Source organism: Diaphorina citri, unplaced genomic scaffold, assembly GCF_000475195.1.
Source record: "Diaphorina citri unplaced genomic scaffold, Diaci psyllid genome assembly version 1.1 scaffold678, whole genome shotgun sequence".
Classification (NCBI taxonomy): Eukaryota; Metazoa; Arthropoda; class Insecta; order Hemiptera; family Psyllidae; genus Diaphorina; species Diaphorina citri.
In genome coordinates, this window is record NW_007378111.1 from 40,358 (window position 1) to 112,446 (window position 72,089).

General features: G+C 37.9%; 4 protein-coding genes across 5 annotated transcripts in view; 3 read left to right on the forward strand and 1 right to left on the reverse strand.

Annotated features, from left to right (window-relative positions):
- Nucleotides 1-17,809: 17,809 nt before the first annotated feature.
- On the reverse strand, nucleotides 17,810-24,785 carry LOC103511129 (protein FAM133A-like). The gene is made up of 5 exons (XM_008475843.3): nucleotides 24,693-24,785; nucleotides 21,339-21,510; nucleotides 20,727-20,989; nucleotides 18,362-18,514; nucleotides 17,810-18,048 (listed from the first exon to the last, which is right to left on the reverse strand). Exons 1-5 carry the CDS (start codon nucleotides 24,720-24,722, stop codon nucleotides 17,878-17,880), a joined length of 789 nt encoding a protein of 262 aa, XP_008474065.1. The 5' UTR covers nucleotides 24,723-24,785; the 3' UTR covers nucleotides 17,810-17,877.
- Nucleotides 24,786-30,604: 5,819 nt separating this feature from the next.
- LOC113468220 (golgin-45) lies at nucleotides 30,605-36,397 on the forward strand. Its single transcript, XM_026824987.1, has 5 exons — nucleotides 30,605-30,932; nucleotides 32,473-32,533; nucleotides 34,663-34,872; nucleotides 35,240-35,368; nucleotides 35,875-36,397. Exons 1-5 carry the CDS (start codon nucleotides 30,605-30,607, stop codon nucleotides 36,110-36,112), a joined length of 966 nt encoding a protein of 321 aa, XP_026680788.1. The 3' UTR covers nucleotides 36,113-36,397.
- Nucleotides 36,398-45,036: 8,639 nt separating this feature from the next.
- Nucleotides 45,037-55,404, forward strand: LOC113468219. Of its 2 annotated transcripts, none has more exons than XM_026824986.1 (3): nucleotides 45,037-46,052; nucleotides 46,549-48,276; nucleotides 55,001-55,404. In XM_026824986.1, the coding sequence occupies exons 1-3, from the start codon at nucleotides 45,081-45,083 to the stop codon at nucleotides 55,271-55,273; spliced, it is 2,973 nt and encodes a 990-aa protein (XP_026680787.1). In that variant the 5' UTR covers nucleotides 45,037-45,080; the 3' UTR covers nucleotides 55,274-55,404. The 2 variants fall into 2 exon arrangements, with proteins under 2 accessions (XP_026680787.1, XP_026680786.1); XM_026824985.1 differs by having other exon boundaries at nucleotides 46,549-48,202; nucleotides 54,918-55,404.
- Nucleotides 55,405-71,295: 15,891 nt separating this feature from the next.
- The window catches only part of LOC113468221 (ionotropic receptor 25a), a 21,983-nt gene continuing 21,189 nt past the window's right edge, over nucleotides 71,296-72,089 (forward strand). The window contains exon 1 of the mRNA XM_026824988.1: nucleotides 71,296-71,424. Coding sequence (XP_026680789.1) covers nucleotides 71,296-71,424 — 129 coding nt within the window. The remainder of the gene's footprint in view (nucleotides 71,425-72,089) is intronic.

Consider the following 72,089-nt stretch of genomic DNA (forward strand, 5'->3'; position numbering starts at 1 on the left):
CAGCAGCAAACTGGTCTTTTTTTTTATTTGGATCTGGCTTCTGTAGGAAATATCTATTTTACGACTAGATGTATCTCCTTTTTTATTGTTTAAATATTTACCCTCTTAATAAACTTCTCGATTTTTTTTCAATAACACGGTAGAATTTGAATCCACTTTGTACTTGCTTCGTATCTGTAGAGGGAAGAGATGATGAGAGCGAAGGGATTGTGTAGGAGTTTAAAATAGATTAGGTTGTAGCCTATCGAAATAGATGGTAAAAGGAGAAGGGGTAAATGAGATGGAAAGCGAAAGATAAAGTACAAGAGGATCTCGGAGAAATGGGAACGAGAAAAGAGGAATCATTTGATGTACGGAAACAGAGACGTAATATACTAGATGGATTAAAAAAGAAGAAGACGAAGAAGAACAAGAAGACGAAGAACAAAACGAAGAAGGAGAAGGAGAAGAAGAAGAACACGAAGAACAAGAAGGAAAAGAAGAAGAAGGAGAAGAAGAACAAGAAGAAGAAGCCGAAGAAGAAGAACAAAAAGACGAAGGCGAAGAAAAACAAGAAGACGAAGAACAAGAAGGAAAAGGAGAAGGAGAAGAAGAAGAAGACGAAGAAGAAGACCAGAAGAACAAGAAGACGAAGAACAAAACGAAGAAGGAGAAGAAGAAGAAGAAGAACACGAAGAACAAGAAGACGAAGAACAAGAAGGAAAAGAAGAAGAAGGAGAAGAAGAACAAGAAGAAGAAGACGAAGAAGAAGAACAAAAAGACGAAGGCGAAGAAGAACAAGAAGACGAAGAACAAGAAGAAGACGAAGAAGAACAAGAAGAAAAAGGAGCAGGAGGAGAAGAAGAATACTTTTTACCTACCTAGAGGTAGGTATCTAGAATTGTAAAAATAAAATAAATACTTTTCATAGTTTTCATGCACTGTAAAAATTGCTCTGAAAAAGTAAGAACAAAATAAAGTTATCTCCTTCTTTTGGACCATATTTCAGCAGTTTTTTTTTTTTTTTTTTTTTTTTTTTTTTTTTTTACCTTCCACCTAACCAATCCAGGATATGTCAGAATCTCAGTTTCAGAAAATTTGGAGGATCTAGAATTTCGATTTGATGACACTTTGTAATGACCTAAAATCAGAAGTAAAAGTTTTCAGAAGTAAAATCAGACCGGAAAGGTCAACGGAAGTAGAGCCTTGCCAAAAGATATCAGCAATATCCAGCAGTAACGAATCATATTCGGTTATGATATCAGTTAATCTGGATCTCAGTTGATGTGCGGTGCCTATTATTGCCAAAAGCCATCAGCAATATCCAGATATAACGCTAACGAATCATACTCGGTTATGATCTAAGTTAGTGTGAGTAAATAGTCAACAATGATATCAGTTTCGCGTGTCTGGAGTATATTCAGACATCTGTGGCGTCCTTTCATAATATCTCGAGAAATGTGATCTGGTTTTCTGATTCTAAGAGATCATGTACACAAGCTCCGTACATGACAACAGTACTTTGTGATCATGCACATAATCGGCGTGTATTACTGTACTTACTGATTCATGGCGCTTTCTATGAACACACTCGAAGTACTACACCCTACGCTTTGCTGAACGGTGCGCGGTGTGGTTGATTGGAGAGCTCCTGAATTATTTCAGAAATGCACATTTGGCGTTTTTTGATGGATTAGAAAAGGCCTTTGTTCATCTAGCGGTGTAGCCCTAACTAAATATTCGACACAGAAAACTCCATTCTAACGCTGAAGATAGGTCTTTTCAAGTATCAATTTTTGCTCGTCATCAATGGACATGAGTTCCATTCCGCAGTAATAGTATGGCTCTTTTTAGATCGAGGATGAAAACTGAAATTCTTCTTCAGTCTGATACCAAAAGGTGGACAAAACTACCAGACACCTGAAGATAGAACATGCGTTTGGCACATTTCTACGAAATTTCAAGTCTTCAAAGGTTACAAAGTTTCAATCCACAAGGTTCTTTGTGACGAAGAAGAATACGTGAAATACGTCACCACTACACCACCGAGGTAGGTATGGTCATTCATTTCCTCCTGGCTACCAATGGTAGTTTCTGGATTTCATTATTTTTATTGGGCTCTTTGAATTCGTGTGCCCCTAGGCCCTGTTGCGTTTGGCACATTTCTACGAAATTTCAAGTCTTCAAAGGTTACAAAGTTTCAATCCACAAGGTTCTTTGTGACGAAGAAGAATACGTGAAATACGTCTAACACATTGAAATTAACCAAGTTTCTCTCTTGATGTTTGAGGCCAGTGGACCTATGCGTAAATCTGCCCCTGAAACTCAAAGAAGTACAAACTACTAACTCAACTTGCGTTCTACTTGGCAAGTTGCCATTTACTGTCAAATCTATAGTGGAATTGGGTACAAGGAGTTAAGGAGTTTTCTTACTAGAAACTATGTACTTTGGTACTAGTTTTTGGTTCTTGTTTGACTGCTTGTCGGAATACGAATTCCCTTTCTTATCGTCCTTGTTTCCTCCTCCTTCTCCTCCTCCCGCTCGTTGAACTCCCCTTCAATGTTTAACAGAGGTCAAATTTTGAATATTCATAGGTATACACACTGAGAAAAAAATGGTGACAGGGTGCCACAAGTTTAGGATGGAAGAACTCTATTATTGGGTTACTTCCCCTGATTTAGGCTGTTGGAATGCTACATTATAGTGTCGAGCATCCCACTATAAAGTTCAATATTAGAGTGCCGGAACCCATTCACTCGATCGGGCTGCCGACACCCTAGTTTTTTTTCACAACTACACCACTGTCTTTCTTACTGCAATAAAGTGGTCTCAGGTGAAGTACGATCAAAATAAAGAGCTTTCTAAAAAAAAAGCACAAACTTTTTCCCTCCATCAGCATCTAGGGTAAGAATTTGAAGAGTTCATGGGGGGAAAGGTAATAAAATTAATAAGTAGGTACCTACGATTTTTTTTTTTTTCAAGAGGTTTGACAGAGGGAACTGTAACTGCTATGGTCTTATCGTCCCGAAAGCGAAGAGAGAAGGAAGACAGGATAGGAGAAAGCCAGGAGTTCTTAATTAGGGTCCCACATCCCAGTCCCCCGATTGGCCTGCCGGGACCCTAGTTTTTTTTTCTCAGTGTAGGTGTAGTTACGAGAACTTTGGTCATACTTTATTTAATATCATGCAGTCTGTAGTTACTTTCATTCTACGTACCATATTGGGAGTTGGAGGTTAGCAGGAGTAGGTAGGGAAGGCCTTTTTCTTCATGAAATAAACATGATAAACCCTGATTTTTTTTTTCTTCTTTTTTAACTAAAATTCATGAAGTCAGAATGAATTATGAGATTCTCTTTCTGTTTTCTGCTTCATTTCATTATGATTTCTTCCATCTTGGTTACGTTTTTGTTATTTATACGTTCCTTCTTTTTTTCCCCACTTCTTTTTACTTTCTATTACTTACGTTAGGTATGACTGTAGGTGTAGGTATAGGAAACCTTTTTACCTTAGTAATTGGTAACTCTCCTCTGGGACCACACGGAAATACTTTAGGAAATAGAAATGTCTGTTTTGAGGTCTCCTTAGTGCAAAAGCTGTAAATATTTCCTGAAAATCAATCAGATTTTCAGGAAATCTGCTAAGGGATCGTGGGATTTTCAGGAAATGTACTAAGGGATTTTCGGCGATCTGCTAAGGGATTTTTTTTCATCTGTAATGTAATAGAAAGTCGTGTAATGCTCACACCAGATTGTTCACCTTCTCTTCCTCCTCTCGTATTTTCTTTTCCCTTTTCTCTTCCCTCTACCCCCCCTTTTTCCCCCTCTTTTCCCCCTAACATTTGCTTCTCTCCCCTCCTCCCTTTTCTTCCAATTCTCATCTCTCTTCCTTCTCCTCTATGTGAGATTCTTCTCCACATTTTTGTCTTCTATTACCTATTCTCCTTTATTATTTTAACATATTTCTCATGTGTTATGAAATGTATTCGCCGTTTTAGGGATATTTCTTCCCACGTGCTTTTTTGTGACTTTCCTTTTTGTTCAGAATATTTCAAATCCTATTATTGTTCTGTGTTACTATTAAGAGGTTTGATAAAGGGAACTGTAATTGCTAAGGTCTTATCGTCCCGAAATCGAAGAGAGAAGGAAGACAGGATAGGAGAAAGCCAGCCGTTCCGCGAACTAATACATTTACCCGTTTAGGATAAAATCCGCCCCGGGCGGGAATCGAACCCGCGGCCAATTTGAACATTTGAATGTAGATCTATGTACTAGTATACAATATAAAATTAGGTAGGTACATACGAGTGACTCGATTAGATTTAATATTAAACCGTTCACACCACACAATACACTCTCACTCTCGCTTTTTTGTCACATTTGTGCTATGGAAGGATGAGGAGAGAGAGAGAGAGAGGGGAAAAAAGGAGGAAATGAGGAAAAAGAAGTTAGAAAAAGAGAGAGATAGAGAGAAGGAGGGAGGGCAAGAAGAAAGGATAGTGAAAGAAGAAGAGAGGAACAGAGAGAAAGGAAGGCATAGAGGAAAAATAGATCAGTTGCGCTCACTTGGGTGATGTTTCAAAGTCATAGAGCAGGAAAAATGAGGACCAACGGAATTTTTCTTTTTCTTCTACGACTTATAGATCCCGAGATAGATCGATTAAAAAAATGCCGGTGAATCGTGAATTTTGACGTCACGGCATACGCTCCCGTAGGCGATGACGTCACATTAAATGTCCCGAGCAAAGCTCCCTCACAGGCAACGCAATAATGTTTTTGTGCGCATACGTTTCTGCGCAGTTCTTTCTGCTCCACCGCTAGCGCGCTTGCATAGTGGCGCTACCTAACGGACAAAAAAAAACTACGTAAAGTCTGACGTCACACATATTTGAACTCTTTCATTAGAACGGAAAATAAAAATTGAATTTTCGACCTTTTACAGTTATTTTTCGGAGTTTTGACCTCAGATTTGAATTTTTCACAACTTTTTACATAGGAATCGACTATTTATTTATAATTTTTACCCATTTGCAACTGCTCCATTGTGCTAGGAGAAAGAGAGAGAGAGAGAGAGAGAGAGAAGGAAGGAGAGGTAAGAGGAAGGGAGATGGGGATATTGGAGGTGAAGGAGGAAGTGTCAGGAGGGAGAAGAAAGAAAAATAATTGAGAGAGAGAGAGAGAGAAGAAAGAGAGAGAGAGAGTTATTTTGGGAAGCGATCATGAATTTATAATGCAGCCACCTGCTTGATTGATAAATATTGACACACTGGTGTGGGTGTGGAAATTTAAATTGATGAGCTGAAGCTTTAAGCTTTCCTTTTTTATAAAAAAAAACACACACATTGGGGCACGTTGAGCAATAGCACGTTGAATACACTAGATTCCCATGGATCTCCGAAGTTTGAACAACTTTGCTCGGAGTTGATATCTGGATGGGTGGTCAATCGCGTTCTGATGACCAGGCTGTTTGAGGTGAATGTGAGGAGACGGTTATGTTGTCGCCGAATATGAGGTTAGGTAAAGGTGTGTCCACACATAGTCGACCGTCGTCGATCAACGTCGATCAACGGCCACGTGTGGACACACCTTAATACTCTTAATAGGTATTAAAAAATTGTTTTGTGCAGTCAAACTTATTACCATGCAGCCTAGTTAGCTTGGGGGATAGCGCTCCAGCCTTCTAAGCGCTAGGTCTGAGGTCTCGGGCTCCCGCCCCCCGGGGGTTGAACATTTTAAGGCTTTATGGCAGGATTCTCACACAGTGAACTCTTCTATCCTCGGGCTCCCGCCCCCCGGGGGTTGAACATTTTAAGGCTTTATGGCAGGATTCTCACACAGTGAACTCTTCTATCTATCCAAATATAGGATTTTAATCCTCTTTCTTATAATTCCTTGTATTGTTGTTTCTATTTTCAGACGGATTTGAAGGATATCTGTCAGCGCGCATTCGGCAAGAAGAGGAAGTGGAGAGAGCGCGGTATTTGTAATGAGAGCATGCGCAGTTATTCAACGCGCACCCAAACCACGGGCGTTCTGTACCATGGAAATTTCGGTAAGCACCTACTTGTACGGGTCATGGGGGGGGTTTGCGACCTAAAAAGGGACTCCTTCCCCGAACTATTTATAAACTAAAGCTGTGTCCAAACATCGTCGACCGCCGTCAATCCACTCGATCGATACTCAATCGATGTCGACTGAAACCGTAAACTGCTTCGACAACATAGTTTTACCTCGTCGCTCGACAAATCGCAACGATACATGGACTATGTGTGAACACAGCTTAGGGATCACACAACCCAGCCTAGTTAGCTTCGAAGGAGCTTGTCTTCTTTTTCTTGTAAGTGCTAGGTCACTGGTTCGATTCCAGCCGGGGCCTGATTTTATCCTAAACAAATATGGTTCGTTCTGAGCTCCTCAGAACGGCGGAATTTCTCCTATCTTCTAATTTTCTCTTCGACTTTGGAGCCATAAGACCTTCGTTGTCACAGCTCCCTTTATCGAATTTCTTGAAAAAAAGCCCTTCAATTTCATCAGATATTTTCTGACATTTTGCTTTCCATTTTTCAGCGTCCCACAACAACTCCACTCGTTCTGCGACGTCCATTATGTCCTACAGATATAATCATAGTGGTAATGTCATGACTGTACTACCGTTGAAAGACGTCAAGCGACATAGCCGAGCCGGATCTTGTACTTACCAGTCCTATCTGTAAATCCGGATATCCAGGGGTAAGTTAGCCCATTAGTGCACAGCGTCCTTTTTTAAGACACTCGGAAAAATGGTCAAAACTTGGTGAAATTTTATTTTTTGTGGTCCAATTTTTTTTTCCATTGGGCGCTTTAACACTTGTGTGTCGTTTGCGCCGTATGGTCCAAATTGATAGTACTGAAATTTGAAATGTTTATCTATCACCTAATTCATTGTCTATAGAGTTCAATATTAGGGTCCCAGATCTCAGTCACCCGATTGGGCTGCCGGGACCCTAGTTTTTTTTTTCTCAGTGTAGGTGTAGTAATGTAGTTACGAGAACTTTGGTCATACTTAATTTAATATCATGCAGTCTGTAGTTACTTTCATTCTACGTACCATATTGGGAGTTGGATGTTAGCAGGAGTAGGTAGGGAAGGCCTTTTTCTTCATGAAATAAACATGATAAACCCAGATTTTTTTTCTTCTTTTTTAACTAAAATTCATGAAGTCAGAATGAGTTATGAGATTCTCTTTCTGTTTTCTGCTTCATTTCATTATGATTTCTTCCATCTTGGTTACGTTTTTGTTATTTATACGTTTCTTCTTTTGTTTCCACTTCTTTTTACTTTCTATTACTTACGTTAGGTATGACTGTAGGTATATGAAACCTTTTTACCTTAGTAATTGGTAACTCTCCTCTGGGACCACACAGAAATACTTTAGGAAATAGAAATATCTGTTTTGAGGTCTCCTTAGTGCAAAAGCTGTAACTATTTCCTGAAAATCAATCAGATTTTCAGGAAATCTGCTAAGGGATCGTGGGATTTTCAGGAAATGTACTAAGGGATTTTCGGCGATCTGCTCAGGGATCGTGGGATTTTTTTTTTTTTTTTTTTTTTTTAAATTTTTTTAGAAACCAAAGAGAGGGAAAATTTGAGACATCGATTTTTCGAATGAATGGAGGGAAATGCATCTAGTCGTGTAATGCTCACACCAGATTGTTCACCTTCTCTTTCTCCTCTCGTATTTTCTTTTCCCTTTTCTCTTCCCTCTACCCCCCCCCTTTTCCCCCTCTTTTCCTCCTAACATTTGCTTCTCTCCCCTCCTCCCTTATCTTCCAATTCTTATATCTCTTTAGGGATATTTCTTCCCACGTGCTTTTTTGTGACTTTCCTTTTTGTTCAGAATATTTCAAATCCTATTATTGTTCTGTGTTACTATTAAGAGGTTTGATAAAGGGAACTGTAATTGCTAAGGTCTTATCGTCCCGAAGGAAGACAGGATAGGAGAAAGCCAGCCGTTCCGCGAACTAATACATTTTCCCGTTTAGGATAAAATCCGCCCCGAGCGGGAATCGAACCCGCGGCCTATTTGAACATTTGAATGTAGATCTATGTACTAGTATAAAATATAAAATTAGGTAGGTACATACGAGTGACTCGATTAGATTTAATATTAAACCGTTCACACCACACAATATTACACTCTCACTCTCGCTTTTTTGTCACATTTATGCTATGGAAGGATGAGGAGAGAGAGAGAGAGAGAGGGGGGGAAAAAGGAGGAAATGAGGACAAAGAAGTTAGAAAAAGAGAGAGATAGAGAGAAGGAGGGAGGGCAAGAAGAAAGGATAGTGAAAGAAGAAGAAGAAGAAGAAGAGAGGAACAGAGAGAAAGGAAGGCATAGAGGAAAAATAGATCAGTTGCGCTCACTTGGGTGATATTTCAAAGTCATAGAGCAGGAAAAATGAGGACCAACGGAATTTTTCTTTTTCTTCTACGACTTCTAGATACCGAGATAAATCGATTGAAAAAATGCCGGTGAATCGTGAACTTTGACGTCACGGCATACGCTCCCGTAGGCGATGACGTCACATTAAATGTCCCGAGCAAAGCTCCCTCACAGGCAACGCAATAATGTGTTTGTGCGCATACTTTTCTGCGCAGTTCTTTCTGCGCTTACATAGTGGCGCTACCTAACGGGGAAAAAAAACAACTGCGTAAAGTCTGACGTCACACATATTTGAACTCTTTCATTAGAACGGAAAATAAAAATTGAATTTTCCACCTTTTACAGTTATTTTTTCGGAGTTTTGACCTCGGATTTGGATTTTTCCCAACTTTTTACATAAGAATTGACCATTTATTTATAATTTTTGGAGTTTTGACCTCAGATTTGGATTTTTCCCAAATTTTTACATAGGAATCGACCATTTATTTATAATTTTTACCCATTTGACCTCAGATTTGGATTTTTCACTACTTTTTACGTAGGAATCGACCATTTATTAATAAATTTTACCCAATTGCAACTGCTCCATTGGGCAAGGTAAACCTGGATTTTCCCCGCTTTTTACATAGGAATCGACTATTTATTTATAATTTTTACCCATTTGCAACTGCTCCATTGTGCTAGGAGAAAGAGAGAGAGAGAGAGAGAGAGAGAAGGAAGGAGAGGTAAGAGGAAGGGAGATGGGGATATTGGAGGTGAAGGAGGAAGTGTCAGGAGGGAGAAGAAAGAAAAATAATTGAGAGAGAGAGAGAGAGAAGAAAGAGAGAGAGAGAGTTATTTTGGGAAGCGATCATGAATTTATAATGCAGCCACCTGCTTGATTGATAAATATTGACACACTGGTGTGGGTGTGGAAATTTAAATTGATGAGCTGAAGCTTTAAGCTTTCCTTTTTTATAAAAAAAAACACACACATTGGGGCACGTTGAGCAATAGCACGTTGAATACACTAGATTCCCATGGATCTCCGAAGTTTGAACAACTTTGCTCGGAGTTGATATCTGGATGGGTGGTCAATCGCGTTCTGATGACCAGGCTGTTTGAGGTTGGTGTGGGTGTGGAAATTTAAATTGATGAGCTGAAGCTTTAAGCTTTCCTTTTTTATATTTAAAAAAAAAAAACACATTGGGGCACGTTGAGCAATAGCACGTTGAATACACTAGATTCTCATGGATCTCCGAAGTTTGAACAACTTTGCTCGGAGTTGATATCTGGATGGGTGGTCAATCGCGTTCTGATGACCAGGCTGTTTGAGGTGAATGTGAGGAGACGGTTATGTTGTCGCCGAATATGAGGTTAGGTAAAGGTGTGTCCACACATAGTCGACCGTCGTCGATCAATGTGAATCGATGTGGATCAACGTCGATCAACGGCCACGTGTGGACACACCTTAATACTCTTAATAGGTATTAAAAAAATGTTTTGTGCAGTCAAACTTATTACCATGCAGCCTAGTTAGCTTGGGGGATAGCGCTCCTGCCTTCTAAGCGCTAGGTCTGAGGTCTCGGGCTCCCCCCCCCCCCCCCCGGCGGGACACATATTAGTTTTAAGGTGTGTCCACATATAGTTGACCGGCCATCCATCGACATCAACTGAACCGTCCACGCTGCCTCGACAACATAGATTCACATCGTTGATCGATATCGATCGACGGCCGGTCGACCATGTTTGGACACACCTTTAAAGAACAAAATGAAGCCAGCCTAGCTAGCTTAACCGTCATCACACTGAAGATCCTGTAGTCTTAATCTTACAAAAAGAGGTACCCGGGTACCTACCTGGTTTTACCTGCAAACCCTATATACGGAGTAATTTTTATCGTTTTGAATCGCGATTGATGATCGATTTACGCCTTTGTTTTTATTTTTTCTGAGGTATCTAATTATTTATTTTTAGATAAATAGATCAGGTTTTAGAAACTAAAGGTTATTTGTCCTAGAACACAATATTACTTCTAAAAATAGCCATAAATAGAAGTGATATAATGGAAATCGGAGAAATTTTTGCATCATCGATATGTCATTCTGTTTGCACTTTGTGTGTGTTGTAAATTGATTTTTTGTGGCAATATAATTATTTTTAGTGAATGTAAGCTCTTTCATTTAATCTTGCCTGTATTAGACGATGTACACATAGGTCTAACAAAAAAAAATAATAAATAAAATAATAATAATAATAATAATAATAATAATAATAGTGCTTATTTATACTGCTCGAATAAGACTGAAAAGTCTCTTTACTCCAGCAGTAGGCTACTACTATTATTGTGGTCAAATTCTCAAATTATATTGAGGAACGGAAAAATTCGGTCAGAAAATTTCCGCCCTGACCGGGATCGAACCCAGCACCTCCAGGTTGAGAGTCAGTGCTCTTGATCACTCAGCCAGGTGGGTCTAGTTAGCTTGTAGAGTAGCGCGTCTATCTTGGTAAGTACTCGTTCTTCGGGTCTGATTGACCTCGAACTGAGTCGTTTTTCAAGGGTGGCTTTTATTATCGCACTTACACTAAAGTGAAAGGTGCATACTCATTTTATTGCCATTGATTTGTCGATAAAAACTGGAGTGAGAGAGAGGGACAGAGAGAGAGCGAGAGCGAGGAGCATGAGGCAAAATGCACAAAGGATAATGAATGCAATAAAAAGAAGAAAGAGAAGAAATTATAATGGGTACTTTATTCGTTTGCAAGTACAATACCTTTTTTTTTAATTGGATATTGTCAATATTGATGTCAAAAAGAAAAGAAAAACCCGACAAAGACAACAATGTTTCGTTAGGTAGGTACAATACTTATTTAAAACTTAACCTAGACCCCAATTAATTAGGTATTATTTACCTACTAAAAATGATACCTCATTGCAAACCCTGGTATAACGCTAACCACAATGAACACCGACCTCCTAACCCAGGGATTTCCAACTTCTATGTGTATGCGAGCCACATGCTACATTGGGAGGTACTTCGCGGGCCACATAATATGTACATAGGGGAGCCCCCCCCCAAATTTTTAAATGCAGTCCGATCAAATTTTGAGCGCTGCAGGCGAAATTTTTCAAAAATTATTCGAAGATTTTTGCCTTTTTTTACATTTAAGTAAGTTTTGTACAAATCTCAAAAAGCTTCGCGGGCCACGAAAATGGTCTGGCGGTATTTACCTACCTACCTCTTTTTATTTAAAATAATAGAAAAAAAAAAGAAATAAATACCTATTAAAAAAAAACAACACTTGTTTTGTTCAAGTCTTGCTATAGGTACCCGAAGTAATTTTGTGATAAAGACAAATTATGCTCGATTTGCATATTTTTACAAAGGAAAAACAAACTACAAGGTTTCCCCCAGGCCCTTATGCAGGATGTTATTGGGGGGGCGAGATTCCAAAGATTGATGTACCGGGGGGCAGGGCCGTATCCAGGATTTTGTCCAAGGGGTCCGGGCCCCTTGGGCCCTGCGGGGGGGATGCTCAAAATTTTCGGAGTCCGGCGAACCAGTTTAAAAACTCAAGGGGGGATGGGGGTAACCTCCCTAAATATACGGCCCTGGTTTTTCCCGTTATCTTGCATTCAATTTGTCGAGATTATTTCCATGCTAAATTTAAATAAATTTCGTATCAGAATTTTACATCGTCTGTAATCTTGTTTATAAATAATTTATTTTTCAAAATTAGAAGACTCTTGTTCTGGAACTCTAATTATTAGAGTTCCAGAACCAGAGTCTTCTAATTTTGAAATGAATGAAGCATTAAGCATTTGTACAAATGTTAAACTTGTATGAAACATGCAAACCTGTCAACTTTAGAAATGGCACGAACTGCATCAGTTTAACTGCTCATACGAATAGGAGCTTTTATATGCACTTATTTTGGTGAGTGAGATTTTAAAGTGAGGGAGCAGAAAAAGGCACGGGGTCCCGGGCATTTATGGGCCCCCGAAAGCTTGTATTTTGGAGCAATCTAAAATGTTGTTGGGGCATTTTTTTCTCTCTCTCCCAGATCTTCCTTTACCATCTAATACCTATTTCTTATCTCAGTCTCAATCTCTCTTTTTATTCTTCTCAATCTCCAAGCCATTATCAGATAAGAAGGGTGAGAAGAGAAGCAACAAATAAATCATTAATCCGAGAAAAATGTTCCTCTCTCCTGTTTTCTCAGAAGGTTTAAAAAATATATATCCTCACAAACAATCGTGTCAAGAAATCGTAAAATTCCCAAATGTAAAAGAAGGAGGATGAGGAGAAGGAGGAGGAAGAGAAGAAGAAGAAGAAGAAGAAGAAGAAGAAGAAGAAGAAGAAGAAGAAGAAGAAAAAGAAGAAGAAGAAGGATGAGGAGAAGGAGGAGAAGAAGAAGAAGAATGAAGAAAAACGAAATTTTTCTCAAAAGATTTGGAAGATAAAAATTGAACGAAAAAAGATTTGGGAGCGAATTCAGTTTAACTGCTCATACGAATAGAGCTTTTATATAAATATGCACTTATTTTGGTGAGTGAGATTTTAAAGCGAGGGAGCAGAAAAAAGGCACGGGGTCCCGGGCATTTATGGGCCCCCGAGAGCTTGTATTTTGGAGCAATCAAAAATGTTGTTGGGGCATTTTTTTCTCTCTCCCAGATCTTCCTTTACGATCTAATCCTTTACAATCTTATCTCAGTCTCAATTTCTCTTTTTATTCTTCTCAATCTCCAAGCCATTATCAGATAAGGACAGATAAGAACAGATAAGAAGGGTGAGAAGAGAAGCAACAAATAAATCATTAATCCGAGAAAAATGTTCCTCTCTCCTGTTTTCTCAGAAGGTTTAATGCATCAGTTTAACTGCTCATACGAATAGAGCTTTTATATATGCACTTATTTCGGTGAGGGAGATTTTAAAGTGAGGGAGCAGAAAAAAGGCACGGGGTCCCGGGCATTTATGGGCCCCCGAGAGCTTGTATTTTGGAGCAATCTAAAATGTTGTTAGAGCATTTTTTTTCTCTCTCCCAGATCTTCCTTTACCATCTAATACCTATTTCTTATCTCAGTCTCAATCTCTCTTTTTAGTCTTCTCAATCTCCAAGCCATTCTCAGATAAGGACAGATAAGAAGGGTGAGAAGAGAAGCAACAAATAAATCATTAATCCGAGAAAAATGTTCCTCTCTCCTGTTTTCTCAGAAGGTTTAAAAAACATACCTAATTTCTCACAAACAATCGTGTCAAGAAATCGTAAAATTCCCAAATGTAAAAGAAGGAGGATGAGGAGAAGGAGGAGGAAGAGAAGAAGAAGAACATGGGGGGTTTGCGACCTAAAAAGGGACTCCTAGATGAGAGCATGCGCAGTAAGTTATTCAACGCGCACCCAAACCACGGGCGTTCTGTACCATGGAAATTTCGGTAAGCACCTACTTGTACGGGTCATGGGGGGTTTGCGACCTAAAAAGGGACTCCTTCCCCGAACTATTTATAAACTAAAGCTGTGTCCAAACATCGTCGACCGCCGTCAATCCTTTGCGACCTAAAAAGGGACTCCTTCCCCTAACTATTTATAAACTAAAGCTATGTCCAAACATCGTCGACCGCCGTCAATCCACTCGATCGATAGTCAATCGATGTCGACTGAAACCGTACACTGCTTCGACAACATAGATTTACCTCGTCGCTCGACAAATCGCAACGATAGTCGATCGATAGTCAATCGATGTCGACTGAAACCGTACACTGCTTCGACAACATAGATTTACCTCGTCGCTCGACAAATCGCAACGATACATGGACTATGTGTGAACACAGCTTAGGGATCACATAACCCGGCCTAGTTAGCTTCGAAGGAGCTCGTCTTCTTTTTCTTGTAAGTGCTAGGTCACTGGTTCGATTCCAGCCGGGGCCTGATTTTATCCTAAACAAATATGGTTCATTCTGAGCTCCTCAGAACGGCAGACTTTTTCCTATCTTCTAATTTTCTCTTCGACTTTGGAGCGATAAGACCTTCGTTGTCACAGCTCCCTTTATCGAATTTCTTGAAAAAAAGCCCTTCAATTTCATCAGATATTTTCAGACATTTTACTTTCCATTTTTCAGCGTCCCACAACAACTCCACTCGTTCTGCGACGCCCTTCAATTTCATCAGATATTTTCAGACATTTTACTTTCCATTTTTCAGCGTCCCACAACAACTCCACTCGTTCTGCGACGTCCATTATGTCCTACCGATATAATCATAGTGGTAATGTCATGACTGTACTACCGTTGAAAGACGTCAAGCGACATAGCCGAGCCGGATCTTGTACTTACCAGTCTTAAGGAGCGCGGTAGCGCTCCGCCCCGCCAAGTCAAGAAAGTTTGACCGCGCTACTAGAGATATAAATTATTATAGGACTGATTCAGTAGTGATTCAGCTGTAGTCGAACTGACCTTGGAAGACACCTACGGGGCTCTCTAAGTGCGCGGTCAAAACGGCGACCATAGTTGTTCATGTACCGTTGACCCTCGCTGAGACCATCGACCATCGCAGAAAAAATACTCAGTGCTCAATTTCTTCATTTTCAGCAAGGTTCGGGGCTATGGTCAAGGCTCCGTTGAGGCCGCATAATATATTCATTAGCATGATTTGTTTATTTTCTCTTGGGTCGGGGCTAGGCTAGGGTCGAGGCTGCTTTGTGTCACTAGAACTACGTACGTTGTTTATTTATTTATTTTAAAACTATGTAGTATTACCCCCGTCACTTTTACGCTAGAATAATACTTTACTACAAAGGAATAAAGGAATGACAGGATGTCAATAGAAATAATAAAATACTATCAATCTAAACGTCACGATATTGACATGTCAATAATATGAAAGAAGTTAATAACAATCTAACCCATCTCTGACAAAAGAGCTCAACTTTTACATTGTATTGGTGCAAGGTAATATGATGGCATAGAAAGAAGGTATCGTAATAAGATACTATCAAGGTATCACAGGGTATTCAAAGGTACTATCAAGGTATCCTAAGGTAGGTACTATCAATAATATTTTGTTGTTTCGTCCTTTTTTTTTTCGATGAATCGTAAGGTCACAAGATTTTATCAAGTTATCGCAAGGTAGGTACGTACTATCAAGATAAAGCAAAAGTTACTATCAAGGTATTCCAAGATATTATCAATATATCGCAAGCTTTTGACAAGGTATCGCAAGGTATTATTGAGATATCCCAATGTAGATATTATCGCAAGGTTTTAGCAAGGTATCTCGAGATACTACCTATCGAGGCACAATCAAGGTATGGCAAGGTATCAATGCATCACAAAGTTCCAAGGTAACATAAGATATTATGAAGGTATCACAAGGTATTATTAGTATCATCCAGAATATCGCCTTTTATCCTCGAGGAAAATTCCTGAGCAGGCGAAATTGCGAAAATCTTTGCTACAAAATTCAATAAAATGAAAATGAGTGTGCTTACTCGTATGTATACGTATATTAGCGTCAATGCTTTTGCAATTTTCCTACCTACTTATTAGCTGCTCTCCCTGCTTCTTTATCTTCCTCTTCTCTTTTCCCTTCCTCTTCCAAGATTCTTTGCTTCCTAAATTTCCCTCATTTCTTGATCTTGTCTTTTTCATCCTTCCCTGTTTCCATCGATTCTCTCTTTCCTAATTTCAATCTTTTCCTTTTTTTCTCCTTTCTTCTTAATTCGTCCGTTAGACAACGGCAGGTAATTCGTATGTATACGTATATTAGCGTCAATGCTTTTGCAATTTTCCTACCTACTTATTAGCTGCTCTCCCTGCTTCTTTATCTTCCTCTTCTCTTTTCCCTTCCTCTTCCAAGATTCTTTGCTTCCTAAATTTCCCTCATTTCTTGATCTTGTCTTTTTCATCCTTCCCTCTTTCCATCGATTCTCTCTTTCCTAATTTCAATCTTTTCCTTTTTTTCTCCTTTCTTCTTAATTCGTCCGTTAGACAACGACAGGTAATAATATCTTTTTCTTTGCCTTTCCGTTCAAAGGTTGTCTGAATTTTCCGTCATTATTTTCGTTAAATCAGCAGCAAACTGGTTTTTTTTTATTTGGATCTGGCATCTGTAGGAAATATCTATTTTACGACTAGATGTATCTCCTTTTTTATTGTTTAAATATTTACCCTCTTAATAAACTTCTCGATTTTTTCTCTTATTGTGGTTCAAGTTCTATTTCTTCCTCTTCTTTAATTTCCAGTTTTTCTTTTGTTGCTACTATTTCTTCTTCTTTCTTATCCTTCTCCTAGTTCTTCTTTCCTTCTTTTTCTTCTCCTCTTCCTCCCTCTCCTTCTTCTTCAGCTTCTACGCCTTCTCTTCTGCTTCCATTATATTCCACATTTTCTTGTTCTTCCATTTTTTCTTTAAATGAAAATAATAATAATGATGATAATGAAATTAAAAGAAAAAAGTAAAAAAAAAAAACCTAAACAAAAGCATTTTTTGCTAAAATAAAATTCACCCATTTTTTTTTTCGGTTTATTAACTTATTTCTCTGAATACACACGTGTGATTAAAAATCGGAACACTCTGCATTTTTTTTCTTTTTAGCCCGTCCTTCCTTTATTATTACAATAGTAATAAAAAGGTATAAGGGATGGACTATTGTATTCGCTTCGGTGTCGTCTGTCTGTCTGTCCCCATAGAAGGATTTATCCAAACTTGGTCGACCTATATATCAAAATAAAGGTCTTTTTACCAGGATCACGAAAATGGTGGTGCAAATTTTGTCCAGAGAACCATAAAAAAAACTGGTTTTTGAGGGATTTTTTTCACAGTTTCTCACACAAATGAGCTCTGATCTCGAAATTTGTCGCGACGACCTATGAACTCAAAGCGAGAAAGTTTTAGATAACACATAACACTTCTTGAGGTGGCCATTCCCAGGTGCCTTCTGCCTCCTTCACATTTTCATTACTCGTTTGACTCGAAAACAATACAGGGTCGTCAGATGAAATCTTCTCAAGGCAGATTGAAGTTTGCTCTTGAGAAGTGAGAACTTTAAAATTCTTTGTAGGTATTTGGATGCTTTCATTTTGTTTATTTTTATTTCCTTCTTCTTCTTTTAATATTGTTTATTTTTTGTGAACAAAGGCACGTCCAATCAGACACAACGGCGACCATCGACCATCGCAGAAAAAATACTCAGCTTAATTCCTTGATTTTCTGCGAGAGTCGGTTCTATGGTCAAGGCTCCGTTGAGGAAACTTCTATTCATTAGCATGGTTTGTTTATTTTCTCTGGGGTCGGTACTAGGCGAGGGTAGATGGTCGGTTCTCCGTTGTGGACGCCTACTATGGTACGGCTAAAGTTTGTACTTTTTCTTCTTCTGGTCGGTACTATGGTCAAGGCTCCGTTGAGGAAACTTCTATTCATTAGCATGGTTTGTTTATTTTCTCTTGGGTCGGTACTAGGCGAGGGTAGATGGTCGGTTCTCCGTTGTGGACGCCTACTAAGGTACGGCTAAAGTTTGTACTTTTTCTTCTTCTTACTCTCCTTGCCCTCATCATAGTGGGATTCCTTAGAATAGTGGACGTGCCCCCCCTTTTCCCCGGCGTGACCTTTGCTGCCCTTGTGTTTGGATCCGGATTTCTTCTTCTTCTTTTTCTTGTAATGTTTCGCCTCCCCGGATTTCTGCAATAACAGAATAACTAGATCAGTGAAATGTAGAATTTCTTTCTTAAGAATGTTCGGGACTTATAGGACCCCAAAAAATTTAATGAGAAAATTTCCTTTATAAATGAGTGCAACATTTTTGCTAAGGTTCATCGAAATTGGGTGAATTGTTCGAGAGTTATCCTAGATCAAACATAATTTCGTTTTAGGATATCTTTGGAATTTGCCTATTGTCATTATGGCTTTATTAAAACAGTTCATTGTAAATAGGTACTGTCGCGTCGCGTTGTGTTGGCCGTATTTGGTGTGATCATCCTATCCTAATTCTTACCTTCTTGTGTTTCCCCTTGTCCAAATCTTCCACATGATGGTACACGCGACTGGTGTGGTGGCCGTATTTGGTCTCATCGCCATACTCGTGATATTTGTTGTAGAAATTATCCGCCTTCTTCTCTTCATCCTTGTGATGTTTGTCCTTGTAGCCCTGGAATCAAAATGGCGGCCAAATGAAAGGAAATATTTCAAAATGGCGTACAATGAGCAGTAAAAAAGTTAAGTTTGCGACGTAATCACAATGAATTCAGATTTCAAGTCATGAGCACAGTTTTTTGGAGTGGTTTTCTGGACCTAGTAGAGTCACATGAGATTGAAAAAAAGAAAGTTGTGACTATGCTGAAAAATAAGTTGTTTTCTTTAAATTTAATCAACATGTATTATTTTTCATCTTAAACCGCTTGTATTTTTAGTTTAAGTAGGGAAGTCTGTACTAAATGGGTATGACCCGTCAATTAAATAAATAAATAAATTAACACCTAACTAAAGAGCTACTGAAGATAGCCTAGATCTCCGAGCTTAGTTAGGAATCAGCTCCATCACAAAAAGACCACTCCGAGGCCGAAGTTAAGATGTAGGGGTAAACAGCAAGATGGGTCAAGCTTCTACGAATCTACGTAGGGAATTCAGTTAAAAAAAAAAAAATATCGCTACAAAAATATAAAATTAGCAGTGAAAGCCTCTTATACAAGTCCTTGAAACATTTTTTTTTTTTTTTTTTTCGAACCCGCGGCCTAGCGCTTACAAGGCAGACGCACTACCAACTAAGCTAACTAGGCTGGCTGAAACATTTCTAACCTTGTTCCCTGTAAGAAGCACTCTTTGTTAGTTTTTATTGCGTTTTTATGAAGTTTGAGTTTCCAGGAAGTCGACTACTTGGGATGAAAATAATTTACGAGTTTGTTTTTATGCACTTTTTTTATTTCTGGATTTTAAATTCAAATGCTTCTCTAATGACAGCGTTCAAGATCTCCTTAATTTAGTAAACAAACACTCGAATTACGGAATTACTCAAATTTAATTTTCTTTTAATTCTTCGATAGTAATTTTTTATGATTTCTTTTTAGGGTTCTATTTCTTCCCAGTTCTCAGCTTTCTTTTTTCTCTCTCTCTCTCTCTCTCTCTCTCTCTCTCTCTCTCTCTCCCTGTATATAGATTAATATTTTTAGCAATTTTAGCCACATGAGTAGAGTAGGGAGTAGAGAATTAGGAATGCATCAAATCATTATTATTAATTATTCTTGTTGCATCGAGATATTTCATGATGTTCTGTCGAAATATATAGCGCATTGACTACACATGATATAGGTAATTATTATCATGGTATTAGAACTAAAACGATAATTTAATGTTTGCATTACTAATTGGGTGTCTCATTTATCGATTTTATTATGATTTATGAGTTTATGAGTCATGAGGGGTTGGTTGTGGCTGTTTTTACCATATTTACAAACTTTTTATATAGCTATACGTATGTATACATCGCCATAAAACGTCGGATATGTATTTAATCTGTGATAAATGCTGGTATGTACTAAAATTATACATATTTATTATGTACAAGTAGTTGACTCTGTAATTTAGCGCACGTTAAATTTCAGTAGTTTTTACGAGAACCAAATTAGCCAGAAAGAAAATAATATAAAACTAATTACCCAGATATCCAGTGGGTAATTAAAATTATATGGAACTTTGATGCCTTGCACATTGCATAATCATGTAGTATCACGGCGTTCATACAAATTATAAAGATTTCTAGGGGAAAACTGCAAAGTCTTCAAACTCGATTTCCCAAAAACATGATTTCTCGACTTCTTCCCCTATTCCGTCCTGCCCTTCATTTATGAAGCAATTAATTTTCAGAGTCTGGCTTACAATCAAGAAGAAAAATGAAGCTTGGCCGTGCCCAAATAAGGCCCTGCTACATAATATCACAAGGACCTCGGAGTTTTTAGCTAAATCCCCTTTAGGGGTGCTATTCATTTCTAACGAAAATCACAACTTTGGGCCGGGATTGTGTTTTTCTGGCTACGCCTAAAAATAAAAATAAAATCAAACCTTCATCTCCGCTTCCTTTCCTTGTTTCATCATTTCCTTATACGCTTCGCTTTCCACATCATGTTTCGGCCTTGACCACTACATTTTTCGTCCTGCCCTTCATTTATGAAGCAATAAATTACAATCAAGGAGAAAAATGAAGCTCGGCCGTGCCCAAATAAGGCCCTGCTACATAATATCACAAGGACCTCGGAGTTTTTAGCTAAATCCCCTTTAGGGGTGCTATTCATTTCTAACGAAAGTAACAACTTTGGGCCGGGGTTGTGTTTTTCTGGCTACGCCTAAAAATAAAAATGAAATCAAACCTTCATCTCCGCTTCCTTTCCCTGTTTCATCATTTCCTTATACGCTTCGCTTTCCACATCATGTTTCGACTTCTTTTTCTTGCCTCGCTTTTTCGTCCCCTTCTCGTTTTTGTGGCGATATCCGCGGCCGGCCTTGTATTTCTTGTCGCTGTCTTCATGGCCGACGTGGCCTCTGTTGGCCTTCTCCTCGTGATGTTTCGACTGTTTCTTCTTGACGCTCGCACCACCCGAGTCTTTCTTGTGCTCCTTGCTCTGATGATGACCTGTGAACAGTTCGAAAGGTGTTTGAACTTCTTATCCTTTTTGTACGTGTTGGGATATTTTTTCAACTATTTCTTGGACCTTATCAGTGGTTGTGTGAATAACCCCTATTATAGGAAAGAAAATCTGGCTTTCTTCTAAGGCCACCCTCTTACTGCCAGGTAGACCTGACAGACACACCTGATCAGGTAGACCAGACAGGTACACCTGATCAGGCCCGCCTGTTAGGTCTACCTGATAGTGTGGGGTGCTCATCAGGTAGCAGGCAGGCGAATCTGATCGGGTGTACCTGTCAGGCCTACCTGATAGTAAGTGGCAGGTCTCCTAAAGGGACTCTTCCACCCAACTTACCTTTCTTTTTGCTTCTCTCCGAGTGATGGTGATGCTTGTGTTTAGCAGGTGATCTGACTTCCCTGACTTCTGAGTGAAGCTGATCATGAAATTCAATGTTATCCTTGGATAACTCCCAGCACTGGTAGCCAGCCAGCAGGAATTCTTGCAGAAGCAACACCACTAGAAGGACCTGTAAAGAAATAAGTCAATCTATCTTTAGCATTTTTTTTTTTTTTTTTTTTTAAGAAGAAAAAGGAAAGTAAAAAAAAAAAACAAGATTGTACCTTGGAACCATTTTTGCTTACTTCAAGGCACATCTCTTTTATAGTATGCCTTATGCAGGAATAATTAAATAATATATAATCAAATAATATAATGAATAATGAATATAATAATATAATAGGTGCTTATTTTATACTGCTCGAATAAGACTGAAAAGTCTCTTTACTCCAGCAGTTAGGGCTACTACTATTATTGCTGGTCAATTTCTCAAATTATATTGGAGGAACGGGAAAAATTCGGTTCAGCAAAATTTTCCGCCCTGACCGGCGATCGAACCCAGCAGCTACCTCCAGGTTGAGAGTCAGTGCTCTTGATCACTCAGCCAGGTGGGTCTAGTTAGCTTTGTAGAGTAGCCGCGTCTATCTTGGTAAGTACTCGTTCCTTGGGTCTGATTGACCTCGGAACTGAGTCGTTTTTTCAAAGGAGTGGCTTTTATTATGCACACTTACACTAAAGTGAAAGGTGCATTACTCATCTTTTATTGCCATTGATTTGTCCGATAAAAACTGGAGTGAGAGAGAGGGAACAGAGAGAGAGAGCGAGAGCGAGGAGCATGAGCAAAATGCACAAAGGATAACATGAATAGATCAAATACAAGAAGCGAAGAGAAGAAATTATAATGGGTACTTTATTCGTTTTGCAAGTACAATACCTTTTTTTTAATTGGATATTGTCAATAATTGATGTCAAAAAGAAAAGAAAAACCCGGACAAAGACAACATTAGTTTCGTCTAGGTAGGTTACAATACTTATTTAAAACTTAAACCTACGACCCAATTAATTAGGTATTATGGAATTATTTACCTACAAAAATGATACCTCAATTGCAAACCCTGGTATACGCACTCACCAATCAAAATGAACACCCGACCCTCTCCCCCTAACCCAGGGGGATTTCCAACTCGTCTAGTGTATGCGAGCCACAATGCTACATTGGGAGGATACTTTCGCCGGGCCACATAATATTGTACATAGGGGAGCCCCCCCCCAAATTTTTAATGCAGTCCGATCCAAACTTTTGAGCGCTGCAGGCGAACTCTTTTTTCAAAAATATTCCGAAGATTTTTGCTTTTTTTACATTTAAGTAAGTTTTGCTACAAATCTCAAAAAGCTTCGCGCGGCCAAACGAAAATGGTCTGGCGGTGCCCACATTGTGGCCCGCGGGGCCGCCTAGTTTGGAAACCCTGTCCTAACCGTCCTAACCCAAAAATCCGACAACAAGAGTAAAGACTGTGGGTTACACACGGTGTCTGAGTTCCGAAGACCGTGGTTTCTCATGTTTTTTTTTTTTTTTTTTTTTTTTTTTTACTGTTCACAGACTAGTGCGACATGAACTTTGTGACAATAGACAGAACTTCCATGATGTGACTTCAGTCCATCACTATTAAGTAAATAGGTACAAGTTCCAAGTAAAATGCATAATATTGTAACAAAATTATTATGCAGTAAAATGAAATTTACAATATTGTCAAAATTAGAATAAAGAATTTAAATAATAAAAAATTTCTGTCGTAATTTGCGAAAATTTGCATACCTAATTTGAGATGATTAATGCAAAAAAGTGCAAATTAAGGATAAGCACTTACTGCACCTTTTCCCAAGCTTATTTGGGGTAGTCGTCTTCTTTATCTTACCCCTCCATACCCCCCTATCTAATGCCTCATCCTTTGCCAAACACTGAATCTATGTCAAATTTTAAACGCTTCTAGCTTCTATTTTACCTCCCTTTTGACTTTTCTTTTCCAAGCTTCTGACTTGTTGAAATTTGCATACCTAATTTGAGATGATTAATGCAAAAAAGTGCAAATTAAGGATAAGCACTTACTGCTCCTTTTCCCAAGCTTATTTGGGGTAGTCGTCTTCTTTATCTTACCCCTCCATACGTCCATACCCCCTTATCTAATGCCTCATCCTTTGCTAAACACTGAATCTATGTCAAATTTTAAACGCTTCTAGCTTCTATTTTACCTCCCTTTTGACTTTTCTTTTCCAAGCTTCTGACTTGTTTCCAAAGCTTCCGTTTGTTATGCGTAATCCCGGAACTGTACTACCAGGAGTGACATTGAAAAGATTATTAGGAAGTAAAAAATAATAATAATAATAAATATAAACTGTAAAAAGCTTTTTTTTTTAACTTTCCTATGCAGGAAGGAAAGTGATCTAATTAAAGAACCTGAACTAGGTTTGCTAAGCTGAATTTAAAATAGTAGAAAGAAGAACTAATCGACACAAAGTAGGTCTACACATACAGACAAAAACAGCTATTACATATAGGCACATACCTACCTACATAAAGATAGAAAGTAAAAAAATATAAACTGTAGGAAGATTTTTTTTAACCTTCCTATGCAGGAAGGAAAGTGATCTAATTATAGAACCTGAACTAGGTTTGCTAAGCTGAATTTAAAATAATAGAAAGAAGAACTAATCGACACAAAGTAGGTCTACACATACAGACAAAAACAGCTATTACATATAGGCACATACCTACCTACATAAATATATTAATAATAATATTTACAAAATTAATTCCCACTTTTTTTCCCACGAGAGAGAGAGAGAGAGGAGGGAGGGAGAGACAGTTGAATGTTTCAAATTCAAATTAATGAAATGTACCGTCACGTTCCCATGTTACAATGTGAAATGTAAGGTTAAAGCGCCTTAAAAGGAGAGGGAGAAAAAGGTGAAAAATGTGTAAGGACTCGAAATGGTGAAAATACAGAAGAGAGAGAAAATAATATGAAGAAAGGAGTATCAATTTTGTTCAATTCAATTCCCTCCTCCCCTCTCTCTTTCTCATATTATCATCCTCTTTCTCCCTCCATTCCTTTTACATCTTCTCTCTCTCTCTCTCTCTCTCTCTCTCTCTCTCTCTCTCTTGTCACTGTCGTATGTATGTAGGTACACTCTTATGTAGGTTGTAGGTATCACTTGCACTAATTAGCAAAATACCTAGGTACATAGGTACCTATCTATTTGTAATACTTATTGTAGGTGTAGGTAAAACAAGTGGGTAACCAACCAAGGGGTTTATTAACCAATCGATAACACAAGTAAGTAGGTATGTGTAATAATAAGGTAAGTACTTACCAACGATGTGTGGCCAATACAGAAATTCATACTTTTGTCTAATTAGTTTAAAAAAGAAACAGACACTTCACTAACAAGATATGTCTAAACCTAAAACAATACCACAAGAATAACGTGAAGTGTATAATTGAAATGAAAATAGGTAATTAATTAAACTCGCTTAATTGGAGACCAATTCAGTTATGATTTGAGTTGAGTGAAGAACTAGAGCTCAGACTTGCGTGGTCTGATATCGGGAGTGGTACTCAGGATATTTCCTGATATTTGGGGTGCTCTCAGCCTCATGAGGACAGTTGTTTTTAGTACCTATCTAAAAGATGAGTGTTGGAGACAGAAAACTATGTAGGTACCTACCTAGTTAATTACTCGAGGTCAGTAGAGGTAGGTAATTGGATGGGTATGACTAGGACAAAAGAGTCATCAAGTATATGAGGGGAAACTACCATACCAGACCTACCTTATAATATTACCTACCTACTATGGAAATAGGAACCTTACTTTTATTGCTATTAGAATTCCTGGATCAGTAAAATTACTGATGTGTTAAAACCTTAACACTTTTTTTTTTTTTTTTACCCACCGAGAGGGCCCTAGTACAATTTTTTTAAAGAGATTTGTCAGAGGGAACTGTTAAGGTCTTATCGTCCCGAAATCGAAGAGAGCAGGAAGACAGGATAGGAGAAAGCTAGCCGTTCCGGGATCGAACATTATCAGTTCAGAATAAAAACCGCCCCGGGCGGGAATCGAACCCGCGGCCTAGCGCCTACAAGGCAGACGCGCTACCAAAGAATCTAACAAGGCTGGAGACTGTGGAATCTTTCATCATCATATACCTAGGAACGAAGGATAATTATTATTAATTAGATTCATATTAGACACCCAAATTAGATAATGATGGCTTACCTTATTTTATATTTGACTAGGGTTCTTTGTGGGGGATTATTATTTACCTACATGACACCGACTCGAGTTTCGCCTCACTCGTAGACTTTTTCAAGATGACTGAGGTTGGTTTGTTGTTGTTTGCGTAGGTGTTGGGCGTGCATTGTGATCTTGAATCAGCTGTTCAGTAGCGTAGACTAAAGATGGAAGAGTGTCTATTACCGCGTGTCGGTGTCATGTAAATAATAATCCCCCACAAAGAACCCTAGTAGAACCCTAGTCAATTATAAAATAAGGTAAGCCATTATCATATATCTAGTTTTTCTATAGCAAAATTTTATTATTTTTCATGTTCACCCCGGGCGGACATTGAACCTGCGACCTAGGGCTTACAAAGCAAACTTCAAATTTAGACGGACGGTAGATTCACTCAGAAGACTCTGAACGGAAATACAAATTGTACCAACTTTTTCCCACTCAAGTGTTTTTTCAAAATAAAATTCGCAAATATGGTTAGCAAGGGAATTTTATGTACGCTACACATGAATAGTTAAAATGTAAAAAAGTTTATAGAATTTCCAGTAAACAATGGAAGTTATAGAAGAAACTAGTGAGACATGAATATTTCACTACTGAAAGTTTACTGAAAGATATTCCTAGGTAGGTATGTACTATGTACCTACCCTACCTATGTACATAAGTATTTCAGTAATTCAGTTCATACAAGTTCCCTGACATAATTATGATTATAAATTCACTTATATTGCAGTGCACAACTGTGTCAAATCGATTGCACCATAGGAGGCACCTAGTAATATGCTGTGATATTCACAAAAGCTGTGAAAGGTCTCTGTTTTATCAAAAATAAATTTATGATAATTATAAAAAGATAAGGAAGGATACCTAGTATGCTCTGGATCTCCAGGGAAACAGAATCATCTACCATGACAAAACTCATGACTGTGAACAACAAATGTCATTAAAAAAAAGCCCAGAACAGGGATAAATACTTGTTCACTATTATTTAAATGAGGTAAAATGGATGTTCATAATTACTTTAATGTTCACATTGAACTTTTCCAACATTAAAGGTAGGTAGCTCTATTCCCCTAAGGGCCCAGCCGTGCAGTGATAGGTATATTAACATCAGTGAGGTAGGTAGGTACACTCGAGTGTATAAATTTAAGGACAACTTAAATTTCCAATTTCCATTCCTTTACTTGGGTCAGCCACTCACCCTCAGATTCAGACCGTCTGACAGAGGCGGTCTGAAAAATAGCAGTTATAATTCTAAGGCTTGACAGTGACGTCAAACCTTGTAAAAACAGAAGCCAAAGTAAACAGAACACTGCGTTGGTTCTATTCAGATATTCAGAATTTCAAAACATGGTTTTTCAAAATGCACAGAGTTTATTTCAGGTTAACCCGGGTTGATGGCTCTTGTTTAAACCCCCCTGAGAACTGTCTTCACTCTAGTATAATTTATAATATTTTTCATATTTCACCCGTATACCCAACTGATTTGTTTTATGACTATTTTTCGTCTAGTTTTACGAAGTTAAGTCGCGCGAATTATTTACCCATTGAATGAATCCTCCAAGATGTCGTAAAACGAAAACTCATGTCGAGCGAAACCTATTTCATAAACTTGCAATAGTTTATACTATTGCAAGTTTACAGGGTGTGTCAAAGAATACAGGGTGTAACAGAGAAGAGAACGAAATTAGGCGTATTAGAGCAGCAACAAAGGATCTTCTGACACGTTTTTGGATCTTTGTGACAAAGAATACAGGGTGTAACAGAGAAGAGAACGAAATTAGGCGTATTAGAGCAGCAACAAAGGATCTTCTGACACGTTTTTGGACCAGACTTAAAACTTCACCCAAGGACTTACCACGTTGCACGTTCTGTGATCTCTTTCTCCAGTGTTCATAATATTATCGGCTTGCTTATACCACGTCTGCCCTGTGGATTGCTAAGGCCCAACACTTTAAGCTCAGATCTTCTGACAGACCGCGGTCTCACAGACTTGAAATCTGTCAGACGGTTCGACAGACCTATAAGTCTCAACCCTTTCCTACCACACACGTTCCAACGGTCTGTCAGACGCTCTGCGCATGAAACGGGCGTTCATTACGCATCTTCACTGAATGGAGCAGTTGCAGTTGGGTAAAAATTATGAATAAAAGGTCGATTCCTACGTAAAAAGTTGTGAAAAATCCAAATCTGAAGTCTCTTCTGACACGTTCTTCATCTGACACATTTTTGGATCTTCTGACACGTTCTCATCTGACACGTTTTTGGACCAGACTTAAAACTTCACCCAAGGACTTACCACGTTGCACGTTCTGTGATCTCTTTCTCCAGTGTTCATGATATTATCGGCTTGCTTATACCACGTCTGCCCTGTGTATTACTAAGGCTTAAAGTGTTGGGCTCAGATCGTCTCACAGACTTGAAGTCTGTCAGACGGTTCGACAGACCTAGGTCTCAATCCTTTCCTACCACACACGTTCCAAAGGTCTGTCAGACGCTCTGATGCGCGAAGATGCGTAGTGAACGGGCGTTCATTACGCATCTTCGCTGAATTGTAACAAATGTCCTTATTCATTTTATTTCTCCGAGATGTAAAATATAGCGCTAATCCATACAATGAATGCAAGCTCATACCTAATAAACGAAATTGGGTCAATCCTTAAACAAAAATAACGACAGGGTCACAAACTTTACGGAGCGGAGCGGAAAATGAGAGCAGGGCACAAAAACGCCTCTCGACAAAAAACAGTTCGTTTTTCCCGGTTGTTTGTTTTTATTTCCTCTAGGGCATTTGGGAAAAAGTATCGCGGGTATACCACTCAGAGGAATACAAATGAGAGCAGGGCACAAAAACGCCTCTCGACAAAAATAAAAACAGTTCGTTTTTCCCGGTTGTTTGTTTTTATTTCCTCTAGGGCATTTGGGAAAAAGTATCGCGGGTATACCACTCAGAGGAATCGGCGCGGCGCACTCTGGATGACATTTAAAAGTATGTAGGCTTTTCGCTCGCGAGTTCAATTCGCTCCTCGGGCGAACTTTATCCTCTGAAACAGGTAAGGTCCCAAAGCAGAAAAAAATGGGAGCAGGAGGAGAAGGAAGAGAAGAAGAAGAAGGAGAAGAAGGAGGAGGAGGAGGAGGAGAAGAAGGAGAAGAAGAAGAAAAAGACGACGACGAAGAAAAAGAAAATATTCTATATGTATAAATAAGTCAATTTCGTCAAAGAGCCTTCCGTGAGCACACCTGCAATTCTAAAACTCCAGCGCCATAATTTCCTCGGGCTAATTGGGAGCTCAGAATGAGTTCGGCAGTACCTACAATGGATTTTGGAGGTCCATTAAAAGGATATGGAGTGTATTATGATGTCCTTTGTAGCAAACCTCACTCTGTAACGATAATTAGGCAATTAGGCTACTGTTCTACCCGCATCATTAACAATGAAGATAAAATAAATAGGTAGACAGCTCTGTGTTAAAAAAAAAAAAAAAAAAAATGCAACCCCCTTTTAAAAAAATTGGGGATTTTTTTCTCCCCCTGGGGAAAAAAAAAAAAAAAAATGTCGAGCCTCATTTTACAAAACTTGGGTATTTTTGTCTCTCCCTGGGGGAATCACACCAGACCAATATTGTTTACTGATTTACCTACCTATGTAGTTTCCTAGTTTGATGCAAATGGCATCAAAACTATCGAAATCGAAAGAGCTGCGCCGAGCCGTAAGGCCGTTTTTTTTCCACTGGACCATTTGCAGTTATCAGTTGACAATACTTGTACACTAGAATTCACTAAATACTAAATCAATAAATTGTTTACCGAATAACTATTGTTTGGATATTACCTATAACAAGAATATCAGTACGTAAAGTAGATTTGACCCAGAATGGCATGGTGCTGAAAAAAAAAATTAAACTCAATTTTTTTATTGTTATTAATAGAGTTATTATTAAATCTATGATTGGATTCGAATAATTGATGCGGAACAATTAATTCACACTCACTTTGATAATGAGTTCGGCAATTAACCCATCGTGTGTGTTGTCACGAGGAGTTGACTGACGAAAATAAAGTCCAGTTTGGATTCTGTAAGATTTACTTACCTACCTATATTTTATTTATTCCCCCGAGAGTTTTGATAGGAGGAGCTGTAACAACGGAGGTCTTATCGTCCGAAGGACAGGATAGAAGAAAGCCAGTCGTTCCGAGAACGGATCTTCAGATAATGTTCGGACAGAATAAGATCGGAAAGATCAGTCGACAACCAAAATAAGACACAAGAAAGCAGTACAAAACCTACTGAGAAATTTCTAAAAACGAATACTACAACTTTCTCCGGCGAAAGTCCATATAATCCGACAGAATAAGATCGGAAAGATCAGTCGACAACCAGAATAAGACACAAGAAAGCAGTACAAAAGCTACTGAGAAATTTCTAAAAACGAATACTACAACTTTCTCCGGCGAAAGTCCATATAATCAGGAACGCTTGAGTCTGAAAGAACGCATGAAAAGAAAACAAAGTGAGCGAAATAAAAATGGAACCATTCATGAACCGGCACAAAAGACTGTCGTTAAACAGATGGTCAGTACTGAAGTTGGACCTAAGGTAAGTGATCATATCCTTGAGCGAAATTTGCTTGGTAAAAACAACACTAAAGAAAATTCGCATTCAATAAGTGACATGAAGAAAAAAGTGAATGAAAATCACATGAACAAAGAATATGTATCAATAATGGATAAATTAAACACTGAAATGAAAGAGAAAATTGGAACGCATGAAAAGAAAACAAAGTGAGCGAAATAAAAATGGAACCATTCATGAACCGGCTCAAAAAACTGTCGTTAAGCAGATGGTCAGTTCTGAAGTTGGACCTAAGGTAAGTGATTATATCCTTGAGCGAAATTTGCTTAGTAAAAACAACACTAAAGAAAATTCGCATTCAATAATTGGCATGAAGAAAAAAGTGAATGAAAATCACATGAACAAAGAATATGTATCAATAATGGATAAATTAAACACTGAAATGAAAGAGAAAATTATGAAATCCAATCAAGAGTTGATGAAGAAATTGAATGAATCTAATGCTGATATTATTAATAAAATTCAAGACATCAAGAAAGAATACAACATCGAGAATATTCCTGATAAGAATAACAATAGTGGTGATATGTTTAACCCAAGAGATAACAGCAGCAGTATGAATATGTTTGCCGGAGACTCTGTTGTCTCTCCAAAGATTGTTGCTTTAAACTTGAGCGAAACGAGTATGTCTATCTTCCAAGTCGAAGCTTATGACCTAAACCACCAGGAGATGTCTCAGCCTCTAGAATGTGAACTATCACTTCACAAAGTCTCCTAAGTATTAGGTAACAACATAAGCAATAGTCCCAACACCTACGTAATTGCATTCATTATCGGACTCATAGGTATACCTTCCTTGATCTTAATGAAAATGTTACCCAAGTAGGGAGGCACCTACCTAACTGAGGGGCCAAGAGGTAAAACGGACTAAACCACACTAACTTCATTTTGAGATGCACTTGAGTGTTGTGAGTTAGCTGTTAGCCCACCTTACCATCTTCATAGCTTTGTAACTACAGCTGATATCGTTATAATTCATCTACCAGCAGATAGAGGGCGTTTCGGGCTGTGAGTTAGTCCAAAAAACTGAAAAAATCCAAAAATGTGGGTTAGTCCGGTTTACCTCTTGGCCCCTCAACTATTATTACTCTACTCTTAAAACAACATTAAATCAAATGAAATTTCCAAAGGTAGGTAGGTCACAAAACGTCGCATCGCATGTTAATAAGTAGGTATTAAACCCACCCTCAGCCAAGTAGGTATTAGATAACCCTTAAAAAAGAAGAAAAAATCTAATAATAGTAATAATACCTAATTAAGTAGGTACCTACTACCTACATTACCTACCTATATTAACATAATTCAGATGAACATTTAGCGGTGAGCAATAATCGCGTTCATGGATAGGTAGAGGTAATTAAAATACCTACCTAATAAGAGTGACTCAATTTTCATGATTATTTGATGAGCATGAAAATTGCCGAAATAGGTACCTACCTACCTGATTTTCATCTTCTCACGGTGACACTAATTACCTTGGCACTATTGATTGCCAAGGAGCTATAAGGATTCTTCCAACACCTTGAGAAAGATGTACCTAAGTATCTAGATACCTACCTACCTACCTACTGTGTTTATCTCACGAATAAACAAAGTAAAGTATGAAGTTGGTACCTACCTAGGCGTCCACAAAGGAGTCCCGACCCTGGACCCTGGGCCCTAGCCTAGACCTGACCCAAGAGAAATAAAGAACTCATGCTACAGAATACAAGCGGCCTTTAACGCAACGTCTTGATCATAGTCCCGATTCCGACCCTCGCTGAAAATAAAGAAATTGAGCTGAGTAGGTTTTTTTTTTTTTTTTTTTTTTTTACCTAGGTAGGGAACCTAGTTACTTTACTTACCAAAACATCATGTCGAACATTATGAGAGAACTTTAGGCGATCAGCTATCCTTCCGGATTATGAAATTATGAATGTAGGTATAGGTACCCAGAATCATCCCAAAATCGCAAAGCTAAACTGTTCAGTCGTTCACGACGTTCACGTGGCAAATCGGCACCGAATATTTGAAGAAGTAACCGTTGTTTCCGAACGCACTTGGGACGATGTGAACGGTTCTTTGACAAAATTTTCTCTGTGCGCAGACTTTTTTCCTCCGTGTCGCGCGAAAATTTGAATTTTTCCACCTCCACTTGCGTACTTGCTGTGCTGTGATAAGGATAAATTTCTCGTTAATTTTATTAACCTAGTTTTAAAATCTAATTAAATCAGGTCTTCTTATCCTCAGGCCTTGTTAGTGATAAGGACATTCTGATCGCTAGAATGAGAATCTGTGGTTTCCAGAGGCTGTGAGTGATCATTTCTGTGTGGTTAATAAAATGTCTGATAACAAGGGTAAGTAACAGGTACCAAACTCTCTCTGGTACTGTTTATCCAGCCTTGTACTTTATGTGGACAGTGATACATATATGTCATGATCATGAACTCTCTCTTAACAACAGGAATACAGTTCTGAAACTCTTGGATTATTCAATTGTTCTTGGACAATGGTGTGTTGTGCATGGTCAAAATCTGGCTAGGGAAACTGCTCAACATCAAAATAATAATTTTGCATAGTTACATTGGTGAAAATAATTATATCTCTTATAGTAGGTAGGTATGTCTCTTGTGAGCCTGTCGAAGCTCCCATACATATCTACCTAGGTTCTAGATTTTGTATTGGGAGTCTTATTTCTACACTAGGTAAAGCTCAAAAAGGATGAAGATCAAACCGGGCGGGAATCGAACCAGTGACCTAGTACTTACACGCTACCTTGTAAGCTAACTAGGCTGGCACCTCGCCTACTACCTATGATAAATGCAGGTCATTGGTGCTTTCTCAGGTTACCAATAACAAGGAAATATCAAAACCAATAACTACAACCATTAGAACACGCCAAAAATGCTACAAACATTACAAAAACGCCAACCAGAGAAGAATACAACCATTAGAACACGTCGAAAACGGAAGAAAGTTAAAAATCTCTTACCATTACGCTGAGAAATTAGGAACTCCGGGTTTATCGAGACGAACCACTAAACAATTATGCTGAACTTTATGATTGATGGCACCGAGTCACCCTGACTTATTCGACTGATGGGTTCACAAACATATTATTTTTGTTGCTTCAGAAAAGTATAAAAATTGACAATGTTACAATTGTCTGGCTAGGGGACGTTAAACAGAGAGAAGACTAGCGTCTGGCTGTGGGACTATAAACAGGGAGGAGAACAGCTAACCCTAACTGGGTTCACACCAAGATAATTAGATGTGTCAATATAATAACTCGCCCAGGGGCGGTCACGAACCGGGCCCGGGGGCTAAAGCCCGCCACTCACGATTTTATCGCATGCGATGATCGATGGATTGACCGGTAAAACTCATCGTGTGTGGCGAGCGAACTCTGCCAAAGGTTTTTTTTTAAGAGGTTTGATAGAGGGAACTGTAACTGCCAAGGCCTTATCCTCCCGAAATGGAAGAAAGAAGGATGACAGGATGGGAGAAAGCCAGCCGTTCCGAGAACAAACTGTCTTCCTTCGCTTTCGGGACGATGAGACCTCAGCCTTTATACTTTTCTCTATCAGACGGATCAGACCTCTTCAAAAAAGTAAAAAAAAAATCTTTTGGGGGGGAAACTGAGGAGCCTGAGCCCGGAGAACATGTTACCAAATGAAACCCCTGAGATCGGCCCTAATAAATCTTTTGGGGGGGAAACTGAGGAGCCTGAGCCCGGAGAACATGTTACCAAATGAAACCCCTGAGATCGGCCCTAATAAAGCCATAGACTGGTATACGCACACAGTAAGTGTATTTCTTGTGAATTTCATATATGTTCGCTGTATGAGCGAAATGTAAACAGTACATACTAAACTTCTAGGCACTGTAACGTCTTGTGTCAGCAGTGGTTGTGTTAGAAGGTGTGGTGTGGTGTGTTGTGGTGTGTATAGAGGGGAGTTATCATGGGAAAACATTTTGGTCAAGCAATATGTATTATTTCACGAAGATACCTACTTTGGTGGACGTGGTGGTGTAGTGGTCTTGTGGTGGGTACACAATTACACAAACATAGAGGGGAGTTATCATGGGAAAACATTTTGGTCAAGCAATATATATTATTTCACGAAGATACCTACTTTGGTGGACGTGGTGGTGTAGTGGTCAACACGATCGCCTGCTTATCAGGAGGACTTGGGTTCAACTTCAACGCCAGTCAAGATATGGCATTTTATCTTCAACATTGCTTAAGATTTCGACCACAGTAATAGTTAATAGCTTACTGTTGGGGTCAATGTTCTCTGAAGTAAGCTAAAGCGAAAAAGTCATTTTACCCCAACAAAATGTCACTTTCTCTGTAAAATGTTGAGGATAAAATCCCACAGCCCACAGCCCATACCTCGGCTTCGACTGGGATTGAACCCAACCCTTCCTCATTATCAGGTTCCACCGAGACAGATTTACCAGTCAGTTTGTATCCGTCACAGCTCCACCACTGGACATAGAAACCAAAGTGAACCATCTAACTGAAGACAAACTTCATCTAGCCAAAGCTCTGCTCAACTCTGCCCAGAAGCTGAGTACACATCAGGAACAAATGGAATGGTTGGCGGGACAGTGTGAAGTGTGGAGAAGTAAATTCTTAGCTAGCAGGTAAGTAAAGGGTTGGTGGAAATGGAATGGAATAAAGGTTCTGTTTTTGTTTGAGATAAATGGACATCTACCTATACAATAGAAATGGAGAGCATAGTACTTCAGGATGGACTTGAGAAAAAAAAAGGGAAAAGAAAAAATGTAAGTGCCTACCTACTTATCCTTTGGTATTTTGGTAAATGTTTACATTTGTCTTGAAATCTCTGGCTTTTTGTCCATCAGCCAAGCAGAATATGGTATCATATAGTCATCTTGGATTATGATAACACATTGCAGGACCTGAAACTGTAGGTACTCCTGCTATAAATGTATCTTGGAGGATAGTGGATTATTTTATTAAAATTGTTTCTTTTCTGTTCCCCTTCAGCTTGATGGTAGAGGAGCTAGCCAAATGGAAAGCAGCCCTGACTCAGAAAGTATGTGATTACCAGGATATCACCAGGAAAATACTCACTGAACACCAAATCACTCATGTTGCTACTAGCAAAACTTATACGTAAGTTTTTTTACAGGGCTGAAACTGTATTGGTAGGTAACTGATGCTATGTGTCTGGTTGCTCCTCTCTTGAGAGAGCTATGTAATTTATCACTGTGACCTTTAGTGTAGATCTATTGTGACCTATGTAGGTGACTGCTAAGATTTTTAATAATTGCGGGCGGGTTTCACCTTCCATTCATTGACAATTTACCAGGATCACAAAGATCACCCAGCTTGAGTGGAACTGGGAAAAGCCAGAAGCACGTAATTGCCCAGATTGCCATCCATACAGATACTAACCTCGTGCAACGTTGCTTAACCTCAGTAATCCATTGGAAACTGATGCATTTAACGCGCTATCGCCGCTGACTTCAAGTATAAGTCGCGCTTTATTCAGACTGTCAGCCTAGGCCTAGAACAAGTAGTTCCATTATACTAACAGATTTTAGCGGTATTTATTTTTTAGCTAAATTCCCTTTATTATTTTTTCCCTCAAGTAAAGTTCATCTTCCATCTCATGACAGGAACCTAGCCATCCTGGGGAACAATTTCGACCTGAGCGTCATGACTGATGCCGAGGCGAGAATCAAACCCAAGTCCTCCACTGTGGTAGACCTAGCCACGGGCTGTGAGTCACTCAGCGCTTCACTCAAAGAGCAACTGCTGGGTAGTAGTCCATTCCCTATCAATACGTTTGTACCTGACCTGGCCTCCGGGGAGTATCTTACTGAGGCTGAAAAACAAGCTTACCAGGTGAGTTGAAATTGAAATAGGAAGGCCTTGTGAGGGGGGGAACTGAACCTAACAGCGGAAGTCTTATCGTTCCGAAAGCGAAGAGAGAAGGACGGGATAGGAGAAAGCCAGCCGTTCCTGGAACGAACCTTATCTGTTTACAATGAAATTCGGCTCGGGCGGGAATCTTACCCATGAAGTTCACCCGCGGCGGGAAGCGAACCGCGACCTCACGCTTATAACAGAGGCGTGTTCCCCCCCAAGCTAACAAGGCTGACTTGAAGGCCTTTTTTTAATATAACTGCATACTAAGGTTTTTAGTGACGGACTCTTCCCCCCAACCGTTGATGTTTTTTTTTTTTTTTTTTTTTTTTTTTTTTTTTTTTTTTTTTAATAAAATTTTTTTATTTTATGCAGCCAACAATGTAGGTACCTAGGTAATTACTCGAGGAGGTCAGTAGAGGTAGGTAATTGGATGGGTATGATGAGGACAAAAGAGTCATCAAGTATATGAGGGGAAACTACCATACCAGACCTACCTACCTTATAATATTACCTACTATGGAAATTGGAACCTTACTTTTATTGCTATTAGAATTCCTGGATCAGTAAGATTACTGATGTGTTAAAACCTTAAAACTTTTTTTTTTTTTTAGAGCCACCGAGAGAGACCTAGTAACCTGCCTAATAGATATTATTACTAGGTAATTAGGTTCGGAAAGTTGGGTGCTCTCCCCAATCACTTGGGTGATATCCCCAATCACTTTAGGAACCACTAGTGTCACCTGTCACGCCTGGATTGAGATGTTCATTGAGTAAATATAGCAGGAATCTCATTGCATAGAATATCGGCTCTTCACAAACAGAATAGCCTATCAACTTTTTTTAAGAGTGTACCTACTTCTTAGGGCCTTAGGCTAAATGAGTAGGTAATAAGCTTTTTTTTAATTTCTGAAGTTTATACTAAACAACCTGTCACAACGTTGAAAAACTTCAGAAATCTGTAGGGAACCAGTGCATTGAATGTGGCATGATTTGTGTTGCACATTGCATAATTTCTCCATGCTCAGGCGTTCATAAGAATTCCATTATTTTCTTTCAGTAATTCCCATTATTGTTCTTAAAATAAATTTTATTATTTTCAAGAATTCCATTATTTTCTTTTCAAATAATATTCGTTTTACAGCCCATGATGTTAATTTTAATGTGTTAAGAAAAAAGGTGCAAGGAAGGATTTTTCCTGAAAGGAAATCAAACCTATGACCTAGCTAGCGGATAGAATTTACTAGGCAGGTCCGCTACCGTTGCATAAAGCTAGGCTAGATATTCAGGGGATCCAGGATACCCAACGCTTGGCGGTATTTTACCGCTTTTTGGCGGTTTTCTGTGTAATTTAACGATATCTCGGGAACGGTATATGAGCTAGAGACTTGAAATTTGGTATGTAGTTCACAAATGTGACAAGGATGCATCACAAAACGTTTGGTTGAGACTGGAACACCTGGCATCATTCAATAGGATAAGGAAAGTCGTGTGATGTTCACACCAGATTTTTTTTTTTTTTTTTTTTTTTTGTGACTATAAGATGCAGAATATGAAAAAGATATGTTTCAAGTTCCAAAACATTATATTGTATTATATTGCTCTCTCGAGACAACTATTTTCTTGCAGGCTATTATCCTTTTGCTGATTGCATATCCACAAATATGAGATAGGTACTTCGTTGTTGTTTTTTAATATGTAGGTACTAGAATCATAATATTGGTCTGTGTTTGTTCAGTTTTGATTGGTAGATTATTGGTTTCCCCAGTAGCTATTGAAAACAAAACTGAAAACCCTACATAAAGATAATTACTGTTACAATAGAAAACAAAGATAAGCTCTCTACATACTCCAAAATCAATCCTGAATTCCTGATACACTTGCACACATTGACAAATTGGTCATTAGACTCATTAGCAAAATATTGACAGGAAGACCAAAACATTATATTGTATTATATTGCTCTTTCGAGACAACTATTTTCTTGCAGGCTATTATCCTTTTGCTGATTGCATTTCCACAAATATGAGATAGGTACTTCGTTGTTATTTTTTAATATGTAGGAACTAGAATCATAATATTGGTCTGTGTTTGTTCAGTTTTCATTGGTAGATTATTGGTTTCCCCAGTAGCTATTGAAAACAAAACTGAAAACCCTAGGTACATAAAGATAATTACTGTTACAATAGAAAACAAAGATAAGCTCTCTACACACTCCAAAATCAATCCTGAATTCCTGATACACTTGCACACATTGACAAATTGGTCATTAGACTCATTAGCAAAATATTGACCTCAGGAAGATTCCTCCCTTCTTCGGGGACATGATTCCATTACTTTCAAGTTTCCAAAATTGAGCTTGCTAGCTAGGTACATATGTAAGTAGGTACTTTTGAAGGTACTTTTCAAGAACTATGATTTTATTAAAGTAAAAACCAGAAAAAGAAACTTTGAAAAACTGTCCCTGCTGGCGTCTAACCACCAGCTCTGCTATTTTGGACTTTAAAGCTCATTTCAACAGTCCCATGATTCTTACATTACATTGAAATGGGATACTCTTCTAATGAAAGTCCTATTTGCGGAGTCCATGGAGTATGTTGGACGAGTACTTCCTAAATGATTCTTAAGTTTTTGGTACTTTATCCATCACCTTTTTGCTATTTGTACCTACCTAGGTATCTAGTACCTCGTTTATACATGATATATACTCTTCTAATAAAAGTCCTATTTGCGGAGTCCATGGAGTATGTTGGACGATTACTTCCTAAATGATTCTTGAGTTTTTGGTACTTTATCCATCACCTTTTTGCTATTTGTACCTACCTAGGTATCTAGTACCTCGTTTATAAGAAGAGTAAAACCATGAGCATGTGTAGGTTAACGAAAAGTTCACTGAGTTCTTAAGTAGATTCTATCGATTTGTTTTCTCCAATAATAGTTGAGGTAAACTCAATCACACCAGAACAATTACTTACCAATATACCTAGTTTCCTGATCAATGTCTTTTGGTTGTTTATCTAACAGTTCTTTTTGAGTATTGTTTAGTGTCGTGATATTACTTGTAACGGTTGTAGTAGTTCTTTACTACTTTTAAGTGCCTGTACATTTTTTTTTAATCAGTTCTTTTTTATCTGAAAATTTTGTAGACAAGTTTTCTGTTTTCGTCTTTGTTTCTTTGTTATTCAGAAAAAAAGTTAGATACCTACCAAATATTTTTGAATTGAAGGCAAGAATCCTTAGATCTCAATCGATGTGTGAACTTTAATAAGTAGTTTATTACCTCCAACTATTGGGATAGCATTTAACAATAGGAAAAAAAGTTTCCAGCTAGTTAAGAAATTACCTGAGTCAGTAAAAATTAAAAATCATGAGAACATTATCAAAGTGCTCTGAAGTTGTTACAATTGCATCTGAAAATAGTAATTGAGAAAATTCTTGATATGACTTTATTAAGACTTTCATTTCCATTTGGAATTAAGTTTATTATGTTGTGACTTTTGATTATTTATTCTTTCCAAGTCGAAGAATCAATTACTTTTTGATTGTGAGTGCATTTTATATTTACCCAACGATGTGTTATTTCATCAACAAGAAAATCATCATTCTCGTCCAGGTAACTTTTGTTTTTTCTTTCTTGTGGTCCCAATTTATAGCTTTGGGGTATTGTTTCCAAGTCGAAGAATCAATTACTTTTTGATTGTGAGTGCATTTTATATTTACCTAACCATGTGTTATTTCATCAACAAGAAAATCATCATTCTCGTCCAGGTAACTTGTTTGTTTCTTCTTTCTTGTGGTCCCAATTTATAGCTTTGGGGTAATTGGGCACCTATCTAGCTATTGTTAACTTGTTTGTTTCTTCTTTCTTGTGGTCCCAATTTATAGCTTTGGGGTATTGTTTCCAAGTCGAAGAATCAATTACTTTTTGATTGTGAGTGCATTTTATATTTACCTAACGATGTGTTATTTCATCAACAAGAAAATCATCATTCTCGTCCAGGTATAACTTTTGTTTCTTCTTTCTTGTGGTCCCAATCTATAGCTTTGGTGTAATTGGGCACCTATCTAGCTATTGTTACATGTACATCCTCAAGTTCATCTTGAAATAGCTTGTAGCCTCCGGCGCGGCGCAGCGTTAACCCTAGAAAGGTAGACTGTTTTTTACTTTCCTTATTCTATAGGAAGGAAAGTAATGTAATCGGGTCAAATTTTCGATAGTCAGTTTTTAGTGGGGTCCCTAGAGCCTAGAGCCTAAATACAAAGTTTCAGCAGGTCCGTGTGTCTGTCTGTAAACAAAATATCTCGAGAACGGTAAGAGCTAGAGATGTGTAGTTCTTTACTACTTTTAAGTGTCTGTACATTTTTTTTTACTCAGTTCTTTTTTATCTGAAAATTTTGTATACAAGTTTTCTGTTTTCGTCTTTGTTTCTTTGTTATTCAGAAAAAAAGTTAGATACCAAGTATTTTTGAATTGAAGGCAAGAATCCTTAGATCTCAATCGATGTCTGAACTTTATTACTTTAATATAGTTAATTACCTCGAACTATCAGGATAGCATTTAACAATAGGAAAAAAGTTTCCAGCTAGGTAAGAAATTACCTGAGTCAGTAAAAACTAAAAATTAAAAATCATGAGAACATTATCAAAGTTTTCTGAAGTTGTTACAATTGCATCTCAAAATAGTAATTGAGAAAATTCTTGATATGACTTTATTAAGACTTTCATTTCCATTTGGAATTAAGTTTATTATGTTGTGACTTTTGATTATTTATTGTTTCCAAGTCGAAGAATCAATTACTTTTTGATTGTGAGTGCATTTTATATTTACCTAACCATGTGTTATTTCATCAACAAGAAAATCATCATTCTCGTCCAGGTAACTTTTGTTTCTTCTTTCTTGTGGTCCCAATTTATAGCTTTGGGGTATTGTTTCCAAGTCGAAGAATCAATTACTTTTTGATTGTGAGTGCATTTTATATTTACCTAACGATGTGTTATTTCATCAACAAGAAAATCATCATTCTCGTCCAGGTACCTAACTTTTGTTTCTTCTTTCTTGTGGTCCCAATTTATAGCTTTGGGGTAATTGGGCACCTATACAGTTATTGTTACATGCATGGCAGACGCATGCAGATCCTCAAGTTCATCTTGAAATAGCTTGTAGCCTCCGGCGCGGCGTTAACCCTAGAAAGGTAGACTGTTTTTTACTTTCCTTATCCTATAGGAAGGAAAGTAATGTAATCGGGTCAAATTTTCGATAGTCAGTTTTTAGTGGGGTCCCTAGAGCCTAAATACAAAGTTTCAGCAGGTCCGTGTGTCTGTCTGTAAACAAAATATCTCGAGAACGGTAAAAGCTAGAGACTTAAAATTTGGTATGTAGCTGTCAAATGTGACAAGGATGCGACACGAAACTTTTGGTTAAGAACGGTGCAACGCTTGGCGGTATTTTACCGCTTTTTGGCGGTTTTCTGTGTAATTTAACGATATCTCGGGAACGGTATATGAGCTAGAGACTTGAAATTTGGTATGTAGTTCACAAATGTGACAAGGATGCATCACAAAACGTTTGGTTGAGACTGGAACACCTGGCATCATTCAATAGGATAAGGAAAGTCGTGTGATGTTCACACCAGATTTTTTTTTTTTTTTTTTTTTTTTTGTGACTATATAGATGCAGAATATGAAAAAGATATATGTTTCAGTTCCAAAACATTTATTGTATTATATTGCTCTTTCGAGACAACTATTTTCTTGCAGGCTATTATCCTTTTGCTGATTGCATATCCACAAATATGAGATAGGTACTTCGTTGTTGTTTTTTAATATGTAGGTACTAGAATCATTAATATTGGTCTGTGGTTTGTTCAGTTTTGATTGGTAGATTATTGGTTTCCCCAGTAGCTATTGAAACAAACTGAAACCTATACCATAAAGATTAATTTACTGTTAACAATAGAAAACAAAGATAAGCTCTTCTACTCCAAATCAATCCTGAATTCCTGATACACTTGCACACATTGACAATTGGTCATTAGACTCATTAGCAAAATATTGACAGGAAGATTCCTCCTTCTTTGGGGACATGATTCATTATTTCAAGTTTCAAATTGAGCTTGCTAGCTACGGTACATTAAGTAGGTACTTTTGAAGATACTTTTCAAGAACTATGATTTTATTAAGTAAAAAACAGAAAAAGAAAACTTTGAAAAACTGTCCCTGCTGGCGTCTAACCACCAGGCTCTTCATAAATTAATAAACTTCAGTAAGTTTGTACTAATTAAATAATATTAATACTAAACCTAACCATTTTGTTTTAAAGTTGCCAAGAGCTGAGTTTTGGTCGAACAAAACACTGCAACTATTTTGTTTTTTTTTTTTTTTTTTTTTTTTTTGAGCTAATAGTGGGTAATTATATTCTATAGAATAAAAGCTTGAAGCATTTTCTTTATTATTATTTTCGCCCTACCCTGAAGAACCCGCATTCCAAGGAAATATTTTTGTCTCCCAGGAGGGACATTTATATTGTCATGAAATATTGAACTCTATTGTCTGGCAGACGAACATTAAATTTGAATTATGAGAATGTTTATTTGACTTCTTGTATCCCATATTATGAACGAATTTAAGCAATAACGATGGATTTATGTAAAGCATGCTACCATTTATTATTGCTGTGCATGAGATCATTATCATGGAATACTTGAGAGTTCTATGTAATAGCTGCTACTGTAATATCTAACACCACTGTAACTACGACAGACACATGAATGAGCATTGAGCGTCATGAAAAAAAAAAATCCTCCAGTCTTAAGATACAACTCAATTTATTTCTTCTCTTCGTAGCGTTTTTCCCACGACTTTTTCATTATTATTTATTAATTTCCGTCCATAATCTGAGCTTGAAATTTCAATTATTTGTTTTCCTTCTCGTTTTTCAAATATTTCATTTTTAAAAACATTTCAAGTTCATTGAACTTTAACGAAATTTTATTTTGTCAAAATCATATTTTGCTTCTTTTCTCACAATTATTATCAGTGACTTATATGGATAATGTTGGTCTTATTGTTTCAGATACTATGCTTGTGTTCCCATCTGTATGGTGTCAAAGTCTATCACGGAACAACACAAGAAGAATCGGAAGAAGATCAATCAGAGGAAGAAGTTCCAGAACATGATGAGTCAGAGGAAATTATTATCAGTGACTTATATGGACAATGTTGGTCTTATTGTTTCAGATACTATGCTTGTGTTCCCATCTGTACGGTGTCAAAGTCTATCACGGAACAACACAAGAAGAATCGGAAGAAGATCAATCAGAGGAAGAAGTTCCAGAACATGATGAGTCAGAGGAAGAAGGAGATGATGAAGAACCTAATCCTGAGTATGATGAAGATATTGACTACACGAAGTTCTTTCCAGACAAGCCAAAAAAGCCCGAACTGGGACATATTGTAGAACCATTTGACCTTTCTCAATTTTTCAGAGACGTAGATGCAGGCAAATACAATAGAAATAGCGAATACAGAGGTGATCCTAGTGAAAGTCAAAGTGTGAATTTAAACGTTTTGTCAAACGCAAATTTAACGTTCCCTGATTTTTTTGATGCGTCCGCTACAAATACTTTCGAGGAAATTGTGGAAAAAGAAACAGACAGACATGTTGGTCCAGCAATGACAAAAGATTTCGATAGGTTAGTTGAAGACATTGACTTCGATATAGACATGCACGAAGACAGAATAAGATCGGAAAGATCAGTCGACAACCAGAATAAGACACAAGAAAGCAGTACAAAACCTACTGAGAAATTTCTAAAAACGAATACTACAACTTTCTCCGGCGAAAGTCCATATAATCAGGAACGCTTGAGTCTGAAGGAACGCATGAAAAGAAAACAAAGTGAGCGAAATAAAAATGGAACCATTCATGAACCGGCTCAAAAAACTGTCGTTAAGCAGATGGTCAGTTCTGAAGTTGGACCTAAGGTAAGTGATTATATCCTTGAGCGAAATTTGCTTAGTAAAAACAACCCATCGGAAGTGTCAGGTCCTATACAACCTGGCAAAATGGTACACCTGATACCAAAGAACTGCATCAAGAACAGTGCATTGCATGTTCATGTATCAAAAGAACCCAAGTATGTACCTTACGAGCCATACAAAGCAGCCGTCAACCCTCGTATGCCATGTTTGAAGCAAAAGAAAACAAAAATAAATGTGAAGAAGAAAGCAAAAGAGGATGACTCGGGGATTTCTATTCATCAACCAGTACCTGTAACCCAAGCAACTGATGTTAGTAAAGATGTGGCAACTGACAATCAAGATTCTGTACAAGATGATATGAAACATCTAAACATATCAGACTGTCCTGTAAGTTTCACTATGTTGAAATTGTTTTAAATACCTACAGTCACACAAGACATAGGGACAATAATTATCCAGGATTATCAAGATAAATACCTAATTACCTAAGTTTGGTCTATTTTTGCTAGCAGATTTTCAAGTGTTTTTGTTTTTTTTTGTTTTTTTTTTTTTTTTTTTTAGGCCTTTGAAGATATTCATCAAGCAGTACCTGTAACCCAAGCAACTGATTTTAGTAAAGATGTGGCAACTGACAATCAAGATTCTGTAGAAGATGATATGAAACATCTAAACATATCAGACTGTCCTGTAAGTTTCACTATGTTGAAATTGTTTAAAATACCTACAGTTACTTACACAAGACATAGGGACAATTAATAATTATCCAGGATTATCAAGATAAATACCTTATTACCTAAGTTCGGTCTATTTTTGCTAGCAGATTTTCAAGTATTTTTGTTTTATGTTTTTTTTTTTTTTTTTTTTTTTTTTTTTTTTTTTTTTTTTTTTTTTTTAGCTCTATGCTAGTTCGCCAATATCACCAGGTAGCTCACCATACAATCCTCAAAATATTCCTCCTTCTAGTTCTTTTGCTCACATGTATCGAACTTTTGATAACGATCAACCACTCTCAACTCATTATTCCACCAACCATGATCCTAATCATTCATCATATGAGAGTTCAAGTCACAGATCGGATCCGGGTACTTATGAACCCTATAGTAATTTCAAATATGATCCTCCATCAAGTTTTGGGTATGGTTCATCTTATAAAGGGAAATCAAAAAGTTCTAAGCCTCATAGTATGGTTGAAGTAGATGGTGACTCTCCTGACATGGAATACCAAAGGGTAAAGGAACCAATCAACGACCATGCTGATCCTGATGAGAACAATTTTGATATCGACAAGTTTATATCCGACTTCAATACTGATCCACCTTACTCAGCAGATGAAGAAGAACAGAGTGATGAAGGTGGAGACGAAGGAGAGGAAGGTGAAGGAGAAGAAGAGGGGGGAGAAGAAGAAACTGACGAAGGAGAAACTGAAACAAGACCACAAGAATATTTGTATAAGAAAACTGTCTTTGGAGGCAAACCACGGGAATCAAATTTAGAAAGAGGCTATGAAAAAACACGTTCCTCTGATTTTAGACCAAAGAAAAAAATTAAAACGCCATCCATCCAACCTTCGTTTGGACCGAAGAAATTCAAAAATTATTTCGATAACGGAAGAGGCTCTAGTGCGACAGAAAAAGAAATCCCTAAAAAAATCAATCATCCCATTAGTGAAAAACAATCAAAATCAAAACCAATGAAGAAATGTGTAAAAACTACAAAAATGTTACCAGGTGGTCAGAAAAAAATGAAATGCAAGATATGCGAAAATCTTAAAACCGGAGGAAAATCCGAACATTGTTCTTATCTCGTGAACCCAAATAAAGATAATTTTGTAGTAGGAACAGAAGAAGTTACATACCGAACAATAAATTCAAGGCGGAAAAGAGATGTGACAAAACACGAACAGTCGAAAATTCTTGGAACCGTTGGTAATGTCCAAAATTATCCCAAGTTAGACAACTGAGGACCTAGTGGACACCCCTGTGATACGCCCAGATGACTAGATTTCAAAACCAAACAATAGAACCCCTCAATCCGACCAGGTTCTCAATACACGCTGCTCAAGGTCACAAAACAACGTGACTGACGGTCTTGGAGTCCGAACTCCGAACCTTCTGTCTACTCACCAAGTACGGACCAGATCACAGGCAGCTCACACGTCCATCAAGGTGACGACACTCCAAACGTTACCACGCCAGCGGATTATTCGGTGTGACTCGAACCAGTGGGTATGTGGTGTCAGGTATTTAAAGAAAGTAATTAGTAAGTAGGTTCTCGTGTGGTTTGGACACGGTTGACTACGCCACATTGCTGAGTTTCCCATTGTGCCGACCGCGTCACTGGAACTTGCTGAACAATTGATTGGGTCTTGGTAAATATTTGGATTGAGCAATGGTATTTCGTCTGTGAGGTTCAACGAGACTTGAGACGTGACGAATTATCCCAAGTATGAAAATGGCATAACTCTAACGGATAATTCTATTGTAAGAGTTAAAAGAGAAGATGATTATGACGAGGACGACGAAGAAGAAGATGAAGATGAGAACATAGAAGCAGAGTATGGACCTGAATATGATCCATACTTCGGTGAGCCTGTAGGATATAAATCATCTGATGGTGGCTCTTGCCGAACCGTTTACGATGATGACGGATCAGAATGTAGAGTGTGCCGTAATAGGAAAACAAATGGAGAATTCAAAGAGTGTTCTTATACAAGTAAACCCCAAAAACAAGCCTATGAGTTTGGAAGTTCCAAAGTGTACGGTTCAGGAAAACAACCTCGCTTTAGGAGACATCATCCGTCTAGATTTCGTCGGAGCGAACCTAAAGAAATTTTATCTAGAAAAACTAAAAAATATTTAGGAGAAAAATCTAAAAGAAATAAAAAGGCAAATGATCCCCAAGATAATTCTAATCATGGTAATTTACAAACTGATGACAATAAGCTATACGGAAAAAATTCAGAAGTTTCTAGGCTAGAATCACAACTTTTGGGAGAGATTTCAAAAGGTGAAAACCGTGCTAAAGAAGATATGAGCAACGAAGATACAAACTCAGCTTATCGAAAATACAAGATCTCCGAACATTATGCAGGAACACCATCTCAACCCATTTCCATAGGAATTGATTCCAATCCCAACTCAAATGAAGGCGGAGAATACATCAATGATTACTACTCACAAAGAGAAAATAGAAAAGGTGAAGTTTTTGCTGATGAAATTCCAGCAGAGTCAAACTTCAGAAGTAGTGAGAGAAAACGGTCTGACCTGTATGATGATCACTTCTCTCGATCTTTTCCGGAACTATTGGATGGTAAAGAATCCCTCGAACTTCCTTCATTAAAGAAAAGTTCAAGTCTCTTGGGTGATAGCTCAGAAGGCTTGTTTTCCAACAGGAATAGTTTTTCAAATAATAAATTCAAATCCAGAGGTTTGCTCGGTGATAATGGATTCCAATCAGGAGGGCTTCTTGATGATAAAGATTTTTTCAAAAACAACAAATTGAAACTTGGAAGGCAATTCTCGGACACAAAAGCTGACGCTCGTGAACTATTTGATGACAGAGATAGTGATAATCTCAACAGAATGTTTGGAGAGTTTGCTGCCAAGGACAGAACTAATTGTAAGAAACGTTACAAAGATAAAATGACCTGTTACGAATGTGTTGACGAAAATAATATTCGCCAGGAAGAGTGTATCTACATTAAGAACTCCGAACCGGAAAGCAAGCAGGTAGCTTATAAAGAAACAAACCAATATAATAATCCGAAAGCACAGAGCTCCGAAGGACGAGAGAGTAGGATCTATACATTCCCAACCCACGAAATGTTCGAGGAAGAATATGACACAGCACCAACAAAAGAAACAAAAAGTAACAAGAAACATATAAAAAAGAAGCCTTATTATGATAATGAAAGACCAAGTGAAGAGCTGGAAATTGACATAAAAAGGAAAAATCCAAAATACCATTCGGGTTCTCTGAATCTTGGAGACAGCACTGAAGAAATGGAAGCCATTAAGAACATGGAAATACAGAAAGTGCCAGCGAAATCAAAATATGGAAAGAGAAGAGAACAATCTTATTCTGGAAGCTCTCATGTAGAAATGCCTTATTCCAATAGTGCTCAACGTGACGAAGAACTATCTGATGCCAGTGTAAGCTTGAAACATAACAAGGTAGTGTTATATGCCTATTACCTACGTAGGTATAATTTCTACAATCAAAGCTACCAACAAGTACAATGACTTCAATCATTTGCTGTCTGTGAATTTTATTTAGAGTACCATATGGAAACTAATCCTTTTGGAATTAAATCAGTTCGCCCGAAAGCTTTTCTGAAAGAGTCTGGGAAAAAAAAGCGCGAGTGTCAAAGTCGTGATTTTAATAATACCCATCTATAAACTCTTATTAAATAGAAATTTACTACTTTAGTTTTCAATAATTATTTTCCTTTAATTTTGCATAAAAAGGATTTCGTGCTACCAATCATCTGCTTTAGAGCAGAGTTTTGGATTTATTTATTTATTTTTAGGCATTCTTTTCTATCCAATCCCTGTACCTTTCAACCTGAATAAGCGAAAGAGAAAAAGTTATGATTGCTTACAAAACTTACCCATCTCATTGATTTTGTATTGCAGCTAACGGAACTATTAGCCCCAGCAATCATTGCCCTCGTTCTCTGTACCAACATAACGTTAGGTAGGTATAATGTAATAGAAAATCGTGTGATGAATAAAGTTAATAAAAGAAGAAGAAAAGGAAAAAGACAAAACGTACCTAAACGGAGTGTTCACGTATATTTGGCTCTCCCTCTCCCCTGTCTCTTTCTCATTCTATCTCCCTCTTCTGATTTTCTCTACACAATAAAATTCTCAGTATTTATGCAGAAATGCTTCAAATAAACAAGTGAAGTACTGAAGTACCCACTAAAAGGACGCCCAATTTACAATTTAACAAGGTCATGAGAAATTTGGGAAAAATTTTAAAGAGATTTTCAAGTAAGGGTGAGAGATTTTCGTGAATAAATAATAAAAGTGAAAAGGGAGAGGTGAAAATCCGAAATTTTCAATTGAAAAGGAAATTAATTCCGAGTTTCTGATTTGATTCTGTTTCTTCTTCTTTCCAAATTAATCTGAATAGACAGATAAACATCTGAAATTTAGATTTTAGGTCATACCTAAGTTGTGAAAATTTTTGTTCATAAAATTTACAGGTGGTGTTATTCTGAGAAATGAAGGAACAAAATTTTTGGATAAGAAAGAAACGTCAATATTAAGATTATTAAGCCTTCTGGAAAAAGGTGCTATCTAATCTCTCCCTAAAAGCAAGAAATTTAAAGCTCATGTTAAATTATAAAATTAGGTATAGGTAGGTATTATGTACCTACATCATATTAAAAAGTTTTCCTTTATTTAGGCTCCTCCTCCTCCTCCTCCACCACCTACTCCTCTCTCTCTCTCTCTCTCTCTCTCTCTCTCTCTCTCTCTCTCTAAATAGATCTCTCTCTCCAAACCTTTGTTGATAACAGGAATAACAAAACCTGACATGACATGTAAATCTTCAATCAGAAAATACAAAAGTCCCAACCCACAAACATAGGTAGGTATTATGTGCCTATAATCCCTACAATCAACAATCAAAAAATACATACCTATACATATCTATCTAGAGATTATCTCTTCAATCAACATTAGGTACGTGGGTATATGCCTATGTAGGTAGTAGGTATAATATCTACAATCAAAGCTACAACAAGTACAATGACTTCAGTCATTTGCTGTCAATTTTATTTATATAGTACCTACCATATGGAAACTAATCCTTTTGGAATTAAATCAGTTCGCCCGAAAGCTTTTCTGAAAGAGTCTGGAAAAAAAAGCGCGAGTGTCAAAGTCGTGATTCTAATAATACCCATCTATAAACTCTTATTAAAAAGAAATTTAATACCTACTTTTTTATTATTATTATGTTAAGGCGGTCTCTTCCTGATCCCTAAAGTGCCGCGTCCATTTTAGTTTAGGACTATTGCACTGAATACCTACTTTAGTTTTCAATACTTACCTATTTTCCTTTAATTTTGCATAAAAAGGATTTCGTGCTACCAATCATCTGCTTTAGAGCAGAGTTTTGGATTTATTTATTTATTTTTAAATGTAGGTAGGTATAATCTTATATTATAAGAACAAGATCCATTCACAGTTCACATTTCATAGTTCACACACTGATCGCTCTATCTCGAGAACCACAACACGCATTCTTTTCTATCCAATCCCTGTACCTTTCAACCTGAATAAGCGAAAGAGAAAAAGTTATGATTGCTTACAAAGCTTACCCATCTCATTGATTTTGTATTGCAGCTAACGGAACTATTAGCCCCAGCAATCATTGCCCTCGTTCTCTGTACCAACATAACGTATCGTGTGATGAATAAAGTTAATAAAAGAAGAAGAAAAGGAAAAAGACAAAACGTACCTACCTAAACGGAGTGTTTACGTATATTTGGCTCTCCCTCTCCCCTGTCTCTTTCTCATTCTCTCTCCCTCTTCTGATTTCCTCTACACAATAAAATTCTCAGTATTTATGCAGAAATGCTTAAAATAAACAAGTGACTAAAAGGACGCCCAATTTACAATTTAACAAGGTCATGAGAAATTTGGGAAAAATTTTAAAGAGATTTTCAAGTAAGGGTGAGAGATTTTCGTGAATAAATTAATAATAAAAGTGAAAAGGGAGAGGTGGAAATCCGAAATTTTCAATTGAAAAGGAAATTAATTTTATTAATTCCGAGTTTCTGATTTGATTCTGTTTCTTCTTCTTTCCAAATTATGAATCTGAATAGACAGATAAACATCTGAAATTTAGATTTTAAGTCATACCTACCTAAGTTGTGAAAATTTTTGTTAATAAAATTTACAGGTGGTGTTATTCTGAGAAATGAAGGAACAAATTTTTTGGATAAGAAAGAAACATCAATATTAAGATTATTAAGCCTTCTGGAAAAAGGTGCTATCTAATACTCTCCCTAAAAGCAAGGAATTTAAAGCTCATGTTAAATTATAAAATTAGGTAGGTATAGGTAGGTATTATGTACATCATATTAAAAAGTTTTCCTTTATTTAGGCTCCTCCTCCTCCTCCACCACCTCCTCCTCCTCCTCCTCCTCCTCCTCTCCTCATAGTCCAAATGTGGACATAAAAAAGTGGACATTTTTAGGGGAAACACGAAAAACTCATATCTTTTGAAACAAGCATCCGATTTTAATGGTTTTGGTCTTGAAAAAGAGCTCAAATCTAAGGGAATCTGCTGGAATATATGGTATTTCTGGCAAAGTTGACATTGATTAGTTATATTAAGGTCAAATTTCCGAAATGTCCAGTTTTGGCACTTAACTATCCTCTGTTCAGTAATTAATTAAGAACATTCTTTTCTCCCTGATTGACTTTGAAGTTAAAGAGAAAAGGATGAATGGAATGATGCAAAACTTTTGAAGCAAAAAAGAAAGAAAAGAAAAAAGTTAGGTAATTTACGTAGAATACCTTATAAGTAGGTACTTGTATAGGTACTTTCGAAAATAAAACTGTAGGTATTTTGGTAAGAAAAAAAATCAATTTCTTATGAAGTGAAGAGTGCACTATTTATTTTTAATTTAACCAGTGGTAGGTCCCTCCTACCTTTATAAAAAAGGAGAGTAAAAATTCGGTGTGAACATCACACGACTTTCCTTATCCTATTGAGAAGCGTACGAGCCATCCAGTACGGAAGAAAAAAAAAAAAAGTTAGGTAATCTACGTAGAATACCTTATAAGTAGGTACCTACCTACTTGTATAGGTACTTTCGAAATAATGAAATAAAACTGTAGGTATTTTGGTAAGAAAAAAAAATCAATTTCTTATGAAGAGTGAAGTGAAGAGTGCACTATTTATTTAATTTAATTTAACCAGTAGGTCCCTACCTTTATAAAAAAAGGAGAGTAAAAATACGGTGTGAACATCACACGACTTTCCTTATCCTATTGAGAAGCGTACGAGCCATCCAGTACGGAAGAAACATGAACTGTTTATCATTGGGAGTTCTGCTTTGCTTGCTTGGAATTCCTGCCATGGCGTTGAAAATTGGTAAGTATACCCTACTTAAGTGGAAGGAAACAACCAGGCAAGGTTAATGCCGGAGGCGTACTCTAAGGCCAGCCACTCACTATGAGGTAGACCTGACAGATCAGGTCCGCCCGTCAGGTCTACTTGATGAGCACACACACCCTATCAGGTAGGCCTGACAGGCGGATCTGATAGTGAGTGGCTCGCCTTACCGTTAACAAAATCGTACACAAAACTGAACGTGTGTGAGTGTCGATCAGATCAGATCTATCGCATCAGTCCATGCATCGTATGCGATAAAACTCATCGTTAGTGGCGGGCTATATTTTAATTGTTTTATACGGAATTTCGATTATATCAACTTCTATACAGAACCTCGATAATATCAACTACCCTGGTTAGAATTAGTCGATATAATCGAGGTTCTACTGTACTTACAGGGTTGCCATTTTCACGATAAAACTCATCGTTAGTGGCGGGCTATATTTTAATTGTTTTATACGGAATTTCGATTATATCAACTTTTATACAGAACCTCGATAATATCAACTACCCTGGTTAGAATTAGTCGATATAATCGAGGTTCTACTGTACTTACAGGGTTGCCATTTTCCTCGAATCTACAAGTGGAAAATTAATCTACAGTGTTGCAATTTTTCACAGTAATGGTGGCAGAGGAGGGGGATGACATGAGCCCCCTGTTTCAAAAGTCGGTGATGGAAGAAGATGAGGACGTATCTGTCGAAGTTATCACGGTCAAACGATATAATGAAACAGAAGCAAGGAGAGAGTGTAAGTATGAAAAGAAACAGCGAGAAAAGGAAATTATCAATGAAACATAAGGAGAGTAACATCTTAATAAATAAAATTAGACAACCTTTTGTAAATTGGTAAAAATCGGGGAAAAATAAATGAGAAACATCCGAAATATGTATAAATGTACTCGATAGAAATCTCAAAAATCACACTAAATGTGGGCAAAAGAATTGGTCCACTTTTTTCGAAATCATCACATCAGTCGGAACAAGCTAGAAGTGCTTACAAAATCGCCCTACGCCACGTCACACCGTTCTCTAAATATTACGCCATGTAGGTAGGTACCTACATACATGTATGTAGAGACAATTTATAAACTCCATACAAAATTGTTGGGTATACAAAATCTCATGAACTCATGATCAAATTTCCATTGTGTGTTCAACATTTTTTTGCCGAATTTCATCAACACAGCAGATAGACAAACTCAATACAAAATTATAGTGTGAAAATCTAGAACGCACTTTGTTTATTCTATGTTTTTTTTTTTTTTTTTTTTTTTTTTTTTTTTTTTTTTTTTTTTTTGTTTTTTTGTGATTTTTTTTTTAGGGAGCTATGGACCATAGGACAGTGGTTCCAAACTTTTTTTGGACCGCGGAGCACCAAGCACTGCTGTAAACTCTACGGAGCACCCCCCAACCCTTTAGGGAATTTTTAAAAATAATTCGGAAATGATTCGGAAATGTTCATTAGCGCCACGGTCCGTACGGCTTGTTCCAATACTTCCCATTTGACTAAACATATTCGTGCGATTTTTTTTTTTTCTTTTTTTAATACGGTAAGAAAAATGAAACAGTAATGAAATGGAAAGATTAGAAAGGACACAATAAGTAATTTTCATTCCAGCAGGTAATTCAACACGAGACCACTATAAATATTCAGATATTCCTTTCTGTGTAATTATAAAAAAATGTTGACATGTTTTACAATTCATTTTTAATTAGGACTAGAGGTGTCACCGCTCACCGGGCTAGTTTTAGGGTGTATTCATAGACGCTGCTTCTTATCATGCCTCGAATGGCATTCGAACCCTCGCTTATATCTACCGGACGAGTGCTTTACCGAGGTATTAGACAGAAGATGTTTTATTTATACAGAAAAAATCAGAGTAATACCTAAAGCTGTGTCCAACTGTCCTTACACAGTCTACGGCCGTCGATCAACGAGGTGGATCTTTGCTGTCGAAGCAATATACGGTTTCCGTCGACATCGATCGATCGACAGCCATAGACTATATGTATAGATACAGCTAAAGACTCATCAGTGATCATTTCATTTGTAATACCTAAAGCTGTGTCCAACTGTCCTTACACAGTCTACGGCCGTCGATCAACGAGGTGGATCTTTGTTGTCGAAGCAATATACGGTTTCCGTCGACATCGATCGATCGACAGCCATAGACTATAATATGTATAGATACAGCTAAAGACTCATCAGTGATCATTTCATTTGACATAGGTTCTATCCTATATTGTAAATTATACCTCCACTAATTTACCTACCTCTACTTTTATACCCCTTTAATTATACCTATCTCTACTAATTACTGTAGAAGTTACTAATATTTTCTCTGTAGCGTATAATATCTCTAGTAGCGCGGTCAAACTTTCTTGAATTGGCGGGGTGGAGAGCTACCGCTAATTACTACAAGCAATTATTAAAAATCCTATATCGCCATACAAAGAAGATACCTAAAACAGAAACCTTTGACTCAGTTTTTCTTTATTTCAAGCTAGAGTTTTTTTTCGTTTTTGTCGTGTGGAACGAAATAATGCGGACTGTACTAAGATACAGTTTCACCACCCTCCATAGAATTGGTTTCATCATCGTTTTTGTCGTGTGGAACGAAATAATGCGGACTGTACTAAGATACAGTTTCACCACCCTCCATAGAATTGGTTTCATCAGAATGTAGAAATGCCTTATTCCAATAGTGCTCAACGTGACGAAGAACTATCTGATGCCAGTGTAAGCTTGAAACATAACAAGGTAGTGTTACCAAGTAAAAATGTAACCTCTAACACCAAAGTCAACCAAACGAAGACTGATGTACCTGACACGCAAGGAGAAGGTTCTCATCTGAGTGAAAATGTGGACAATATGGATGAGGAACCTGAAGAACCTGAGACAGAAGGTCCTGAGGGTGCCTTCAGTGAAGAAACAGAACCTGTGTATGATCCTGAAAGAAAACTTGAACTTCCCAGGTACATGGTAGAAAAATCCGAGGGAGAACGAATATTTGATCAAATTTCTGGAATGTAAGAAATTTTAGGTGCAGAATCCACCTCTGCTTTTGAATAGTTTTTTCAAAACTTACGAAATTCCAAAATCCAAATCGTGACATAGTTTTTAGTGAAACTCAAATTGCCATAAATGTTTCTGTATAAATATTATTGTGTACTGAAGATAGGACGGAAGGGTTAAACTTTCAATCGATTAATCGCATTGGTGAGTCATAAAATTATGAATTTATTGTTTAGTTTTAAGGACAGCTGACGAATTCAGCTGGTCGATTTTCATTTATAAAATGTGTAAATATCTATAATAATTCAAATAATATACTATTGGAAATTTTGTCTAGCTACTGCGTACCTACTACGTAAATTCGCTGTTGTGATCCCCTTTTACTTTCTATTGTTAATTTCTTGTTACCTAGGTATAGGTAAATAGGTATATGCACTTTAAAATATAGAACAATTCTTTTCAAATCTTTTTTTCAAAAATTAAAATTTCCCACTTTTAGAAGATTTTTTTAAAGGTTGGTCGACTGTATTTGGACACAACTTAAAAAGAAAAATGGCAAAACGTAGAAAAAAGAAATAATCTAATACCTATGGGTAAATTGTTGGAATTGAGCCACTGAATTCAAATAATTCCCTTATAACGTATTTTCCTTGCTCAATACCTACTTCAACTCTTTGTAAGGGTATGTGGAAAGCAGAGAAAAAGTACCTATGCTAAGTATGCTCAGTAAAAAAGCAGAACAAAAAGTGTATTGAGCATGTCTACAAATATCCATCTTAATACCTACGTCATGCTTAAATGCTTAAAACCATTTTACATTTTGTACGCAGGTACCTTAATTGATGTGCATTATAAAAGGGATTGGGTTTTACCTAAATTTTAGTTTGGTTGTATATTAGCATAAGTATAATAAAGTTTTATATGAACAGTTGCCGAAATGAAAATAAGTCATGCTTAAATGCTTAAAACCATTTTACATTTTGTACGCAGGTACCTTAATTGATGTGCATTATAAAAAGGATTGGGTTTTACCTAAATTTTAGTTTGGTTGTATATTAGCATAAGTATAATAAAGTTTTATATGAACAGTTGCCGAAATGAAAATAAAATGTATACGTAATATTATATTCATAATTTATTTTGATGTACCTTAAAACGGGTGTGCGATGTCTTGTCATTTTAATCACTTATTTGGGGAGTATTTCACGAACGACTGCTTAATTCTGAATCTGAATCCCAACTTCGCACTCAACACTCCTCGAGCGGAAAATATTGTCAAAAGGTAGGTACGACATTTTTCTGCACGCGGACTCAAAACGCGAAGTCTTTCGTGGAACACGCCACGTGGAACAGCGAAAAAAGGAAGATATTTAATTTACAACATGCTACATGCTACCCAAGGGAAATGCAGAGTACTGTTATGTACGTATCCATCTAGATAAAATGATAGAAATATTCATTATTCATGGATGCAAAAAAAAAAAAAAAACATCATCAGTGAGTTGTAACGTCTTGATGCAGTCACTACTGATGATGAAATAACTCGCAGGGAATGCGAAGGGGAAGAGAGAGCAGAAGAAAAACATCTTGGAGTGCAAGAAAAACACATCTTGTACTTTTTTAGAGATAGGAGATGAAGGTAGAGATGAAAAGTGTACAAGGCGAGGGAAGGAAATGCTTCTTTCAGTCAGGTGTTGGTTATGAGCGAACAGTGACATTAGGATAAAAGTACAAAGTACTTATGTTACATCCAGGAAAATTATTAATCTACCTACGCTCAGCACATGGGTCGCATTAATTATGAGTTTTTTGATCAAACGAAGCAACGAAGTCTTTCTGAAGACAACTGAGGACCTAGTGGACACCCCTGCGATACGCCCAGATGACTAGATTTCAAAACCAAACAATAGAACCCCTCAATCCGACCAGGTTCTCAATACACGCTGCTCAAGGTCACAAAACAACGTGACTGACGGTCTTGGAGTCCGAACTCCGAACCTTCTGTCTACTCACCAAGTACGGACCAGATCACAGGCAGCTCACACGTCCATCAAGGTGACGACACTCCAAACGTTACCACGCCAGCGGATTATTCGGTGTGACTCGAACCAGTGGGTATGTGGTGTCAGGTATTTAAAGAAAGTAATTAGTAAGTAGGTTCTCGTGTGGTTCGGACACGGTCGACTACGCCACATTGCTGAGTTTCCCATTGTGCCGACCGCGTCACTGGAACCTGCTGAACAATTGATTGGGTCTTGGTAAATATTTGGATTGAGCAATGGTATTTCGTCTGTGAGGTTCAACGAGACTTGAGACGTGACGTGTAGGTACGTCAAGGAAGGTCACTGATTTACAGGGTTCAGTCTCTGACATAGTGTGACATATTGGGTATCTATCTAGGTATTTATGCTTTGTGTGATCAACATTTTACCACCATAGGTTTCTGCGGAACCTACATGATAAATAGAGCCATCAAACATCCATTCTTGGATGGATTTCTCACACTATGCAAATAAAACACTAAAGAGAGAGAGAGAGAGAGAGAGAGAGAGAGAGAGAGAGAGAGAGAGAGAGAGAGAGAGAGAGAGAGAGAGAGAGACTAGATATACCTACAGAATCCATCGGCTAAAAGTCACTTTTTATCAAATGGGCTAAAAATCAAGCAGGGCACCCTAAAACGGATCTTTCCATCCATTTCCGGATTTTGAAAATTCGGGCAGATTGCAATACTTTCTCTTTACATAGTATAGCTTCTCTATCATATTGGAAAGAAAAAGGTTCTAAAATTCATAGGCAGGTTCTATATTCACAAAATTTTCCTATGCAGTAGGTATGCACATATTAACAGATCATGAGAACGGCAAAATTTGCTGGTAAGTAGTCAAATAAACATTCTCAGCAGATGTGTACGGCAATTACCAGTATTTCAGTATTGTTTCCGGACTTTGAAAATTCGGGCAGATTGCAATACTTTCTCATTACATAGTATAGCTTCTCTATCATATTGGAAAGAAAAAGGTTCTAAAATTCATAGGCAGGTTCTATATTCACAGAATTTCCCTATGCAGTATGCACATATTAACAGATCATGAGAACGGCAAAATTTGCTGGTAAGTAGGTAGGTAGTCAAATAAACATTCTCAGCAGATGTGTACGGCAATTACCAGTACCTATTTCAGTATTTGTCTTCAATAGGATTCATGCATATTGCAAATATTTGCAATGAAAATTCAAACAGCGAAAAGCTATTTTGAAATGCAATCGGTAGATTTCCATTGGATGGTTTAAATTTGAACAGACCAGCCCTAGGCAATAGAATGGAATTCTGGCATTGGCATTTTTTATAGAATTCTAGAATTTTGAAAAAAAAAAAAAAATGCGATCACAAATTTCTGTGAATATTTGAGGAAGTAAATACCTACAAAGACTTTTTACTTTCCTTATCCTATAGGAAGGAAAGTAATGTAATCGGGTCAAATTTTCGATGGTCAGTTTTTAGTGTCAAAACACGTAGAAATTTATCTTACAAAAACGACTGCTGCAGTGCTGCAGTGTACGGGGCATTTGCTAGCTGCAATCCATTTTGAAATTCTAATAGCTTAAATACCACATTACTATATGTAATACTAACAGAGCTTTTTTAGTTGGCCATTGTCCAGTAGATATATTGGAAAGACAGACTCCAAATTAGAGCCGAGATTTATGAGGTCAAATAAATTTTTCAACACCAACCGTCTGCCTTGTAAGATCTGGGTTGAGTGTTCGATTCCCGCCCTGGGTGGCTTTCTCCTAAACAGCGAACCTTACCTGGCTAGTTCTTGGAACGGCGGACTTTCCTGTCCTGGTCCTCTATACGGGGCGATAAAATCATTAAAATCTCCTTTGTTACGCTTCCTCTATGAGTCTATGAAATCTCTTGGGGGGAAATATCATTGATTAATTGATTTCTATGGAAGTTTTGCCAGGTGCTCTCATAGTATCATGTACTATAAGGGACGGCATCATTGGCCTGGGAAAATGTCTTGTTTTTTTTTTTTTTTTTTTTTTTTTTTTTGAAAGAAAAGGAGAACCTAATCAAAAAAAACGAAACCTTGGTCCTTTTTATAAAATCATTAAAATCTCCTTTGTTACGCTTCCTCTATGAAATCTCTTGGGGGGAAATATCATTGATTAATTGATTTCTATGCAAGTTTTGCCAGGTGCTCTCATAGTATCATGTAGGTACTATAAGGAACGGCATCATTGGCCTGGGAAAATGTCTTTTTTTTTCAGATAGCAAAGGAGAACCTAATCAAAACAGACGAATCCTTGGTCCTTCTGCCCACCAATATGCTCAGCGTTAAAATCAAAATGCCCAAGACTTTCGCCTACAATGTGACCATCTTCCAGACACAACAATCGCTGTGCTGCTATCTGCAGGAAAATACCAGAACTTGTACCTGTAACTTGATGTCAAAGGTGAGTAAAATGACCCTTAAGGCGTGTTCCAACCTTAAGGTTCTAAAAGTGTGTCCACAAGTATGCTTGACAAGCATCTTGGCCTGCCTAGCATTTTGATGTTCATGTTTCATACCTACTAAAATAAGAAGAGAATAAGTCTTCACTTGACTAAATAAACGAATTTATTGATGGAAAAGAGTCAACATGTTTCAACATCTCATGTTGTTCATGTTTCAAGCAAACAATTTGCTTTACAAAGATTTCAATAGGTACATCTGGAATTTTTAAGTAATGTTTCACAAGTATGCCAAATATGACTGCTCAACTGACCCAAACTTCTAACAACCATAAGTACTTATTTCAAATTTTGCCTTTTCTTTTTCTCTTTTCCAATACATTCTAATACCTACTTGATGTTATCTACATATTACTTCTGGACTAATCATTCCATTTCTTGTGATTTTTACTCTGTGTTTCTTAGTTTCAATTACTGACGGCCCTGATCAGTAAGTACGCCAACGTGTTGAACAAGATGCTGACTGACCTGAACAAGTCCAATTTTCTGAATCCGAGAGACACTCATTGCCAGGTGGAGGAGGATGGAGCATTGACTGTACCGGACATGGATGTCAAAGACCGGAAACCGCTCAACCATCTGTATGTGTTCCAGGTAAAATAAACTGGAAAACTAATAAATAAAAAAACAAATACTTGTTTGTTTTTAATTGTTGCCTTGATGGACCTGTGTTTTTATCTCTGGATTTACGCCATTGATGCAGGTCGCAGGATCTCCAATTCTCCACATACCTATGTCTCTCCTGTGCTGGTCTTCGTCCAGGTTTTGTCCAAGCTCTTGACTAGAGCATTTTTACTTCTGAACTAGAGACTAGAGACTTTTAAATACCTTACCACAATATACCTAAGGTAACAACAAACCGGTCCTTATCCATAGAGTTTGAAAGCGACTAACGAATCTCTTTAATATGTAGTTTAATCGAACAAGATTTTCTATTTTGTGGTCACATTTCTCAAAATAGGTCTGGTAATCCTAATTTATTAAGACTCCATTGAGATTTGAATCTGCGAGCTCATCATTAATTTGAGCCTTTGACCACCAATGAAATTCTCAAGCACAGCCCTAGGTAATACCCAACAAAAATCCGTGTATTATAGGCCTTCAATAATAATTTACTTTCGTCTAAGCTGTCTGCGTGAAAAGGTAGATAGGAAAAGGTGGTCTGTGTTGTCTGTACAGTAATTAAGACTTTAATAGCTTCATTCGGTCGTTAATGATTATTTCTGTGGGACACATATTTCGTCCCCCTCCCAACGCAAGGTCTAAACCCAAGTCTACAATACAGGGTGTATCACAAAGCTATGTCAAGGAGCCAGGTCGGGGTACCTGAAAAAAAAAGACAAAATGACGGATTTCTCGGTTATTCTGGGGATTTTGAAAAAATGTCCAGGGAACTTTTTGTAGCCCTTGGCCTGTACTATTCGCCATTTTCGGCCTAACATAGCTTTGTGAAACACACTGTATAGTCATTCGAGGTTCATTGTACCTAATCTCTTAATTGCTGTCCAAGCGGAAAGGATGCGAGTAAAAGGACTATGCGTACCCTCTCGGGCACACCTTAAATGATTTATTCGTCGTTACCTTAAATGAAGTCCCTTTTTTCCGCCACAAAGGAAAAAAGGCTAGCGACCCCCATTTTCTCGTGTCTCGTACAATGGCCACAGTGGTAAGGTCATTAATGTTCGAAAGCTGCATGCACACGGTTCAAACAACTTATGAAAAGAGTTAAGTAACTTGCAATTGGCATATCAGGTAAGTTGTATTTTCCTTTTGGAAACGAAATCGATTCCGATGGTGCGCCATCTTGGATTTCCTATGTTGGTTTAGTAGAGACGCCATTTTAGTTTCCAAAAGGGAACGGGTTCCGTTTCCGAAAGGGGAATACTCCTCTGGTTGTCCCTTACTCTTTTCCAATCATACCTGCAAGTTACTGACACAATTACTTGAATCCGGTGAGTAGCTTACGTGCAAGTAACTTTTATGCAAGTTGCTAAGTAACTTTTACTTTTTAAGTAACTTTTACTTTTTAAGTAACTTTTTTTTTTACTTTTATGCAAGTTGCAAAGTAACTTTTATGCAAGTTGCAAGTATCTTACGTGCAAGTTCCTGGATCGGCCTCTTCGGCCCGTGTGCGCGAGGCTTAACATTCAGCGCTTTCTGAAAGAGAAGGTAGAGAACAAAGTTAGAGAACACAAAGGAGAAAGAAGTCAGGCAATGCAAAAGGAAACAAAGAAGAAGGGACGAAACAAAAGTCATGAAACGGAAAAGAAACATACATTTCGTGTTCCCAAATCTTTTGTCTGGATAACAAAGTTGGAACTTTGGGGAGAATTATTTACCTCCTTGAAAGGATCCATTAGCGGTAAACTAATAATAGTAGGGAGTTTGTACTCGCAACTCGCACTGTTTGTAGGGGTCTATTTGCCAGCATATCCATTTCATTTTGAAGGAGTGTTGTGTAAATACTCCGAAAAAAACTCTTTTGGCCAGCCTAGTTAGCTTAGTTGGTAGTGCGTCTGCTTTGTAAGCGCTAGGCCGCGGGTTCGATTCCCGCCCGGGGCGGATTTTATCCAGTGGACATAAAAAAGTGGACATTTTTAGGGGAAACACGAAAAACTCATATCTTTTGAAACAAGCATCCGATTTTAATGATTTTGGTCTTGAAAAAGAGCTCAAATCTAAGGGAATCTGCTGGAATATATGGCATTTCTGGCAAAGTTGACATTGATTAGTTATATTAAGGTCAAATTTCCGAAATGTCCAGTTTTGGCACTTAACTATCCTCTGTTCAGTTCCATCTATTTCTATTCCACTTCCACCGGATGCGTCGTCTTTGTTCCACAGTTTGTGAGTTGACTGGTATCTCCCTCATCATGGACCTTACCTATTCTGGCTGGGGAGTTATCAAGAAGTTCTGTGAGTTGTCCGGGATTCATTATATTCGGTTTGACGTCACAATACAACCCTATCTCAACATGGTGGTGGACTTCCTGGAAAACCTTCGCAACAGCACGGATGCCACGTTCATTTTTGACACTGTCATAGGTGAGAATTTTCCAACTGAGTAGTCCAGTTCAAAAGTGAACATCTCCCGGATGAACTTTTTTTTAGGGAAAACACGATAAAAACATATCTTTTGAAACAAGTTTTGACCATTCAAATCCTATTTGAATGGTTTTGGTCTTGAAAAAAAAAGCTAAAATCTGAGGGAATCTGTTGCTATAATGGTATTTCTGGCAAAGTTGACATTAATTAGTTATATTAAGGTCAAAGTAGGATTTGAATGGTTTTGGTCTTGAAAAAAAAAAGCTAAAATCTGAGGGAATCTGTTGCTATAATGGTATTTCTGGCAAAGTTGACATTAATTAGTTATATTAAGGTCAAAGTTCCGACATGTCCAGTTTTGGCACCGAAAACTCGATTTGTCCCGTTTTGGAACTAGGCTACTCAACTTATTGTTTTATTGCAAGTTTTCATGAGTTAATGATGGTCTGATAATATTATTATGTATAGTAGGTTAGCATTTTGATGTTCATGTTTCATACCTACTAAAATAAGAAGAGAATAAGTCTTCACTTGACTAAATAAACGAATTTATTGATGGAAAAGAGTCAACATGTTTCAACATCTCATGTTGTTCATGTTTCAAGCAAACAATTTGCTTTACAAAGATTTCAATAGGTACATCTGGAATTTTTAAGTAATGTTTCACAAGTATGCCAAATATGACTGCTCAACTGACCCAAACTTCTAACAACCATAAGTACTTATTTCAAATTTTGCCTTTTCTTTTTCTCTTTTCCAATACATTCTAATACCTACTTGATGTTATCTACATATTACTTCTGGACTAATCATTCCATTTCTTGTGATTTTTACTCTGTGTTTCTTAGTTTCAATTACTGACGGCCCTGGAATTTTTAAATCATGTTTCACAAGTATGCCAAATATGACTGCTCAACTGACCCAAAATTCTAACAACCATAAGTACTTATTTCAAATTTTGCCTTTTCTTTTTCTTCTTCTCTTTTCCAATACATTCTAATTGATGTTATCTACATATTACTTCTGGACTAATCATTCCATTTCTTGTGATTTTTACTCTGTGTTTCTTAGTTTCAATTACTGACGGCCCTGATCAGTAAGTACGCCAACGTGTTGAACAAGATGCTGACTGACCTGAACAAGTCCAATTTTCTGAATCCGAGAGACACTCATTGCCAGGTGGAGGAGGATGGAGCATTGACTGTACCGGACATGGATGTCAAAGACCGGAAACCGCTCAACCATCTGTATGTGTTCCAGGTAAAATAAACTGGAAAACTAATAAATAAAAAAACAAATAGGTACTTGTTGTCTGGCTGCAATCGCATCACAACGACAGTTGAGTTGCGGTATTGTAAATGTCAAAACTGTGATTACGCCAGCCTAGTTAGCTTGGTTGGTAGTGCGTCTGCCTTGTAAGCGCTAGGCCGCGGGTTCGATTCCCGCCCGGGGCGAATTTTATCCTGATGGGATCTGCGTCTGCCTTGTAAGCGCTAGGCCGCGGGTTCGATTCCCGCCCGGGGCGGATTTTATCCTGATGGGATAATGTTCGGGTGGCGCGTCTGCCTTGTAAGCGCTAGGCCGCGGGTTCGATTCCCGCCCGGGACGGATTTTATCCTGATGGGATAATGTTCGTTCTCGAAACGGCTGGCTTTCTCCTATCCTGTCTTCCTTCTCTCTTCGATTTCGGGACGATAAGACTATAGTAGTTACAGTTCCCTCTGTCAAACCTGACTGGCTTTCTCCTATCCTGTCTTCCTTCCCTCTTCGATTTCGGGACGATAAGACCATAGCAGTTATAGTTCCCTCTGTCAAACCTCTTAAAAAAAACTGTGATTACAGCTAGCCTAGGGCTAGGAGGGTATCTCCTGAAGACCAGATCGTGGGGTCGGTTCCCCCCCGGAGCGAATTTTAAGTTAGAAGACTCCTAGAGTAATAAACTGGCTTTCTCCTATCCTGTCCTCCTTCTCTCTTCGGTTTCAGGACGATAGCAGTTACAGTAATGGCCGTATTTAGGGGCCTCCCTCTTTCGAGCTTCATTTTCTCCTTTACAATAGGACAGACTCCCAAAATTTGGAGCATCACAAATATTCCTACCTAATTTAAAGGTGTTTCATAAATGATATTAATTTTCAATAATTCCCTTCTTCCAGTGATTCGCAAACCCATCCCGAAGACCTCCCTGTTCAAATTCATGACCGTGCTCAAGTCAGAAGTTTGGCTGTCGATTGTCGGAGCTTTGGTCATCACTGGCATCACTTGTTTGTTTTTAATTGTTGCCTTGATGGACCTGTGTTTTTATCTCTGGATTTACGCCATTGATGCAGGTCGCAGGATCTCCAATTCTCCACATACCTATGTCTCTCCTGTGCTGGTCTTCGTCCAGGTTTTGTCCAAGCTCTTGACTAGAGCATTTTTACTTCTGAACTAGAGACTAGAGACTTTTAAATACCTTACCACAATATACCTAAGGTAACAACAAACCGGTCCTTATCCATAGAGTTTGAAAGCGACTAACGAATCTCTTTAATATGTAGTTTAATCGAACAAGATTTTCTATTTTGTGGTCACATTTCTCAAAATAGGTCTGGTAATCCTAATTTATTAAGACTCCATTGAGATTTGAATCTGCGAGCTCATCATTAATTTGAGCCTTTGACCACCAATGAAATTCTCAAGCACAGCCCTAGGTAATACCCAACAAAAATCCGTGTATTATAGGCCTTCAATAATAATTTACTTTCGTCTAAGCTGTCTGCGTGAAAAGGTAGATAGGAAAAGGTGGTCTGTGTTGTCTGTACAGTAATTAAGACTTTAGCTTCATTCGGTCGTTAATGATCATTTCTGTGGGACATATATTTCGTCCCCCCTCCCAACGCAAGGTCTAAACCCAAGTCTACAATACAGGGTGTATCACAAAGCTATGTCAAGGAGCCAGGTCGGGGTACCTGAAGTCAAGAAGTTCTGTGAGTTGTCCGGGATTCATTATATTCGGTTTGACGTCACAATACAACCCTACCTCAACATGGTGGTGGACTTCCTGGAAAACCTTCGCAACAGCACGGATGCCACGTTCGTTTTTGACACTGTCATCGGTGAGAATCTTCCAACTGAGTAGTCCAGTTCAAAAGTGGACATCTCCCGGATGGACTTTTTTAGGGAAAACACGATAAACACATATCTTTTGAAACAAGTTTTGACCATTCAAATCCTATTTGAATGGTTTTGGTCTTGAAAAACAAGGTAAAATCTGAGGGAATCTGTTGCTATAATTGTATTTCTGGCAAAGTTGACATTAATTAGTTATATTAAGGTCAAAGTTCCGAGATGTCCAGTTTTGACACCGAAAACTCGATTTGTCCCCTTTTGGAACTAGGCTACTCAACTTATTGTTTTATTGCAAGTTTTCATGAGTTAATGATGGTCTGAGATGTCCAGTTTTGGCACCGAAAACTCGATTTGTCCCCTTTTGGAACTAGGCTACTCAACTTATTGTTTTATTGCAAGTTTTCATGAGTTAATGATGGTCTGATAATATTATTATGTAGGTTGAAATGACAAACGTATACTTCTTCACTAGTTTCTAGTGAAGAAGTAAAAACTAGTGAAGAAGTATACGTTTGTCATTTCAACCTACCTAGTCAAGATGGACCTTCACAAAGTTACAGAATCTTCAATCTATCAATATTACAATGGTCTGCGGAAAACCCGGTTTCGCCCTCTTCATCACGAGCATATGCTCGTAACAATATTGTTCGTAGTGAAGGGGAGAGGTAATGGAACAGATCGGTAATAGAACAGATCGATGTTACGGCGCGGCGCGGCAATCGGTTTTTGGTAAAACAGAGAATACCTAAATAAACCGTTAAGCTCTGTCCAAATATAGTTGACGCCGTCCGTCAATGTCGACTGAAATTGTACACTGCCTCGACAACATAGATTCACTTCTTCACCTAGGCGATCGACGTGGACACAGCTTTACGTCGAATATGTGTGGACACAGCTTTATAAATGAGTACGTCTACTATGTGTGGACACAGCATTAAGGAGCGCGATAGCACTCCGCCGCGCCAAGTCAAGAAAGTTTGACCGCGCTACTAGAGATATTATAAATACGTCTACTATGTGTGGACACAGCATTATAAATACGTCTACTATGTGTGGACACAGCATTATAAATACGTCTACTATGTGTGGACACAGCATTATAAATAGGTCTACTATGTGTGGACACAGCATTATAAATAGGTCTACTATGTGTGGACACAGCATTATAAATAGGTCTACTATGTGTGGACACAGCATTATAAATAGGTCTACTATGTGTGGACACAGCATTATAAATAGGTTTACTATGTGTGGACACAGCATTATAAATACGTCTACTATGTGTGAACACAGCATTATAAATAGGTCTACTATGTGTGGACACAGCGGTACTTGTTTGTTTTAAATTGTTGCCTTGATGGACCTGTGTTTTTATCTCTGGAGTTACGCCACATTGATGCAGGTCGCAGGATCTCCAATTCTCCACATACCTACCTATGTCTCTCCTGTTCTGGTCTTCTCCAGGTTTTGTCCAAGCTCTTGACTAGAGCATTTTTACTTCTGAACTAGAGTACTAGAGACTAGAGACTTTTAAATACCTTACGACAATATAACTAAGATAACAACAAACCGGTCCTTATCCATAGAGTTTGAAAGCGACTAACGAATCTCTTTAATATGTAGTTTAATCGACCAAGATTTTCTATTTTGTGGCCACATTTCTCAAAATAGGTCTGGTAATCCTAATTTATTAAGACTCCATTGAGATTTGAATCTGCGAGCTCATCATTAATTTGAGCCCTTGACCACCAATGAAATTCTCAAGCACAGACCTAGGTAATACCCAACAAAAATCCGTCTATTATAGACCTTCAATAATAATTTCGTCTAAGCTGTCTGCGTGAAAAGGTAGATAGGAAAAGGTGGTCTGTGTTGTCTGTACAGTAATTAAGACTTTAATAGCTTCATTCGGTCGTTAATGATTATTTCTGTGGGACACATATTTCGTCCCCCTCCCAACGCAAGGTCTAAACCCAAGTCTACAATACAGGGTGTATCACAAAGCTATGTCAAGGAGCCAGGTCGGGGTACCTGAAAAAAAAAGACAAAATGACGGATTTCTCGGTTATTCTGGGGATTTTGAAAAAATGTCCAGGGAACTTTTTGTAGCCCTTGGCCTGTAAGACAAAATGACGGATTTCTCGGTTATTCTGGGGATTTTGAAAAAATGTCCAGGGAACTTTTTGTAGCCCTTGGCCTGTACTATTCGCCATTTTCGGCCTAACATAGCTTTGTGAAACACACTGTATAGTCATTCGAGGTTCATTGTACCTAATCTCTTAATTGCTGTCCAAGCGGAAAGGATGCGAGTAAAAGGACTATGCGTACCCTCTCGGGCACACCTTAAATGATTTATTCGTCGTTACCTGAAATGAAGTCCCTTTTTTCCGCCACAAAGGAAAAAAGGCTAGCGACCCCCATTTTCTCGTGTCTCGTACAATGGACACAGTGGTAAGGTCATTAATGTTCGAAAGCTGCATGCACACGAGTCAAACAACTTGTGAAAAGAGTTAAGTAACTTGCAATTGGCATGTCAGGTAAGTTGTATTTTCCTTTTGGAAACGAAATCGATTCCGATGGTGCGCCATCTTGGATTTCCTATGATGGTTTAGTACAGACGCCATTTTAGTTTCCAAAAGGGAACGGGTTCCGTTTCCGAAAGGGGAATACTCCTCTGGTTGTCCCTTACACTTTCCCAATCATACCTGCAAGTTACTGACACAATTACTTGAATCCGGTGAGTAACTTACGTGCAAGTAACTTTTATGCAAGTTGCAAAGTAATTTTTATGCAAGTTGCAAAGTAACTTTTATGCAAGTTGCAAAGTAACTTTTATGCAAGTTGCAAAGTAACTTGTCTGCAAGTTGCAAGTAACTTACGTGTAAGTTCCTGGATCGGCCTCTTCCACGCCCGTGTGCGCGAGGCTTAACATTCAGCGCTTACTGAAAGAGAAGGTAGAGAACGAAGTTAGCTTGTCTGCAAGTTGCAAGTAACCTACGTGCAAGTTCCTGGATCGGCCTCTTCCACGCCCGTGTGCGCGAGGCTTAACATTCAGCGCTTTCTGAAAGAGAAGGTAGAGAACACAAAGGAGAAAGAAGTCAGGCAATGCAAAAGGAAACAAAGAAGAAGGGATGAAACAAAAGTCATGAAACGGAAAAGAAACATACATTTCGTGTTCCCAAATCTTTTGTCTGGATAACAGAGTTGGAACTTTGGGGAGAATTATTTACCTCCTTGAAAGGATCCATTAGCGGTAAACTAATAACAGTAGGGAGTTTGTACTCGTACTGTTTGTAGGGGTCTATTTGCCAGCATGTCCATTTCATTTTGAAGGAGTGTTGTGTAAATACTCAAAAAAAAAAACTCTATTTGGGGCATGGGGCATGGTAGGTTAGTGACTTTTCGAAGACGATTTTCAAAGAAAAAAAAATCAAGGGCTAATGACATGCGAAGTCAATGGCCCTTAAGTTTTAATAAAAAGGTAAAAAATCATGTTGGTCTTTTCAAAAAAGAAAAAAAATTCAAGGGCTAATGACATGCGAAGTCTATGGCCCTTAAGTTTTAATAAAAAGGTAAAAATTCAAGTTGGTCTTTTCAAAATGAACTCAAGTAGGGAGGCAGTAAAAAAAAGTATTTTACGAGTTGGGGATGGAGGCTTATTGAACAGAGGAACCATTAATGCCAATTAAATATTGAAAAAGCATACGTATTATACGTAAAGGTTATTTTATTACAGGCAGTTTTGGGGGGGATTGGTAAAATTGATATCGCTTCAAAGTTCAGCATACTTTTCAGCCTCCAAAAGTAAAGTAGATAGCCTAGTTAGCTTGGTTGGTAGCTGTCTGCCTTGTAAGCGCTAGGTCGCGGGTTGGATTCCCTCCCGGGGCGGATTTTATCCTGAACGGATAAAGTTCGTTCTCGGAACGGCTGGCTTTCTCTTATCCTGTCTTCTTTCTCTCTTTGATTTCGGGAGGATAAGACCTTAGCAGTTACAGTTCCCTCTATCAAACATCTTCAAACACGAAAAAGGATCTTGTTGTGTACAGGGTGTCTCAAGATCAGAACAGACTGGTGAACCATATCTTGTATAGCCCCACATGAGCATGATGTATCGTAGGGTTAAGATATTAAATTTGGTAAATATAGGTACATTAAGGCAATCCTTTCCCTATCTTCCCCAAAAATAGATTAACAACTCCACTTGAAATGGCAATGTCCAACTTCAATAATATGTACAACAACTTGGACATTAGCATGAATCTGAGAATGATGTATCGTAGGGATAAGATATTAAATTTGATAAATATACATAGGTACATGACAATCCTTTCCCTATCTTCAGGCTCTCCAGAACAACCCCCCTCTCATGTTCAGCGAGAACACTTCCCTCATTTCCTACAAGCTGGATCCCTTAGTTACAGTTCCCTCTGTCAAATATCTTCAAACAAGAAAAAAAAAGGATCTTGTTGTGTACAGGGTGTCTCAAGATCAGAACAGACTGGTGAACCATGTCTTGTATAGCCCCACATGAGAATGATAAGATCGATAGCTAATCCGATCCCTAAATCCAGTTGGAATTACAGGGTAAAACCTTGAAGTCTTTTTCACCCCCCTGTACAAAGTTTTGCAGCGTTTTCTTGACTTGGGCTCAACATAAATTAGACTTTATAGCGTTTAAATTTTTCACACACACTTTATCCCAGTCATTCGGACGCCTTAAGGAGTTATCTGGACGCCTTAGAACCTTGAGTTAAAATGAATGATGATAATTCTTCCGACGTAAACACCCCCCGGCAATGACTAAAAGGATGTTTGTCCATTCTATATTCTTGAAGTTGAACTAGGTCATTGAACTAATTTTTGGAAAGTGTGAGGTACGAGAGGAGATGATCTCTTTCCGGTAATTTTATAAAGCAAACTATAAAATAATAATAAAAAAATCTGTTGTGAACATCACACGACTTTTCTTCCCTACTTAATTTTTTAGGGTATCTCTAACTGTTTAATCCTAAAATGCGGTCGAAATAGCGCTAACTGAAAGAAAAAAAAAAAAAAAACCGATGTCAATGAAAATCACTTGTTTGATATCTCTTACCGTTTAGTCTGTAGAGCCGAAAACCGCCAAAAAGGAGCCACTTGATACCCACACAAAAGTTGTGAAGAAGCTCTCTGCTTTACCGCAAATAATTTATTTTTCATGAGCTGATTTGATAGAATATGTTATGGTGTTTTCCAATGTTCGGAGTTGACTATAAGGTCATGTTTGTTCCCTTGATGATGATGATGATGATGATTAGATAATATAGAATCTACATATTATCTACTTTTAGGACAGCGACAAGGTTTATCCTATCTTCTTCGGAACTCTCGCATGCGGATCTCTACATTTGCTGCTCTCACGAATGACGTCATTCGATCCTTGAGAACCAGAAACCCCTATCCTACCTTCATTGTCCTGGTGGGAGAACAGACGAAACTACAGCAGGTGTTTCTACCCACGGTAAGTACTGACCTTCGGCCCTAGCCTAGTCCCGACCCAAGAGAAAATAAATAAACAAACCATAATGAATAGAAGCGTCCTCAACGGAGCCTTGGCCATAGCTCCGACCACAGTAACGATCCTGGCGGAAAATCAAGAAATTGAGCCTAGTAATTTTTATTATTAATATTATTTTTTTAAAGAGTTTTAAAGGAGTAATAATACAAGCTATCATAAAGGTACAACATCAATTTCACTTTTAGTTAGCTATACGCATACCACCTCACACTTGGAAGTATACCCGAACTGACATTCAAACTTCAATCACTGAGCGAAAAAAAGAAAAATAATAAATTAATCCTATTTGTCCTCCAGTTTTTCAAGAGCAATCCTAATAGATTCAATTAGACAGTAAAATAGATGTCCATTCATTCGACAAAGTCAGTTAGCTATACGCATACAACCTCACACTTTGTACCCGAATTGACATTCAAACTTCAATCACTGAGCGAAAAAGAAAAATAATAAATGAATCCTATTTGTCCTCCAGTTTTTCAAGAGCAATCCTAATAGATTCAATTAGACAGTAAAATAGATGTCCATTCATTCGACAAAGTCATACATTATCCCATCAGGATAAAATCCGCCCCGGGCGGGAATCGAACCCGCGGCCTAGCGCTTACAAG

Bases quoted from the DNA above. Each gene is read 5' to 3' on its own strand.
- LOC103511129 (XM_008475843.3), bottom strand. From the start codon at position 24,722: ATGAATTTCTGTATTGGCCACACATCGTTG. The intron at 20,990-21,338 runs GTAAGTTGGGTG...AACTGTTCACAG, and splicing joins GGAGAGAAGCAAAAAGAAAG to GTCATCATCAGAGCAAGGAG. The intron at 18,515-20,726 runs GTTTGATTTCAT...TTTTGATTCCAG, and splicing joins GAAAGGAAGCGGAGATGAAG to GGCTACAAGGACAAACATCA.
- LOC113468220 (XM_026824987.1), top strand. From the start codon at position 30,605: ATGGATAAATTAAACACTGAAATGAAAGAGAAAATTATGAAATCCAAT. The intron at 34,873-35,239 runs GTAAGTAAAGGG...GTTCCCCTTCAG, and splicing joins AGTAAATTCTTAGCTAGCAG to CTTGATGGTAGAGGAGCTAG. The intron at 35,369-35,874 runs GTAAGTTTTTTT...ATCTCATGACAG, and splicing joins GCTACTAGCAAAACTTATAC to GAACCTAGCCATCCTGGGGA.
- LOC113468219 (XM_026824985.1), top strand. From the start codon at position 45,081: ATGTATCGAACTTTTGATAACGATCAACCACTCTCAACTCATTATTCC. The intron at 46,053-46,548 runs TTAGACAACTGA...AATTATCCCAAG, and splicing joins ATGTCCAAAATTATCCCAAG to TATGAAAATGGCATAACTCT. The intron at 48,203-54,917 runs AAATGCCTTATT...ATTGGTTTCATC, and splicing joins TTCTGGAAGCTCTCATGTAG to AGAATGTAGAAATGCCTTAT.